We start from the raw sequence: 72,089 nt of genomic DNA, 5'->3' as shown, positions 1-72,089 counted from the left end.
ATTAATCTTTATTTTAAAAAAGAAAAAAAAATCTTAGAATATAATTTTGCTTGGTTTGTTTTTTAATAACAATTGATATGAACTTGTATACATGTGTTTAAATTTATATTTAATTACTATTGATGTTTTAGGTTCTAAGTACATTTTATGATAACATGATTTATAAGTAGCTTACATATCATTTATTATTTTTTTGCTCATAAATTTCATGTGGTTGAATGAATAATTTTGTGCTATAATATTTTAATTGGATACACTTATGCTTTTGTACTCGAATATATATATGTGAATATTATTGTGCATATTATACTTGATTACATACATTCAAAATACTTTAATATTATTGGTAACAAGCATTTTGTCTCATGTATTGAATTGATCTCTTTTTTTTTTTTTAATAATGATAAAAAATGAGAAAGCTTATAAATATTTTTTCTTGTATGTATATAGCTTTTGGTATAGGAGTTTTAAGAAAACATTGTTTTTGTGTTTGTCTGCTCATTTTTTGCTATGACAAAAAGGGAAAAAAATATCATATGAACAAATTTGCTTGTGCTTGATATGCATATGTTTAATTGTGTTTAATTGATATATTTAATTAATATATATTTATTGAGTTGTGTTGGATTAGGATGCGGTAATTAAAGGGAAGTTTTGTCATGTAAAGTTTAAGGGGGAATTTTACACTATAATTCATATGAATTAAGGGAGTTTTGTCATGCAAAGTTTAATTTGCTTGATAAAGAAAATTTATTATAATTTGTATATAATGAATAAGATGGTGAATATTATATGGATAAAAAGTCCTTTAAATTTAATTTTTAAATGTTCAAATGATTTTTGAGTTGAAATTGTATAATTTAAGTGATGATCAAATTAGCGAGTAGAGAACAAAATAGAATACAACTACCTAGTTTGACTAGAATGATCCCCTAGATTATAGGATCACTCTCTTGGATAAATCAATCGATCCCTTCTTTAAGGGATCGATTGATTTTTTGGTCTTTGACTTTTGCTTTTGACTTTGACTTTAAATTTTTTAATAATTTAAAAAATAATAATAATAAATTATTTTTTTAATTAAAAATTGTATGCATTATGGATATTTATTTGATTATATTTTTAATCTTGGAACAAGTATTTATGTTAAAATTAAGAATTTATTTTCAATGCTTTATTATTTTTCATTCAATTTCATTACTTTTATAAATTTTAAGTGCACATATGGATGAAAATTATTTCTTAATGCAATGCATATGGTCAAAATACTTGATTATTGAAAAATGCTAAATCGATTATCTCTTGATTCTTTGTGAAATTTTTGAAATATATTTTGTGCTTGATTTTTGTCACAATTTATTGGATTGTTTATGATTTTAAATTGTGATGAAATATTTTTGAAATATGTTTGCTCTTATGCTTAATTGATTTGTGATTTTAATTTGATGCATGATGAGCTAATTGCTCTTAAAAGATATATATTATTGGCTTATCTATTGCTCATGTCATGTGTGCTTATATGAATATGATCGAGTTTTTTTTTACATGCTTGCAACATGGATTAAGTATGTGATTCTCTTATAATGCTTATGTTTGTCTTAAGTTATTGTTGATTATGGCTTATAATTTATGTAAACATATTTACGCTTTTGTGATGAAATTTTCTTGATTACGTTTTTATGATAAATGTCTTTTTTAAGTTTTTTTGAAGTTTATAAGGCCTCAAATTGATTTTGACATATTCCTTTGTGATTTATTGAATATATATGAATATTGAATATGTTTATTTTATGTTTATGAATGATTTAAAATGTTTGATTTTTGCACATTACATGAGAATTTTAGCTTTTTTTAGTTAATATTATGATATTTGATGCTTAACTTGATACTGACCTTTAGCTTAAGTATATATATATATATATATATATATATCATTTTTAATTGAAAAATTGAGTTTAGTGAACAAAATTTCTTTTGTGATGAAAATTTTTTGATTACGTTTTTTATGATAAATATTTTTTTTAAGTTTTTTTGAATTCTATAAGGTCTCAAATTAGTTTTGACATATTTCTTGGTGATTTACTAAATATATATGAATATTACATGTCTATTTTGTGTTTAGGAATGATCTAAAATGTTTGATTTTTGCATAATATATATATAGATCTTATTTCTAATCGAAAAATTGAGTTTAGTGAATAAATTTTTTTTTGTTAATAATAACTTAGAATATGAAATTTATTTTCAACAATTGGCATAATTTTTATCAATTGATTTTTTTTATGCTTCTAATGAAAATCTTTTATCAAGAAATTTTTCTAAATCTATGCTAGGAGAATTTGAAATGAGCATGAATGAACTTACATTTTTGGGATTATAAGTGGAACAAGTAAAGCAAGTCATATTTATTAATCAAGCTTAAGTACATCAAAGATTAGCTTAAATGATGTAGAATGGAAGATTCAAAGACTCATTCAACTAAAATGAATACAATAACATAGCTTGATAAAGATGAAGGTAATTGTATTAAATTTATGTTGTGCCTATGATTTTAATGTTACATGTTTTGATAAATTTTTATTTGATGTGTGAACATTTTACACAAATTAATCACCAAGTTACTTGATAGAATTTGTCTTAATTTTGTTAAATGCTTGGATTGATCAATATTCATGCTTATTTCTTAATTGTTTTTATTGCTTGAATATTCGTTTGAGTCTTTAGATATGGATATGGATATGAGTTAAATAGATTGATTTTTTTAAATATGTTCATTGATTGAGATCATTGAGATAACATGTATCACATTATGTCTAAATATTTGTATTTTTATTGGTATACTGTTGTTATATGTGAATTGAAATGTTTTTGCATGTGCTTGTATGATTTTGATTGAAAAATATGTTTGAATTGTATATATGTACTTGCATATATTTAGATTAAGAATATTGATTTGCATTGAAATAATTTGAATTATATTTGAATAATTATATTCTCATTATTTCTTTGCTATAGCATATGTGTTTATCATGTTTGAAAAATCATGGTTGTATAATTCTTTGTTATAACATGATCATTGAATAGTTGTTTTAGATAGAATATGCTTATGAAAGAATGCTATTATGCATGTGTTGATTGAACATTTCATATGGTTGAAATATATTATGTTCCTTAAAAGTTTGTGAACAAAATAGCTAACAATTGGTATCAAAATTGCTAAAAATTTTTTAACTTTTACGGACACTTGTTTATGTGTCTATCTTTGATATAGTTTGTACCTTTCATGCAAAATTATGTGCGCCTTAAATTAATTAATCTTTATTTAAAAAACAAGGAAAAATCTTAGAATATAATTTTGCTTGATTTGTTTTTTTGATAACAATCAATATACTTTGTGATAACATATCTTTAACAATTTGTATTCTTAACAAATGGTATGAGCTTGTGTACATGTGCTTGAATTTATGTTTAATTGTTGATGTTTTAGGTTATAAGTACATATTATTATAACATAATTTATGAGTAGGTTGCATATAATTTATTATCCATTTGCTCATAAATTTCATGTAGTTAGGTTGAATGAATGATTTGTGCTGTAACATTTTAATTGGATACACTTATGCTTTTGTACTTGAATACATGTTTGTGAATTTTATTGTGTATATTACACTTGATTACATGCATTCAAAATATTTTTGATATTATTAGTATCAAGTATTTTGTCCTATACCTTGAAGTGATCTCTCTTTTTTTTATAATGACAAAAAAGGAAATAGTTTATAAATATTTCTTCTTGTATGTTTATAACAATCGGTATAGGAGTTTTAATATTTGGTATAAAGAGATTAAATAAAAAAAGAGAAATATTTCATGAATATATTTGTTAATACCTTCATTTTATGTTTATTTGCTCATGTCTTTTTGCTATGATAAAAAAAAAAGAAATATTATATGAATAAATTTACTTGTGCTTAACATGCATATATTTGATTGTGCTTGATATATTTGACTAATAGATGTTTATTGTATTGTGTTGGATTAGGATGCATTAATAGGGGAGGAGTTTTGTCATGTAAAGTTTAAGGGTAGTTTTTCAAAATATTTTTCAAAAATCTTAAATGTTTTAAAGAAATTTTTTTATCAAATAAATTTATCATTAAGTTTTGTCATATAAAAAAGGGAGAGATTATTAGCTTTGAATTGATCTTTATTTTGAAATGACAAAACATTAAGTTAAATAAACTTCATCAAGATTTTGAAAAAGATTTATTTAGTACATGTTCTTAAGTTTTATTATTTTGGTACTAAATAAATAATATAATTTTCAAAGTTTAAACAAATTTTTTTTTTTATGTTTTTCTTATTTCTCAAGTTAAAATTATCTTTAAACATTATTTACTTGAGTTTAAATGAAAGTACAATTGTTGTTTTTAAAGTGAATTTATTCATTTTGGACTCAATACAATTTTGATAATATTGATTTTGAGAAATAGATTAATTTAAGAAAGTTGTTTTGTAAAAACAAAATTTTTCAACATTAAACTTGTTTTATTTTTTTGTATTAATTCACAAAATTTTAATATTTGAATTTTATATGATTGAAAAACTCTTTGAGTCTACTTTCTAATGGATCAAACAAAATCAAATTTTAAATTTTTTAAGATAATATTTTGATTTTTTACTAGATATTTTACAGTTGTCTAAGAACTGCAGAAGGGGCATGTTTGAAAATTCGCTATAATTCGTATACAAAGAATTAGGTGATGAATTTTATATGGATAGAAAATCTTTTAAGTTTAGTTTTTAAATCATCAAACGATTTTTGATTTGGAATTATATAATTTAAGGTATGGTCAAATTAGCAAGTAAAGTGCAAAACATAATACAACTACTTAGGTTGATTGGATTGATCCACTAGGTTATAGGATCGATCTTTTGGCTAAACCAATCAATCCCCTCTTGTAATGGATAAATTGATTTTTTTATAGAAACAAAATAGATTTGAAAAACACCAAAAGGGATTGATCGGCTAAGCCACAGGATTGATCTCCTATCAAAACCAATTGATTCCCTATGCTTAGAAAAGCTTTAATAGTTAGTTTTTTTAGCTTTAATGTTTTTTTTTTTAACTTCAAACCATCTCTAATAGCTAATTTTTCAATTCCTATATAAAATTGAGCATTCCAACACGCCAAAAAAGTTTATGAATAAAGAGAGTAAGATCAAATGAGTCATATTTTCATTCTCTCAAAGAAATCAAGAGTTTTAGAACTTAAATTCAATATCCTATGTATTTTTTATATCCAAAATATTATTATGTTTTATTCATCATTTTTTTTATACTTCATTAGGCAAACACTCAACTTTGAGAAGTATTTTAGTTTACAAAAATCATTTGATTTATCTTATAAGCAAGAGGTGATGTATCCTCTTAATTGTGTAAGGGTAAAGGTTTTTATCTTAAACCTTAGGAAGAAAAAGATAGGTTTTATTCTTAATTCAAGATTAGCATATTGAAGCCTTGGTATGAAAACCAAAAGAGAGGATGTACGTGTCTTGTGAAGAAGGATCTAACCTTTATAAATTTTTGCATTTGATTTTTCTATCTCTATTTCTTTATTTTTATTATAGTTTATATCTACTTTCAGTTAATCAATTTATTATTATTTGTATCATATTTTGATATTGATATTAATTTTCATTCAATTATATTGAAATCTAGTTTTACGAAAGAATTTGAAGAGGTTTAATTCATCCTTCTTGGATCATTGTTTCATCTAAAAAGCTAACAATTGCTATCAAAGCTTTGTTCCTTTTTGTAGGTTTAACCACCTTAAGTAATGTTCCAATGGCTCAATATAGGTTCCAAGATGGTGAGGAAGTCTTCAAAGTTCCTATGTTTAATAAATTTGAATTTTGTAAATATAGAATAAGGATGTAGGTATTCATAATAGCCCAAAGTTTTATGACTTAGAATGTGATAAAGAAAGGGCTTGAAATTCCTTTAAATGATACAAACTACATAAGGGAAGGGATGGATGATGTCAAGCCCAAGTGCTTACTATATGGAGTTATTGACTCTCGTAACTTGAACTTGGCAGCAAAGAGTTAAATCTAAAATGAGATATGTGAGAAGTTGGAAGAAGTACATGAAAGATAACAATTTGTGATATAAACATCATTTACACAATTTTAATTTTTCATACTCATTTTGTTTAGATGCACTTTTAGGAAGATTCATGAATGCTCCAGGGAATTTGTGGGATGCTATTGATATTTAGATGTTATTTGTAAAATCATTACTGGTGTTTGATGCGATTAACTGTGTGCTAATTTGTTTTTATATATTATGCACAAAATCAAAGCTCAATGTTTTTGAAGCTTTTATGTTTTGCTTTGAAAACCATTTCAGCTGGAGTCGAGCTTTAAAAGTATGAAATATTATTTTAGTAAGTTTTTAAATGGAAATGAATATATTGAATTTAATGTTTTAAATTTGCTCAAAGACAGAAACATGATAACTTATATTAGTTTTAATTTTTCATAGTGTTAAGTGTGAGTTATGAAAAAATTTTGGAGCTTAAAATATCAAATTTTCATTTATAACAAATATGGGCATAAAAATCATCCGCACAATTTCAAATTGCGACATAAAAACAATTTGCGCAATTTTAATTTTTAATACTCATTTGGTTTAGATGCACTTTTAGAAAGATTCATGAATGCTCCAAGGAATTTGAGGGATGATGTTGATATTTTGATATCATTTGTGAAATCGTTATTGACACTTGATGCGATTAACTGCGTACTAACTTGTTTTTATATATTATGCACAAATTCAAAGCTTAATGTTTTTGAAGCCTTTATGTTTGCTTTGAAAGTCATTTCTGCTGAAGTCAAGCTTTGAAAGTATGAAATATTATTTTAGCAAGTTTTTAAATGGAAATTAATATCTTGAATCCAATGTTTCAAACTTGCTCAAACACAGAAATATGATAACTTCCATTGGTTTTAATTTTTCACAGTGTTAAGTGTGAGTTATGAAAGATTTTGGAGCTTAAAATATCAAATTTTCGTTTCTGAACAATTATGAACATAAAAACAATCTGCACAATTTCAAATTGTGATATAAAAACCATTTGCATGATTTTAATTTTTCTTACTCATTTCCTTTAGATGCATTTTTAAGAGTATTCATGAACATTCCAGCGAAATTGTGGGATGCTATTGATATTTGGATGTCATTTGTGAAATTGTTATTGGTGCTTGATGCGATTAACTATGTGCTAACTTGTTTTTATATATTATGCACAAACTCATAGCTCAATGTTTTTTAAGCCTTTAAGTTTTGATTTGCAAGCCATTTCTGCTGGAGTCGAGGTTTGAAAGTATGAAATATTGTTTTTAGCAAGCTTTTAAATGAAAATGAATATCTTGAATCCAATGTTTTAAACTTGCTCAAATACAGAAACATGATAACTTGCATTAGTTTTAATTTTTCACAGTGTTAAGTGTGAGTTATGAATGATTTTAGAGCTTAAAATATCATAATTTCGTTTTAGAATAATTATGGGTAGAAAAACCATCTGCATAATTTCAAATTGTGATAAAAAAAAATTTGCACGATTTTAATTTTTCTTACTCATTTGCTTTAGATGCATTTTTAGGAGGATTAATGAATGCTTCAGGGAATTTGTGGGATGTTGTTGATATTTGGATGACATTTGTGAAATTGTTATTGCGCTTCATGCGATTAACTGTGTGTTAACTTGTTTTTATATATTATGCACAAACACAGAGCTCAATGTTTTTGAAGCCTTTATGTTTTGCTTTAAAAGCCATTTTTGCTGGAGTTGAGCTTTGAAAGTATGAAATATTGTTTTAGCAAGTTTTTAAATAAAAATTAATATCTTGAATCCAATGTTTCAAACTTGCTCAAACACAGAAACATGATAACTTGCATTGGTTTTAAGTTTTCACAGTGTTAAGTGTGAGTTATGAAGGATTTTTTAGCTTAAAAATTTAGAATTTTGTTTTTGAACAATTATGGGCATAAAACCCATCTGCACAATTTCAAATTGTGATATTAAAACTGTTGGCATGATTTTAATTTTTTTTTACTCTTTTCCTATAGATGCATTTTTAGGAAGATTCATGAACGCTCCAGGGAATTTGTGGGATGCTGTTGATATTTGGATGTCATTTATGAAATCGTTGTTGGTGCTTGATGCGATTAACTGTGTGCTAACTTGTTTTTATATATTATGCAAAAACTTAGGGCTCAATGTTTTTTAAGCCTTTATGTTTTGATTTGAAAGCCATTTCTGCTGGAATGGAGTTTTGAAAGTATGAAATACTATTTTAACAAGTTTTTAAATGGAAAGGAATATCTTGAATCAAATGTTTTAAATTTGCTCAAATACAGTAACATTATAACTTGAATTGGTTTTAATTTTTCACAGTGTTAAGTGTGAGTTATGAAGGATTTTGGAGCTTAAAATATCAGAATTTCGTTTATGAACCATTATGTGCATAAAAACCAATTGCTCAATTTCAAATTCTGATATAAAAATCGTTTCCACGATTTTTAATTTTTCTGACTCTTTTGCTTTATATGCATTTTAAGGGGATTCATTAATGCTCTCAGGAATTTGCAGGATGCTGTTGATATTTGTAAAGTTGTTTGTGTATTGGCACACGATGTGATTAATTGTGTGCTAACTTGCTTTTATATATTATGCACAAACTCTAAGCTGAACGTTTTTTTAAGTCTTTTTGTTTTGCTTTGAAAACCATTTCTGCTGGAGTCAAGGTTTGAAAGTAAGAAATATTGTTTTGGCAAGTATTTAAGTGGCAATGAATATCTTGAATCCGATGTTTTAAACTTGCTCAAACAAAAAAACATGATAACTTGCATTGGTTTTAAGTTTTCACAGTTTAAGTATGAGTTATGAAGGATTTTTGAGCTGAAAATATCAGAATTTCGTTTCTGAACAATTATGGTTACAAAAACCATCTGCACAAGTTCAAATTGTGATATAAAAACCGTTTGCATGATTTGAATTTTTTTTACTCATTTTCTGTAGATGCATTTTTAGGAGGATTCGTGAATGCTCCGGGGAATTGGTGGGATGCTGTTGATATTTGGATGTCATTTGTGAAATCGTTATTGGCGCTTGATATGATTAATTGTGTGCTAACTTGTTTTTATATATTATGCACAATCTGATAGCTCAATGCTGTTGAAACCTTTATGTTTTGCTTTGAAAGCCATTTCTGCTGGAGTCAAGGTTTGAAAGCAAGAAATATTATTTTGACAAGTATTTAAATGGAAATGAATATCTTAAATCCAATATTTTAAACTTGCTCAAACATAGAAACATTATTCTTGCGTTGGTTTTAAATTTTCATAGTGTTAAGTGTGAGTTATGAAGGGTTTTAGAGATTAAAATATCAGAATTTCGTTTTTGAACAATTACGGGCATAAAAACCATTCGCACAATTTCAAATTATCATATAAAAACCGTTTGCACGTTTTAGATTTTCTTACTCATTTGCTTTATATGCATTTTTAGTAGGATTCATGAACGCTCCAGGGAATTTGTGGGATGCCGTTGATATTTGGATGTCATTTGTGAAATCGTTATTGTCGCTTGACGCGATTAACTATTTGCTAACTTGTTTTTATATATTATGCACAAACTCAGAGCTCAATGTTTTTGAAGCCTTTATGTTTTGCTTTGAAAGCCATTTCTGCTGGAGCCAAGCTTTCAAATTATGAAATATTGTTTTATCAAGTTTTTAAATGGAAATGAATATCTTGAATCCAATGTTTTAAACTTGCTCAAATACAGAAACATGATAACTTGCACTGGTTTTAAATTTTCACAGTGTTAAGTGTAAGTTATGAAGGATTTTAGGGTTTAAAATATTAGAATTTCGTTTCTGAACAATTATGTTTACAAAAACCATCTGCACAATTTGAAATTGTGATATAAAAACCATTTGCATGATTTTAATTTTTCTTACTGATTTGCTTTACATCATTTTTAGCAGGATACATTAACACTCTAGGGAATTTGTGGGATGCTGTCGATATTTGGATGTCATTTGTAAAATCATTATTGGTGCTTGATGCGATTAACTGTGTGCTAACTTGTTTTTATATTTTATGCACAAACTCAGCTAAATGTTTTGGAAGCCTTTACGTTTTGCTTTGAAAGCTATTTCTGCTGGAGTCGAGCTTTGAAAGTATAAAATATTGTTTTAGCAAGTTTTTAAATGGAAATAAATATCTTGAATCCGATGTTTTAAACTTGCTCAAACAAAAAAAATATGATAACTTGCAATGGTTTTAAGTTTTCACAATATTAAGTATGAGTTATGAAGGATTTTGGAGCTTAAAATATCAGAATTTCGTTTCTGAACAATTATGGTTACAAAAACTATCTGCACAAGTTCAAATTGTGATATAAAAACCGTTTGCATGATTTTATTTTTTTTTACTCGTTTCCTGTAGATGCATTTTTAGGAGGATTCATGAACGCTTTGGGGAATTCGTGGGATGCTGTTGATATTTGGATGTCATTTGTGAAATCTTTATTGGCGCTTGATGTGACTAATTGTGTACTAACTTGTTTTTATATATTATGCACAAACTGAGAGCTCAATGTTTTTGAAACCTTTATGTTTTGTTTTGAAACCATTTCTGCCTGAGTCAAGGTTTGAAAGTAAGAAATATTGTTTTGGCAAGTATTTGAATGGAAATGAATATCTTGAATCCAATGTCTAAACTTGCTCAAACACAGAAACATTATTCTTGTGTTGGTTTTAATTTTTCACAGTGTTAAGTGTGAGTTATGAAGGATTTTGGAGATTAAAATATCAGAATTTCGCTTTTGAACAATTACGGGCATAAAAACCATCCACACAATTTCAAATTATGATATAAAAACTGTTTGCACGATTTTAGATTTTCATAATCATTTGCTCTATATGCATTTTTAGTAGGATTCATGAACGCTCCAGGCAATTTATGGGACGCCGTTGATATTTGGATGTCATTTTTGAAATCATTATTGTCACTTGATGCGATTAACTGTGTGCTAACTTGTTTTTATATATTATGCACAAACTTAGACCTAAATGTTTTTGAAGCCTTTATGTTTTGCTTGGAAAGCTGTTTCTGCTGGAGCCGAGCTTTCAAATTATGAAATATTGTTTTAGCAAGGTTTTAAAATGGAAATGAATATCTTGATCCAATGTTTTAAACTTGGTCAAACACAGAAACATGATAACTTACACTGGTTTTAAGTTTTCACAATGTTAAGTGTGAGTTATGAAGGATTTTAGAGGTTAAAATATCAGAATTTCGTTCCTAAACAATTATGTTTACAAAAACCATCTGCACTATCAAATTTTGATATAAAAACCATTTGCACGATTTTCATTTTTCTTACTGATTTGCTTTAGATGCATTTTTAGAGGGATTCATGAACGCTCAATGGAATTTGTGGGATGCTGTCGATATTTGGATGTCATTTGTGAAATCATTATTGGTGCTTGATAGGATTAACTGTGTGCTAACTTGTTTTTATATATTATGCACAAACCCAGAGCAAAATGTTTTTAAAGCTTTTATGTTTTGCTTTGAAAGCCATTTCTGCTGGAGTCCAGCTTTCAAATTATGAAATATTGTTTTGGCAAGTTTTTAAATGGAAATGAATATCTAGAATCCAATGTTTTAAACTTGCTCAAATACAGAAAACATTATAACTTGCATTGGTTTTAAGTTTTCACAGTGTAAAGTGTGAGTTACGAAGGATTTTAGAGCTTAAAATATCATAATTTCGTTTCTGAACAATTATGTTTACAAAACGCATCTATACAATTTCAAATTGTGATATAAAAACCATTTGCATGATTTCAATTTTTCTTATTGATTTGCTTTAGATGCATTTTTAGGGGGATTCATGAACGCTCTAGGGAATTTGTTGGATGCTGTTGATATTTTGGATGTCATTTGTAAAATGGTTATTGGTGCTTAATGCAATTAGCTGTGTGTTTTTATATTTTATGCACAAAATCAGCTAAATGTTTTTGAAGCCTTTACGTTTTTGCTTTGAAAGCTATTTTTGCTGGAGTCGAGCTTTGAAAATATAAAATATTGTTTTAGCAAGTTTTCAAATTAAAATAAATATCTTGAATCTGATGTTTTAAACTTGCTCAAACAAAAAAAAAATGATAACTTGCATTGGTTTTAAGTTTTCACAATGTTAAGGGCGAGTTATGAATGATTTTGGAGCTTAAAATATCAGAATTTCGTTTCTAAACAATTATGGTTGCAAAAACCATATGCACAAGTTCAAATTGTGATATAAAAACCGTTTGCATGATTTTAATTTTTTTTTTACTCATTTCCTGTAGATGCTTTTTAGGAGGATTCATTAACGCTCCAAGGAATTGGTGGGATGCTGTTGATATTTGGATGTCATTTGTGAAATCGTTATTGGCGCTTGATGTGATTAACTGTATGCTAATTTGTTTTTATATATTATGCACAAACTGAGTGCTCAATGTTTTTGAAACCTTTATCTTTTGCTTTGAAAGACACTTCTGCCGGAGTAAAGGTTTGAAAGTAAGAAATATTATTTTGGCAAGTATTTCAATGGAAATGAATATCTTGAATCCAATGTTTTAAACTTGCTCAAACACAAAAACATTATTCTTGCGTTGGTTTTAATTTTTGACAGCGTTAAGTGTGAGTTATGAAGGATTTTGGAGATTAAATTATCAGAATTTCGTTTTTGAACAATTACGGGCATAAAAATTATCCGCATAATTTCAAATTATGATATAAAAACTGTTTGCATGATTTTAGATTTTCTTACTCATTTGCTTTATATGCATTTTTAGTAGGATTCATGAACGCTCTAGGGAATTAGTGGGATGCCATTGATATTTGGATGTCATTTTTGAAATCGTTAATGTCGCTTGATGTGATTGTGTGCTAACTTATTTTTATATATTATGCACAAACTCAAAGCTAAATGTTTTTGAAGCCTTTATGTTTTTCTTTGAAAGCCATTTCTGCTGGAGCCAAGCTTTCAAATTATGAAATATTGTTTTAGCAAGTTTTGAAATGGAAATGAATATCTTGAATCCAATGTTTTAAACTTGGTCAAACACAGAAACATGATAACTTGCACTCGTTTTAAGTTTTCACAGTGTTAAGTGTGAGTTATGAAGGATTTTAGAGGTAAAATATCAGAATTTCGTTTCTGAACAATTATGTTTACAAAAACCAACTGCACAATTTCAAATTCTGATATAAAAATCATTTGCACGATTTTAATTTTTCTTATTGATTTGCATTAGATGATTTTTAGGGGGATTCATGAATGCTCTAGGGAATTTGTGGGATGCTGTTGATATTTGGATGTCATTTGTAAAATCGTTATTGGTGCTTGATGCGATTAACTGTGTGCTAAGTTGTTTTTATATTTTTTGCACAAACTCAGTGAAATATTTTTGACGCCTTTACGTTTTGCTTTGAAAGCTGGTTCTGCTGGAGTCGAGCTTGGAAAGCATAAAATATTGTTTTAGCAAGTTTTTAAATGGAAATAAATATCTTGAATCCGATGTTTTAAACTTGGTCAAACAAAAAACATGATAACTTGCATTGGTTTTAAGTTTTCACAGTGCTAATTACGAGTTATGAAGTATTTTGAAGCTTAAAATATGAGAATTTCGTTTCTGAACAATTATGGTTACAAAAACCATCTGCACAAGTTCAAATTGTGATATAAAGATCGTTTACATGATTTTAATTTTTTTTTGCTCATTTCTTGTAGAAACATTTTTAAGAGGATTCACGAAAGCTCCGGGAATTGATGGGATGCTGTTGACATTTGGATGTCATTTGTGAAATCATTATTGGCGCTTGATGTCATTAACTGTGTACTTACTTGTTTTTATAAATTATGCACAAACTAAGAGCTCAATGTTTTTGAAACCTTTATGTTTTGCTTTGAAAGCCATTTCTGCCAGAGGCAATGTTTGAAAGTAAGATATATTGTTTTGGCAAGTATTTAAATGGAAATGAATATCTTGAATCCAATGTTTTAAAATTGCTCAAACACAAATATTATTCTTGCGTTGGTTTTAATTTTTCACAGTGTTAAGTATGAGTTATGAAGGATTTTGGTGATAAAAGAAATCAAAATTTCGTTTCTGAACAATTATGGTTACAAAAACCATCCGCACAAGTTCAAATTGTGATATAAAGACCGTTTGCATGATTTTAATTTTTTTTACTCATTTCCTGTAGATGCACTTTTAGGAGGATTCATGAACGCTCCGGGGAAATGGTGGGATGCTGTTGACATTTGGATGTCATTTTTAAAATCGTTATTGGCGGTTGATGCCATTTCTACTGGAGTCAAGGTTTGAAAGTAAGAAATATTGTCTTGGCAAGTATTTAAATGGAAATGAATATCTTGAATCCAATGTTTTAAACTTGCTCAAACACAAAACCATTATTCTTGAGTTGGTTTTAGTCTTTTTACAGTGTTAAGTGTGAGTTATGAAGGATTTTGGATATTAAAATATCAGAATTTCGTTTCTGAATAATTACAGGCATAAAAATCATCTGCACAATTTCAAATTGTGATATAAAAACCGTTTGCATGATTTTAGATTTTCTTACTCATTTGCTTTATATGCATTTTTAGTATGATTCATGAACGCTCCACGGAATTTGTGGGATGCCATTGATATTTGGATGTCATTTTTAAAATTTTTTTTGTCGTTTGATGCGATTAACTGTGTTTTAACTTGTTTTTATATATTATGCATAAACTCAGAGCAAAATGTTTTTGAAGCCTTTATGTTTTGCTTTGAAAGCCATTTCTGCTGGACTCGAGCTTTCAAATTATGAAATATTGTTTCAGCAAGTTTTTAAATGGAAATGAATATCTTGAATCTAATGTTTTAAACTTGCTCAAACACAAAAACATGATAACTTGCACTCGTTTTAAGTTTTCAGGGTGTTAAGTGTGAGTTATGAAGGATTTTAGAGCTTAAAACATCAGAATTTCGTTTCTGAACAATTATGTTTACAAAAACCAACTGCACAATTTCAAATTGTGATATAAAAACCATTTGCACGATTTTAATTTTCTTACTGATTTGCTTTAGATGCATTTTTATGGGGATTCATGAAAGCTCAAGGGAATTTGTTCGATGCTGTTGATATTTGGATGTCATTTGTAAAATCGTTATTGGTGCTTGATGCGATTAACTATTTGCTAAGTTGTTTTTATATTTTATGCCCAAACCCAGCTAAGTGTTTTTGAAGCCTTTACGTTTTGCTTTGAAAGCTATTTCTGCTGGAGTCGAGCTTTGAAAGTATAAAATATTGTTTTAGCAAGTTTTTAAATGGAAATAAATATCTTGACTCCGTTGTTTTAAACTCGCTCAAAAAAAAAAAAAACATGATAACTTGCATTGGTTTTAAGTTTTCACAATGTTAGGTACGAGTTATGAAGGATTTTGGAGCTTAAAATATCAGAATTTCATTTTTGAACAATTATGGTTACAAAAACCATCTGCACAAGTTCAAATTGTGATATAAAAACCGTTTGCATGATTTTAATTTGTTTTACTCATTTCCTGTAAATGCATTTTTAGGAGGATTCATGAACGCTCCGGGGAATTGGTGGAATGCTGTTGATATTTGGATGTCATTTGCGAAATCGTTATTGGTGCTTGATGCCATTAACTGCGTGATAACTTGTTTTTATATATTATGCACAAACTGAGAGCTCAATGTTTTTTAAACCTTCATGTTTTGCATTGAAAGCCATTTCAGCCGGAGTTAAGGTTTTGAAAGTAAGAAATATTATTTTGGCAAGTATTTAAATGGAAATGAATATCTTGAATACAATGTTTTAAGCTTGCTCAAACACAAAAACATTATTCTTGTGTTGGTTTTAATTTTTCAGTGTTAACTGTGAGTTATGAAGGATTTTGGAGTTTAAAATATCAGAATTTCGTTTTTGAACAATTACCGGCATAAAAACCATCCGAACAATTTCAAATTAAGATATAAAAACTGTTTGCACCATTTTAGATTTTCTTAATCATTTGCTTTATATGCATTTTTAGTAGGATTCATGAATGCTCCATGGAATTTGTGGGATGCTGTTGATATTTGGATGTCATTTTTGAAATCATTATTGTCGCTTGATGCGATTAACTGTGTGCTAACTTGTTTTTATATATTATGCACAAACTCAGAGCTAAATGTTTTTGAAGCCTTTATGTTTTGCTTTGAATGCCATTTCTGCTGGAGCTGAGCTTTTAAATTATAAAATATTGTTTTAGCAAGGTTTTAAATGGAAATGAATATCTTGATCCAATGTTTTAAACTTGGTCAAACACAGAAACATGATAACTTGCACTGGTTTTAACTTTTCACAGTGTTAAGTGTGAGTTATGAAGGATTTTCGAGTTTAAAATATCAGAATTCGGTTTCTGAACAATTATGTTTACAAAAACCATCTGCACAATTTCAAAATGTGATATAAAAGCCATTTGCACGATTTTAATTTTTCTTACTGATTTGCTTTAGATGCATTTTTAGGGGATTCATGAACTCTCAAGGGAATTTGTGGGATGCTATCGATATTTGGATCTCATTTGTCAAATCGTTATTGGTGCTTGATGCAATTAACTGTGTGCTAACTTGTTTTTATATAATATGCACAAACTGAGAGCTCAATGTTTTTGAAACCTTTATGTTTTGCTTTGAAAGCCATTTCTGCCGGAGTCAAGGTTTGAAAGTAAGAAATATTTTTTTGGCAAGTATTTAAATGGAAATGAATATCTTCAATCAATTGTTTTAAACTTGCTCAAACACAAAAAACATGGTAACTTGCACTGGTTTTAAGTTTTCGTAATGTTCATTGTGAGTTATGAAGGATTTTAGAGCTTAAAATATCAGAATTTCATTTCTGAATAATTATGTTTACAAAAAACCCTTTGCACAATTTCAAATTGTGATATAAAAACCATTTGCATGATTTTAATTTTTCTGATGGAGTCAAGGTTTGAAAGTAAGAAATATTATTTTGGCAAGTATTGTTTTAAACTTGCTCAAACACAGAAACATTATTCTTTGGTTGGTTTTAATTTTCACAGTGTTAAGTGTAAGTTATTAAGGATTTTAGAGATTAAAATATCAGAATTTCATTCCTGAACAATTGCGAGCATAAAAACCATACACGCAATTTCAAATTATGATATAAAAACCATTTGCGTGATTTTAGATTTTCTTACTCATTTCCTTTATATGCATTTTTAGTAGGATTCATGACGTTCCAGGGAATTTGTGGGATGCCGTTGATATTTGGATGTCATTTCCGAAATTGTTATTGTCGCTTAATTCGATTAACTGTTTGCTAACTTGTTTTTACATATTATGCACAAAGTCAGAGCTAAATGTTTTTGAAGCCTTTATGTTTTGCTTTGAAAGCCATTTCTGCTGGAGCCAAGCTTTCAAATTATGAAATATTGTTTTAGCAAGTTTTTAAATGGAAATAAATATCTTGAATTCAATGTTTTAAACTTGCTCAAACACAGAAACATGATAACTTGCACTCGTTTTAAGTTTTCGTAATGTTCATTGTGAGTTATGAAGGAGTTTAGAGCTTAAAATATCAGAATTTCATTTCTGAATAATTATGTTTACAAAAAACCCTTTGCACAATTTCAAATTGTGATATAAAAACCATTTGCATGATTTTAATTTTTCTTACTGATTTGCTTTAGATGCATTTTTAGGGGGATTCATGAATGCTCCAGGGAATTTGTGGGACGCTGTCGATATTTGGATGTAATTTGTAAAATTGTTATTGGTGCTGGATGCGATTAACTGTGTGCTAACTTGTTTTTATATTTTTTGCAGAAACCTAGCTAAATATTTTTGAAGCCTTTATGTTTTGCTTTGAAAGCTATTTTTGCTGGAGTCGAGCTTTGAAAGTATAAAATATTGTTTTAGCAAGTTTTTAAATGGAAATAAATATCTTGAATCCGATTTGTTAAACTTGGTCAAACTAAAAAACATGATAGCTTGCATTGGTTTTAAGTTTTCACAGTGTTAAGTAAGAGTTATGAAGGATTTTGGAGGTTAAAATGTCAAATTTTCGTTTCTTAACAATTATGGTTACAAAAACCATCTGCATAAATTCAAATTGTTATAAAAAAACCGTTTGCATGATTTTAATTCTTTTTACTCATTTCCTGTAGATACATTTTTAGGAGGATTCATGAATGCTCTGGGAAATTAGTAGGATGCTGTTGATATTTGGATGTCATTTGTGAGATCATTATTGTCGCTTGATGTGATTAATTGTTTACTAACTTGTTTTTATATGTTATGCACAAACTCAGAGCTAAATGCTTTTGAAGCATTTATGTTTTGCTTTGAAAGCCATTTCTGCTGGAGTCGAGATTTAAAATTATGAAATATTGTTTTAGCAAGTTTTAAAATGGAAATGCATATCTTGAATCCAATGTTTCAAGCTTGCTCAAACACAGAAACATGATAACTTGCACTGGTTTTAAGTTTTCACAGTGTTAAGTGTGAGTTATGATGGATTTTGGAGCTTAAAATATCAAATTTTCGTTTTTGAACAATTATGGGCATGAAAACCATCCTCACAATTTCAAATTGTAATATAAAAACTGTTTGCACGATTTTAATTTTTCTTACTCATTTGCTTTAGATGCATTTTTAGTAAGATTCTCGAACGCTTCAGGGAATTTATGGGATGGTGTTGATATTTGGATGTCATTTGTGAAACCGTTATTGGTGCTTGATGCGATTAACTATGAGCTAACTTATTTTATATTTTATACACAAACTCAAAGCTCAATGTTTTTAAGGCTTTGCTTTGAAAGCCATTTATGCTGGAGTCGAGCTTTGGAAGTATAAAATATTGTTTTAGCAAGTTTTTAAATGGAATGAATATCATGAATCCAATGTTTTAAACTTAATCAAACAAAGAAACATGATAACTTGCATCGGTTTTAAGTTTTCATAGTGTGAAGTATGAGTTATGAAGGATTTTGGAGCTTGAAATATCAGAATTTTGTTTCTGAACAATTATGGGCATAAAATCCATATGCACAATTTCAAATTGTGATATAAATTTGCTTTAGATAAATTTTTAGGAGGATTCATGAACGCTCCAGGGAATTTGGTGGATGCTGCTGATATTTGGATGTCATTTGTGAAATTGTTATTGGCAATCATGCGATTAATTGTGTCCTAACTTGTTTTTATTAATTATGCACAAACTCAGCTCAATGTTTTTTAAGCCTTTTATGTTTTGCTTTGGAAGCCATTTTTGCTGGAGTTGAGCTTTGAAAGTAAGAAATATTGTTTTAGCAAGTTTTTAAATTGAAATTAATATCTTGCATCCAACGTTTTAAACCTGCTCAAACACAGAAACATGATAATTTGCATTGGTTTTACGTTTTCACAATGTTAAGTGTTAGTAATGAATGATTTTGGAGCTTAAAATATCAGAATTTCGTTTCTGAACAATTATGGTTACAAAAACCGTTTGCACAATTTCAAATTGTGATATAAAAACCGTTTACATGATTTTAATTTTTTTTACTCATTTGCTTTAGATGCATTTTTAGAAGGATTCGTGAACACTCAAGGGAATTTGTGGGATGCCGTTGATATTTTTATATCATTTTTGAAATCATTATTAGCACTTGATGCGATTAACTGTGTACTAACTTGTTTTTATATATTATGCACAAACTCGGAGCTCAATGTTTTTGAAGTCTTTATGTTTTGCTTTGAAAGCCATTTTTGCTGGAGTCAAGCTTTGGAAGTATAAAATATAATTTTAGCAAGTTTTTAAATGGAAATGATTATCTTGAATCCAACGTTTTTAAACATGCTCAAACACAAAAACATGATAACTTGCATTGGTTTTAAGTTTTCACAGTATTAAGTGAGTTGTGAAGGATTTTGGAGCTTAAAATATCAGAATTTCATTTCTGAAGAATTATGGTTACAAAAACCATCTGCACAATTTCAACTTTTCATATAAAAACCATTTGCACGATTTTAAATTTTCTTAGTCATTTGCTTTAGATGCATTTTTAGGAGGATTCATGAACGGTCCAGGGAATTTGTGGGATGTTGTTGATATTTGGATGTCATTTGTGAAATCGTTATTGGCGCTTCATGCAATTAACAGTGTGCTAACTTGTTTTTTTATATATTATGCACAAACTCAGAGCTCAACGTTTTTGAAGCCTTATGTTTTTCTTTGAAAGCCATTTTCGCTAGATTCGAGCTTTGAAAGTATGATGTATTGTTTTAGCAAGTTTTTAAATGGAAATTAATATCTTGAATCCAATGTTTCAAACTTGCTTAAACACAGAAACACGATAACATGCATTGATTTTAAGTTTTCACAGTATTAAGTGTGGGTTATGAAGGATTTTAGAGCTTAAAATATCAGAATTTCGTTTAAGAACAATTATGGTTACAAAAACCATCTGCACAACTTCAAATTGTGATATAAAAACCGTTTGCATGATTTTAATTTTTCTTACTCATTTGCTTTAGATGCATTTTTTGTAGGTTTCAAGAACGCTCCAGGGAATTTTTGGGATGCTGTTGACATTTGGATGTCATTTGTGAAATAATTATTGGTGCTTGATGCGATTAACTGTGTGGTAACTTATTTTATATTTTATGCACAAACTGAGAGCTCAATGTTTTTGAAGCCTTTATGTTTTGCTTTGAAAGCTATTTCTACTGGAGTCGAGCTTTGAAAGTATAAAATATTGTTTTGGCAAGTTTTTAAATGGAAATGAATATCTTGAATCTAATTTTTTAAACTTGCTGAAACACAGAAACATTATAACTTGCATTGGTTTTAGGTTTTCACAGTGTTAAGTATGAGTTATGAAGGATGTTGGAGCTTCAAATATCAAAATTTTGTTTCTGAACAATTATGGTTAGAAAAACCATTTGCACAATTTCAAATTGTGATATAAAAACCGTTTGCACGGTTTTAATTTTTTTTACTCATTTCCTGTAGATGCATTTTTAGGAGGATTCATGAACGCTGCAGAAAATTTGTGGGATGCTGTTGATGTTACGATGGCATTTGTGAATTCAGTATTGGTGCTTGATGCAAATAACTGTGTGCTAACTTGTTTTTATATATTATGCACAAATTCATAGCTCAATGTTTTTGAAGCTTTTATGTTTTGTTTTGAAAGCTGTTTCTACTGAAGTCGAGCTTTGAAAGTTTGAAATATTGATTTAGCAAATTTTTAAATGGAAATGAATATCTTGAATCTAATGTTTTAATTTTGCTTAAACATGGAAACATAATAACTTGTATTAGTTTTAATTTTTCACTGTATTAAGTGTGAGTTATAATGGATTTTGGAGCTTAAAATATCAAAACTTCGCTTCTGAACAATTATGGGCATAAAAACCATCCTCACAATTTCAAATTGTGATATAGAAACAGTTTGCACAATTTTAATTTTTCTCACTCATTTGCTTTAGATGCATTTTTAGGAGGATTCATGAACGTTCTAGGGAATTTATGTGATGCTGTTGATTTTTTTGTCATTTGTGAAATCGTTATTGGCGCTTCATGTGATTAAATGGGTGCTAACTTGTTTTTATATATTATACACAAACTCAGAGCTCAATGTTTTTGAAGCCTTTATGTTTTGCTTTGGAAGCCGTTTCTGCTGAACTTGAGCATTGAAAGTTTGAAATATTGATTTAGGAAATTTTTAAATGGAAATGAAAATCTTGATTCCAATGTTTTAAGCTTGCTTAAACACAGAAACATGATAACTTGCATTGGTTTTAAGTTAGAGCTCAATGTTTTTGAAGCCTTTATGTTTTGCTTTGAAAGCCATTTTTACTGGAGTCGAGCTTTCAAAGTTTGAAATGTTGTTTTAGCAAGTTTTTAAATGGAAAGGAATATCTTCAATCCTATGTTTTAAACTTGCTCAAACATAGAAACATGATAACTTGAATTGGTTTTAATTTTTCACAGTGTTAAGTGCGAGTTAAGAAGGATTTTGCAGCTTAAAATATCTGAATTTCATTTCTGAACAGTTAGTGGCAAAAAAACTATCTGCATAATGTCAAATTGTGATATGAATACCGTTTGTACGGTTTTAGTTTTTCTTAATCTTTTGCTTTAGAGGCATTTTTAGGAGGATTCGTGAATGCTACAGGGAATCTGTGGGATGCTGTTGATATTTAGATGTCATTTGTGAAATAGTTATTGGTGCTTGATGCGATTAACTGTGTGCTAACTTGTTTTTATATATTATGCCGAAACTCAAAGCACAATGTTTTTGAGGCCTTTATGTTTTCCTTTGAAAGCCATTTCTGCTGGAGTCAAGCTTTGAAAGTATGAAATATGTTTTTAGTAAGTTTTTAAATGGAAATGAATATCTTGAATTCAATGTTTTAAACTTTCCCAAACAAAGAAACATGATAACTTGCATTGGTTTTAATTTTTCATAGTACTAAAGGTTAGTTCTGAAGGATTTTGGAGCTTAAAATATCAGAATTCCGTTTCTAAATAGTTATGGGCATAAAAACCATCTGTTAAATCATTTGTGAAATCATTTTTGGTGCTTGATGCAATTAACTGTGTGCTAACTTGTTTTTATATATTATGCACAAACTCAGAGCTCAATGTTTTTTAAGCCTTTATGTTTTGCTTTGAAGGGCATTGCTGCTGGAGTCGAGCTTTAAATGTATCACAATATTGTTTTAGCTAGTTTCTGAATGGAAATGAATATCTTGAATCCAGTTATCATGATAACTTGCATTGGTTTTAATTTTTGACATTGTTAAGTGTGAGTTGTGAATGATTTTGAAGCTTAAAATATCAGAATTTCATTTTTGAACAATTATGGGCATAAAAAACAATATGTACAATTTCAAATTATGAGATAAAAACCATTTGCACGATATTAATTTTTCTTACTCATTTGCTTTAGATGCATTTTTGGGAGGTTTCATGAATTCTCAAGGGAATTTGTGGGATGCTGTTGATATTTGGATGTCGTTTGTAAAATCGTTATTGGTGCTTGATGCGATTAACTGCATGTTAACTTATTTTTATATATTATGCACAAACTCAACTCAATGTTTTCTAACCCTTTTTGTTTTGCTTTGAAAACCATTTGTGCTGGAGTAGAACTTTAAAAGTACGAAATATTGTTTTAGTAAGTTTTTAAATGGAAATGAATATCTTGAATCCAATGTTTTAGACTTGCTCAGACACAGAAACGTGTTAACTTGTATTGCTTTTAATTTTTCACAGTGTTAAGTAAGAGTATTGAAGGACTTTAGAGCTTAAAATATTAGAATTTCATTTCTGAACAATTATGGGCAGAAAAACCATCTGCACAATTTCAAATTCTGATATAAAAGCCATTTTGCACAATTTTAATTTTTACTTATCATTTCCTTTAGATGCATTTTTGGGGGGATTCATGAACGGTTCCGAGAATTTGTGGGATGCTGTTAATATGTGTTAAGTGTGAGTTATGAAGGATTTTGGAGCTCAAAATATCAGAATTTCATTTCTGAACAATTATGGGAGTAAAAAACCATCTGTACAATTTCAAATTCTAAGATAAAAGCCATTTGCATGTTCTTAATTTTTCTTACTCATTTGCTTTAGATGCATTTTTGGGAGGATTCATGAGCTCTCCAGGGAATTTGTGGGATGCTGTTGATATTTGGATGTCATTTGTGAAAACATTATTGGCGCTTGATGCGATTAACTGTGTGCTAACTTGTTTTTGTATATTATGTGCAAACTAATAGCTCAATGTTTTTTAAGCCCTTAAGTTTTGCTTTGAAATCCATTTTTGCTGAAGTCGAGCTTTAAATGTTTGAAATATTGTTTTAGCAAGTTTTTAAATTGATATGAATATGTTGAATCCAATGTTTTAAACTTGCTCAAACATAGAAACATGATAACTTCTATTGGTTTTTATTTTTCACTGAGTTAAGTGTGAGTTAGGCATTAAAACCATCTGCATAATTTCAAAATTTGATATAAAAACCGTTTGCAGGATTTTAATGTTTCTTACTGGTTTGCTTTAGATGCAATTTTAGGAGTTTGTGAACGCTCCAGGGAATTTGTGGGATGCCGTTGATATTTGGATGTCGTTTGTAAAATCATTATTGGTGTTTGATGCAATTAATCATGGGCTAAATTGTTTTTATATATTATGCACAAACTCAGAGCTCAATGTTTTTTAAGCCTTTATGTTTTACTTTGAAAACCATTTCTGCTGGAGTTGCGCTTTAAAAGTTTAAAATTTTGTTTTAGTAAGTTTTTAAATGGAAATGAATATCTTGAATCCAGTGTTTTAGACTTACTCAGAAACAGAAACGTGCTAACTTGCATTGGTTTTAATTTTTCACAGTGTTAAGTGTGAGTTATGAAGGATTTTGCTGCTTAAAATATCAAAATTTTATTTCTGAACAATTATGGGCACAAAAAACCATTTGCACAATTTGAACTTCTGATCTAAAAACCGTTTGCACGATTTTAATTTTTCTTGCACGATTCATGAATGCTCCAGGGAATTTGTGGGATGCTCTTGATATTTGGATATCGTTTGTGAAATCGTTATTGGCACTTGATGCGATTAATTGTGTGCTAAGTTGTTTTTATATATTACGCACAAACTCATAGCTCAATTTTTTTTTAAGCCTTTATGTTTTGCTTTAAAAGTACGAAATATTGTTTTGGCATATTTAAATGGAAATGAATATCGTGAATCCAATGTTTTAGACTTGCTAAGACACAGAAAAGTGATAACTTGAATTGGTTTTAATTTTTCATAAATTTAAGTGTGAGTTATAAAAGATTTTGCAGCTTAAAATATCTGAATTTTATTTTCTGAACAATTATGGGCATAAAAACCATCTGCAAAATTTCAAATTCTGATATAAAAACCGTTTGCACGATTTTAATTTTTCTTACTCATTTGCTTTTGATGCATTTTTAGGAGGATTCATGGACACTCCAGGGAATTTGTGGGATGCTATTGATATTTGGATGTCATTTGTGAAATCGTTATTGGCCTTTGATTCGATTAACTGTGTGCTAACTTGTTTTCATGTATTATGCACAAGTATGAAATATTGTTTTAGCATGTTTAAAATGGAAATGAATATCTTGAATCCAATGTTTTGGACTTCCTAAGACACAGAAACAGGATAACTTGCATTGGTTTTAATTTTTCACATTGTTAAGTGTGAGTTATGACGGATTTTAGAGCTTAAAATATCTGACTTTTATTTCTAAACATATATGGGCAGAAAAACCATTTGCACAATTTCAAATTCTGATATAAAGACCGTTTGAATGATTTTAATTTTTCTTACTCATTTGCTTCAGAAGCATTTTTGGGACGATTCATGAACACTCCAGGGAATTTGTGGGATAATGTTGACATTTGGATGTCATTTCTGAAATCATTATTGGCGCTTGATGCGATTAACAGTGTGCTAACTTGTTTTTATATACTATGCGCAAACTTAGAGCTTAATGTTTTCTAAGCCTTTATGTTTTGCTTTGAAAACCATTTCTGCTGGAGTCGAGCTTTAAAAGTATGAAATATTGTTTTAGCAAGTTTTTAAATGGAAATGTGTATCATAAATCAAATGTTTTAAATTTGCAAAAACATAGAAACATGATAACTTGCATTGGTTTTTATTTTTCACAATGTTAAGTGTGAGTTATGAAGGATTTTGGAGCTTAAAACATCAAAATTTTGTTTTTGAACAACTATGGGCATACAAACCATTCGTACAATTTGAACTTGTGATATAAAAACCATTTGCAGGATTTTAATGTTTCTTACTCGTTTGCTTTAGATGGATTTTTTGGAGGATTCATGAATGCTCCAGGGAATTTTTTTGATGCCGTTGATATTTGGATGTTGTTTGTAAAATCGTTATTGTTGCTTGATGGGATTAACTTGTTTTATATATTATGCACAAACTCAAAGCTCAATGTTTTTTTAAGCCTTTATGTTTTGCTTTGAAAACCATTTCTGCTAGAGTCGGGCTTTAAAAGTATGAAATATTATTATAGCAAATTTTTAAATGGAAATAAATATCTTGAATCCAATGTTTTTAAACCTGCTCAGACACAGAAACATGATAACTTGCATTGGTTTTAATTTTTTGCAGTGTTAATTATGAGTTATGAAGGATTTTGAGCTTAAAATATCAGAATTTCCTTTCTGAGCAATTATGGGCAAAGAAACTATCTCCACAATTTCAAATTGTGATATAAAAACCATTTATAGGATTTTAATGTTTCTTATCGTTTGCTTTAAACGCATTTGTGGGAGGATTCGTGAATGCTCTGATGAATTTGTGGGATGCCATTAATATTTGGATGTCGTTTGTGAAATTTTTATTGGTGCTTGATGCGATTAATTGTGTGATAACTTGTTTTTATATATAATGCACAAACTCAGAGCTCAATGTTTTTTAAGCCTTTACGTTTTGGTTTGAAAACAATTTATGCTGCAGTTGTGCTTTAAAAGTATGAAATAATGTTTTAGCAAGTTTTTAAATGGAAATGACTATCTTGAATCCAATGTTTTTAAACTTGGTCAAACGCAGAAACATTATAACTTGCATTAGTTTTAACTTTTCACACTGTTAAGGCTAAGTTACGAAGGATGTTGGAGCTTAAAATATCATAATATTGTTTCTGAACTATTATGGCCATAAAAACCATCTGCACAATTTGAAATTGTGATATAAAAACTGTTTGTAGGATTTTAATGTTTCTTACTCGTTTGCTTTAAAAGCATTTTTGGGAGGATTCGTGAATGCTCCAAGGAATTTGTGTGATGCCATTGATATTTGGATGTCATTTGTGAAATCATTATTGGCGCTTGATGCGATTAACTGTGTGCTAAATTCTTTTAATATATAATACTCAAAGCTCAATGTTTTTTAAGCCTTTATGTTTTGGTTTGAAAACAATTTCTATTGGAGTCGTGCTTTAAAAGTATGAAATATTGTTTTAGCAAGTTTTTAAATGCAAATGAATATCTTGAATCCAATGTTCTTAAACTTCATCAAACACAGAAACATTATAACTTGCATTAGTTTTAATTTTTCAAACTGTTAAGCCCGAGTTATGAAGGATGTTGGAGCTAAAATATCAGAATTTCGTTTCTGAACTATTACATCTGTAAAAACCATCCGCACAATTTGAAATTGTGATATAAAAACCATTTGCAGGATTTTATTGTTTCTTACTCGTTTGCTTTAGATGCATTTTTGGGAGGATTCGTGAATGCTCTAGGGAATTTGTGGAGGCCGTTGATATTTGGATGTCGTTTGTGAAATTGTTATTCACGCTTGATGTGATTAACTGTGTGCTAAATTCTTTTTTATATCTTATGCACAAACTCAAAACACAATGTTTTTGAAGCTTTTATGCTTTGCTTTGAAAACCATTTCTGCTAGAGTTGGGCTTCAAAAGTACGAAAATTTTTTTGGCAAGTTTTTGAATGGAAATGAGTATCTTGAATTCAATATTTTTAAACCTGCTCAAACACAGAAATATGATAACTTGCATTGGTTTTAATTTTTGCAGTGTTAACTGTGCATTATGAAGGATTTTGAGCTTAAAATATCAAAATTTTCTTTCTGAACAATTATGGGCTTAAAAACCATCTGCACAATTTCAAAATGTGATACAAAAACCGTTTGTAGGATTTTAATGTTTCTTACTCATTTGCTTTAGATGCATTTTTGGGAGTATTCATGAACACTCCAGGTAATTTGTGTAATGCCGTTTATATTTGGATTCATTCGTGAGACCAATATTGGTGCTTGATGCGATTAAATGTGTGCTAACTTCTTTTTTATGTATAATGCACAAACTCAAAGCTCAATGTTTTTGAAGCATTTGTGCTTTGCTTTGAAAACCATTTCTACTGGAGTTGAGCTTTAAAAGTATGAAATATCGTTTTAGCAAGTTTTTAAATGGAAATGAATATCTTGAATCCAATGTTTTTAAACTTGCTGAAACATAGAAACAAGATAACTTGCTTTTGTTTTAATTTTTTTTCACAGTGTTAAATGCGAGTTATGAAGGATTTTGGAGCTTAAAATATCATAAAATATCAGAATTTTGGGTATAAAAACCATATGCACGATTTAAAATTTTTATATAAAAACCACTTGCAAGATTTTAATGTTTCTTACACGTTTGCTTTAGATGCATTTTTTTGAGGTGTCGTGAATGCTCCAGGGAATTTGTGAGATGCCATTGATTTTTGGGTGTAATTTGTGAAATTGTTATTGCCGCTTAATGCGATTAGCTGGGTGCTAACTTGTTTTTTAATCTTTTATGTTTTTCTTTGAGAACCATTTCTGCTGGAGTGGAGCTTTAAAAGTATGAAATATTGTTTTAGCAAGTTTTTAAATGGAAATGAATATCTTGAATCCAATGTTTTTAAACTTGGTAAAACACACAAACATGATAACTTGCATTAGTTTTAATTTCTCACGGTGTTAAAGTCCGAGTTATGAAGGATTTGGAGCTTAAAAAATCGGAATTTCGTTTCTGAACAATTATGGGCATAGAAACCATTTGCCCAATTTCAAATTGTGATATAAAAAGCATTTGCATGATTTTAATGTTTCTTACTCATTTTCTTTAGATGCATTTTTGTGAGGATTCGTAATGCTCCATGGAATTGGTGGGATGCCGTTGATATTTGGATGTCGTTTGCACAATCGTTATTGGCAATTGATGCGATTAGCTTGTTTTTATATCTTACGTACAACGTCAGACCTCAATGTTTTTTCAGCCTTTATGTTTTGCTTTGAAAACCATTTCTACTAGAGTCGAGCTTTAAAAGTATGAAATATTGTTTTAACATGTTTTTAAATGGAAACGAATATCTATCTTGAATCCAATGTTTTTAAACTTCCTTAAACACAGAAACATGATAACATGCAATAGTTTTAATTTTTTACCTATTAAGTGTGAGTTATGAAGGCTTTTAGCACTTAAAATATTTAAATTTTGTTTATAAACAACTATATGCATACAAACCATCTGCAAATTTTCAAATTGAGATATAAAAATCGTTTCCAGGATTTTAATGTTTCTTACTTGTTTGCTTTAGGGAATTTGTGGAATGCCATTGATATTTGGATATCATTTGTGAAATCATTCTTGGCGCTTGATGTGATTAACTATGTGCTAACTTGTTTTTATATGTAATGCACAAACTCAAAGCTCAATGTTTTTGAAGCCTTTATGTTTTGCTTTGAAAACCATTTCTGCTGGAGTTGAGCTTTAAAAGTATGAAATATTGTTTTGGCAAGTTTTTCAATGGAAATGAATATCTTGAATCCAATGTTTTAAACATGCTCAAACACAGAAACATGATAACTTGCATTGGTTTTAATTGTTCATAGTGTTAAGTGTGAGTTATGAAGATTTTGGAACTTAAAATATCAAAATTTTGTTTCTGAACAATTGTGGGAAAACAAACCATCTGCACAATTTAAATTTGTGATATAAAAACTGTTTGTAGGATTTTAATGTTTCTTACTCATTTGCTTTAGACCCATTTTTACCTGGATTTGTGAATGCTCTAGAGAATTTTTGGGATGCCGTTGATATTATTTGTGAAATTGTTATTGGCACTTGATGCGATTAACTGTGTGCGAAATTCTTTTTTATATATTATGCACAAACTTAAAGCTCAATGTTTTTGAAGCCTTCACCCTTTGCTTTGAAAACCATTTCTGCAGGAGTTGATAACTTGCATTGGTTTTCATTTTCATAGTGTTAAGTGTGAGTTATGAAGAATTTTGGAGCTTAAAATATCAGAATTTCGTTTCTAAATAATTATGGGCATAAAAACCATCTGCACAATTTTAAATTGTGATATAAAAACCGTTTGCAGGATTTTAATTTTTCTCACCCATTTTCTTTAGATGCATTTTTAGGAGTTTTCGTGACTGCTTTAGGGAATTTGTTGGATGCCGTTGCTATTTGGATGTCATTTGTGAAATCGTTATTGGCACTTGATGCGATTAGCTGTGTGCAAATTTATTTTTATATATTATGCACAAACTCAAAGCTCAATGTTTTTGAAGCCTTTATGTTTTGTTTTGAAAACCATTTCTGCTGGAGTGGAGCTTTAAAAGCATGAAATATTGTTTTAGCAAGTTTTTAAATTGAAATGAATATCTTGAATCGAATGTTTTTAAACTTGGTCAAACACAGAAACATGATAACTGGCATTGGTTTTAATTTTTCACAATGTTAAGTGTGAGTTATAAAGGATTTTGGCACTTAAAAAATCAAATTTTCGTTTTTGAACAACTATGGGCATAAAATCCATCTGCAGAATTTCAAATTGTGACAAAAAAACCGTTTCCAGGATTTTAATGTTTCTTACTCATTTGCTTTAGATTTATTTTTAAGAGGATTCATGACCACTCAATGGAATTTGTTGGATGCCATTGATATTTTAATGTCATTTGTGAAATTGTTATTGGCACTTGCTACGATTAACTGTGTGCTAACTTGCTTTTATATACTATGCACAAACTCAAAGCTTAATGTTTTTTAAGCCTTTATGTTTTGCTTTGAAAGCCATTTCTGCTGGAGTGGAGTTTAAAAGTATGAAATATTGTTTTAGCAAGTCTTTAAATGGAAATGAATATCTTGAATCCAATGTTTTTAAACTTGCTAAAACACAGAAACATGATAACTTGCTTTGGTTTTAATTTTTCACAGTGTTAAGTGTGAATTATGAAGGATTTTGGAGCTTAAAATATCAAATTTTCGTACCTGAGCAATTATGGGCAAAAAAACAATCTGCACAATTTCAAATTGTGATATAAAAATCGTTTACAGGGTTTTAATGTTTCTTACTCATTTGCTTTAGATGCATTTTTAGGAGGTTTCGTGAATGCTTTAGGGAATTTGTGGGATGCCGTAACTATTTGGATGTCATTTGTGAATGGTTATTAGTGTTTGATGCGATTAACTGTGTGCTAATTTGTTTTTATATATTACTCACAAGCTCAAAGCCCAATGTTTTTGAAACAATTATGTTTTGCTTTGAAAACCATTTCTGCTGGAGTCAAGCTTTAAAAGTATGAAATATTGCTTTAGCAAGTTTTTAAATGGAAATGAACATCTTGAATTCAATGTTTTTAAACTTGCTCAAACACAGAAACATGATAACTTGCATTAGTTTTAATTTTTCACAGTGTTAAGTATGAGTTATTAAGGATTTTGGAGCTTAAAAAATCAAATTTTCATTTTTGAACAACTATGGGCATAAAATCCATTTGCACAATTTCAAATTGTGATATAAAACCGTTTCTAGGATTTTAATATCTCTTACTCGTTTGCTTTTGATGCTTTTTTGAGGGGATTTGTAAATGCTCCAGGGAATCTATGGGGTTCTGTTGCTATTTTGATGTCATTTTTGAAACGTTATTTGCGCTTGATGCGATTAGCTATGTGCTAACTTGTTTTTATATATTATGCACAAACTCAAAACTCAATGTTTTTGAAGCCCTTATTTTTTGCTTTGAAAACTATTTCTGCTGGAGCCAAGCTTTAAAAGTATGAAATATTGTTTTAGCAAGTTTTTAAATGGAAATGAATATCTTGAATCAAATATTTTTAAACTTGCTCAAACATAGAAACATGATAACTTGCATTGATTTTAATTTTTTTACAGTATTAAGTGTGAGTTACGAAGAATTTAGGAGCTTAAAATATCAAATTTTCATTTCTAAACAACTATGGGTATAAAAACCGTCTGCACAAATTCAAATTGTGATATAAAAAATCGTTTGCAGGATTTTAATGTTTCTTACTCGTTTGCTTTAGATTCATTTTTAGGAGGATTCCTGAATGCTGTGAATTTGTGGATGCCGTTGATATTTGGATGCCATTTGTGAAATTGTTATTGGCACTTGATGCGATTAATTATGTGCTAACTTGTTTTTATATATTATGCACAAACTCAAAGCTCAATGTTTTTAAAGCCTTTATGTTTTGCTTTGAAAACCATTTCTGCTGAAGTAGAGCATTAAAAGTATAAAATATTGTTTTAGTAAGTTTTTAAATTGAAATGAATATCTTGAATCCAATGTTTTTAAACTTGCTCAAACACAGAAACATGATAACTTGCATTGGTTTCATTTTTTCATAGTGTTAAGTTTGAGTTATGAAGAATTTTGGAACTTCAAATATCAAATTTTCGTTTCTAAACAATTATGGGCAAGAAAACCATCTGCACAATTTCAAATGGTGATATAAAAACCCCTTTCAGGATTTTAATGTTTCTTACTCATTTGCTTTAGATGCATTTGTAGGAGGTTTCATGAATGCTTTAGGGAATTCATGGGATGCCGTTAAAATTTGAATGTCATTTGTGAAATTGTTATTGGCGCTTGATGTGATTAACTGTGTTAACTTATTTTTATATATTATGCACAAACTCAAAGCTCAATGCTGTTTGAAATATTGTTTTAGCAAGTATTTAAATGGAGGTGAATATCTTGAATCCATTGTTTTTAAACTTTCTCAAAAACAAAAACATGATAACTTGCATTGGTTTTAATTTTTAACAATGTTAAGTGTGAGTTATGAAGGATTTTGGACCTTAAAATATCAAAATTTTGTTTTCGAACAATTATGGGCATAAAAACCATGTGCAAAATTTCAAATTGTAATATAAAAACCGTTTGCAGCATTTTAAAGTTTCCCACTCGTTTGCTTTAGATGCATTTTTAGGAGGATGCTGTTGATATTTGGATGTCAGTTGCGAAATTGTTATTGGTGCTTGATGTGATTAACGGTGTGCTAACTTATTTTTATATATTATGCACAAACTCAAAGTTCAACGTTTTTGAAGCCTTTACGCTTTGCTTTGAAAACCATTTTTGCAAGAGTCAAGTATTAAAAGTTTGAAATATTGTTTTTGCGGGTTTTTAAATTGAAATGAATATCTCGAATCCAATGTTTTAGACTTTCACAAACCCAAAAACATGATAACTTGCATTGGTTTTCATTTTCACAGTGTTAAGTATGAGTTATGAAGGATTTTCGGTGCTTAAAATATCAAATTTTTGCTTTTGAACAATTATGGGCATAAAAACCATCTGCACAATTCCAAATTGTGATATAAAAATCGTTTGCAGGATTTTAATGTTTCTTTGTCATTTGCTTTAGAAGCATTTTTAGGATGATTCATGAGTGCTCCATGGAATTTGTGGGATGCCGTTGATATTTGGATGTCCTTTGTGAAATTGTTACTGGCACTTGATGCGAATAACTGTGTGCCAACTCATTTTTATATATTATGCACAAACTTAAAGCTCAATGTTTTTGAAGCCTTTATGTTTTGCTTTGAAAACCATTTCTGCTAGAGTCAAGCTTTAAAAGTATAAAATACTGTTTTAGCAAGTTTTAAAATGGATATGAATATGTTGAATCCAATGTTTTTAACTTGCTCAAACATAGAAACATGATAACTTGCATTGGTTTTAATTTTTCACAGTGTTAAGTGTGAGTTATGAAGGATTTTAGAGCGTAAAATATCAAATTTTCTTTTCTGAACAGTTATGGGCCAAAAAACCATATGAACAATTTCAAATTGTGGTATAAAAACCGTTTATAGGATTTTAAAGTTTCTTACTCGTTTGCTTTAGATGCATTTTTAGGAGGTTTCGTGAATGCTTTAAGGAATTTGTCACATGCCATTGATATTTGGATATCATTTGTGAAATTGTTATTGGGACTTGATGTGATTAACTGTGTGCTAACTTATTTTTATATATTATGTACAAACTCAAAGCTCAATGCTTTTGAACCCTTAATGCTTTGCTTTGAAAACTATTTCTGCTGGAGTCAAGCTTTCAAAGTTTGAAATACTGTTTTAGCAAGTATTTAAATGGAAGTGAATATCTTGAATCCAATGTTTTTAAACTTGCTCAAACACAGAAATATGACAACTTGCATTGGTTTTAATTTTTAACAGTGTCAAGTGTGAGTTATGAAGGATTTTGGAGCTTAAAATATCAAAATTTTCTTTCTAGCCAATTATCGGTGTAAAAACCACTGCACAATTTTAAATTGTGATATAAAAACCGTTTGCAGTATTTTAATGTTTTCTACTCGTTTGCTTTAACTACATTTTTAGGATGATTCGTGAATGCTCCAAGGAATTTGTGGGACGCCGTTGATATTTAGATATCATTTGTGAAATTGTTATTTGCGCTTGATGCGATTAACTGTGTGCTAACTTGTTTTTATATATTACGCACAAACTCAGACCTCAATGTTTTCTCAGCCTTTATGTTTTGCTTTGAAAACAATTTTTGCGGGAGTCGACCTTTAAAAGTAAGAAATATTGTTATAGCAAGTTTTTAAATGGAAATTAATATCTTGAATCCAATGTTTTTAAACTTGCTCAAAAACATAAACTTGATAATTTGCAATGGTTTTAATTTTTCACAGTGTTAAGTGTGAGTTATGAAGGATTTTAATATAAAATTTTGCACATTTTCAAATTTTGCTATAAAAACCGTTTACAGGATTTTAATGTTTCTTACTCGTTTGCTTTAGATGAATTTTTAGGAGGTTTTGTGAATGCTTTAGGGACTTCGTAGGATTCCGTTGCTATTTGGATGTCATTTGTGAAGTTGTTATTTGGGCTTGATGCGATTAGCTGTGTGCTAACTTGTTTTTATATATTATGCACAAACTCAAAGCTCAATGTTTTTGAAGCCTTTATGTTTTGCTTTGAAAACCATTTCTGCTGGAGCCGAGCTTTAAAAGTATAAAATATTGGTTTAGCAAGTTTTTAAATGGAAATGAATATCTTAAATCCAATGTTTTTAAACTTGCCCAAACACAGAAACATGATAACCTGCATTGGTTTTAATTTTTCACAGTGTTAAGTGTGAGTTATGAAGGATTTTCTAGCTTAAAAATTCCAAATTTAGTTTTTGAACAACTATGGGCATAAAAACCACTGCACAATTTCAAATTGTGATATAAAAACTGTTTGCTGGGTTTTAATGTTTCTTACTCATTTGCTTTTGTTGCATTTTTTTGAGGATTCGTTTGTTGCATTTTTATGAGGATTCATGAATGCTCTAGGGAATTTGTGGGATGCCGTTGATATTTGGATGTCATTTGTGAAATCGTTATTGACGCTTGATGCGATTAACTCTGTGCTAACTTGTTTTTATAAATTATGCAAAAACTCAAAGCTCAATTTTTTTGAAGCCTTTATGTTTTGCTTTGAAAACTATTTTTGCTGGAGTCAAGCTTTAAAAGTATGAAATATTGTTTTAGCAAGTTTTTAAATAGAAATGAATTTCTTGAATCAATGTTTTTAAACTTGCTCAAACACAAAAACATCAATAACTTGCATTGGTTTTAATTTTTCAAAGTGTCAAGTGTGAGCTATGAAGGATTTTGGAGCTTAAAATATCAAATTTTCGTTTTTGAACTATTATGGGCAAAAAACCATCTGCACAATTGAAATTGTGATATAAAAACCGTTTGCAAGATTTTAATGTTTCTTCCTAGTTTGCCTTAGTTGCATTTTTAGGAGGATTCGTGAACGCTCCAGGGAATTTGTGGGATGTCGTTGATATTTGAATGTCACTTATGAAATCGTTATTTGCACTTGATGCGATTAACTGTGTGCTAACCTGTTTTTATATATTATGCACAAACTCAAAGCTCAATTTTTTTTAAAGCCTTTATGTTTTAATTTGAAAACCATTTCTGCTGGAGTCAACCTTTAAAAGTATAAAATATTGTTTTCGCAAGTTTTTAATGGAAATGAATATCTTGAATCCAATGTTTTTAAACTAGCTCAAACACAAAAACATGATAACTTGCATTGGTTTTAATTTTTCACAATGTTACGTGTGAGTTATAAAAGATTTTGTAGCTTAAAATATCAAATTTTCGTTTACGAACAATTATGTGCCAAAAAACCATTTGCACAATTTCAAATTGTGATACAAAAACCGTTTATAGGGTTTTAATGTTTCTTACTCATTTGCTTTAGATGCATTTTTATTAGGATTTGTGAATGCTTCAGGGAATTTGTGGGATGCCATTGCTATTTGGATGTCATTTGTGAAATCGTTATTGGTGATAGATGGGATTAGCTGTGTGCTAACTTGTTTTTATATATTATGCACAAACTCAAAGCTCAATGTTTTCTAATCCTTTATGTTTCGCTTTGAAAACCATTTATGCTGGAGTCGAGCTTTAAAAGTTTGAAATATTGTTTTAGCAAGTTTTTAAATGGAAATGAATATCTCGAATCCAATGTTTTTAAACTTGGTCAAAAACATAAACATGATAACTTGCATTGGTTTTAATTTTTGACAGTTCTAAGTGTTAGTTACGAAAGATTTTAGAGCGTAAAATATCAAAATTTTGTTTCTAAACAACTATGGGCATAAAAACCATCTACACAATTTCTAATTGTGATATAAAAACCATTTGTATGATTTAATGTTTCTTTCTCGTTTGCTTTAGATGGATTTTTAGGAGGATTCGTGAACGCTCAGGGAATTTGAGGTTTAACATTGATATTGGATATCATTTGGGAAATCGTTATTGGTGCTTGACGCGATTATCTCTGTGCTAACTTGTTTTTGTATATTATGCACAAACTGAAAGCTCAATGTTTTTTAAGCTTTTATGTTTTGCTTTGAAAACTATTTCTGCTAGAGTGGAGCTTTAAAAGTATGAAATATTGTTTTAGCAAGTTTTAAAATGGAAATGAATATTTTGAATCCAATGTTTTTAAATTTGCTCAAACACAGAAATAACATAACTTGCATTGGTTTTAGTTTTTCACAACGTTAAGTGTGAGTTACTAAGGATTTTGAAGCTTAAAATATCAAAATTTCGTTTCTAAACAACTACGGGCATAAAAACCATCTGCACAATTTCTAATTGTGATATAAAAACCGTTTGCAGGATTTTAATGTTTCTTACTCGTTTGCTTTACATGCATTTTTAGGAGGATTCATGAACGCTCCAGGGAATTTGTGGGATGCCGTTGATATTTGGATGTCATTTGTGAAATCATTATTGGCGCTTGATGCGATTAACTGTGTGCTAACTTCTTTTATATAGATTATGCACAAACTCAAAACTCAATGTTTTTGTAGCCTTTATGCTTTGCTTTGAAAGCCATTTCTACTGGAGTTGAGCTTTAAAAGCATAAAATATTGTTTTCACAAGTTTTAAAATGGAAATGAATATCTTGAATCCAATGTTTTAAACTCGCTCGAACACAGAAACATGACAACTTTCATTGGTTTTAGATTTTCAGTGTTAAGTGTGAGTTATTAACGATTTTGGAGCTTTAAATATCAAATTTTCTTTTCTGAAAAATTATGGGCATAAAACCATCTGCACAGTTTCAAATTGTGATATAAAAATCGTTTGCAAGATTTTAATGTTTCGTACTCATTTGCTGCAGATGCATTTTTAGGAGTATTCTTTAGAGAATTTGTGGGATGTCGTTGATATTTGGATGTCATTTGGTAAATTGTTATTGGCGCTTGATGCGATTAACTATGTGCTAACTTGTTTTTATATATTATGCACAAACTCAAAGCTCAATGTTTTTGAAGCCTTTATGTTTTGCTTTCAAAACCATTTCTACTGGAGTCGAGCTTTAAAAGTATTAAATATTATTTTAGCAAGTTTTTAAATGGAAATGAATATCTTGAATCCAATGTTTTTAAACTTGCTCAAACATAGAAATATGATAAGTTGCATTGGTTTTAATTTTTCACAGTGTTAAGTGTGAGTTATGAAGGATTTTGACGCTTAATATATCATAATTTTGTTTCTGAACAACTATGGGCAAAAAAAAATCAGCATAATTTCAAAATGTGATATAAAAACCGTTTGAAGGATTTTAATGTTTCTTACTCGTTTGCTTTACATGCAATTTTAGGAGGATTCGTGAACGCTCCAGGGAATTTGTGGAATGCCGTTGATATTTGGATGTCATTTGTGAAATCGTTATTGGCGCTTGATGCAATTAGTTGTGTGCTAACTTGTTTTTATATATTATGCACAAACTCATAGTTCAATGTTTTTGAAGCCTTTATGTTTTGCTTTGAAAACCATTTCTACTGAAGTTGAACTTTAAAAGTATGAAATATTGTTTTAGCAAGTTTTTAAATGCAAATGAATATCTTGAATCCAATGTTTTTAAACTTGCTCAAACACAGAAACATGATAACTTGAATTAGTTTTAATTTTTCACAGTGTTAAGTGTGAGTTACGAAGGATTTAGGAGCTTAAAATATCAAAAATTCGTTTGCAAAGAACTATGAGCATAAAAACCGTCTGCATAATTTCAAAATGTGATATAAAAACTATTTGCAAGATTTTAATGTTTCTTACTCGTTTGCTTTACATGATTTTTTAGGAGGATTCGTGAATGCTTCAGGGAATTTTTGGGATGCCATCAATTTTTGGAGGTAATTTGTGAAATTGTTATTTGTACTTGATGTGATTAACTGTGTGCTAACTTGTTTTTATATAGATTATGCACAAACTCAAAGCTCAATGTTTTTGAAGCCTTTATGTTTTGCTTTGAAAACCATTTTTGCTGAAGTCAAGCTTTAAAAGTTTGAAATATTGTTTTAGCAAGTTTTAAAATGGAAATGAATATCTTGAATCCAATGTTTTTAAACTTAGTTAAACACAGAAACAAGATAACTTGCATTGGTTTAAATTTTTTACAGTGTTAAATGTGAGTTATGAAGGATTTTGGAGCTTAAAATATTAAATTTTCGTTTTTGAACAATTATGGGCAAAAAAACCATATGCACAATTTCAAATTTTCATATAAAAACTGTTTATAAGATTTTAATGTTTCTTACTCATTTGCTTTAGATGCATTTTTAGGAGGTTTTGTGAATGCTTTAGGGAATTTGTGGGATGCCGTTGCTATTTGGATGTCATTTGTGAAATCGTTATTGGTGCTTGATGCGATTAGTTGTGTGCTAACTTGTTTTTATATAAATTATGTACAAACTCAAAGCTCCACGTTTTTTAAGCCATTATGTTTTGCTTTGAAAACCATTTATGCTGGAGTCAAGCTTTAAAAGTATGAAATATTCCTTTAGAAAGTTTTTAAATGGAAAAGAATATCTTGAATCCAATGTTTTAAACTCGCTTAAATACAATAACATGATAACTTGCATTGATTTTAATTTTTCACAGCGTTAAGTGTGAGTTATGAAGGATTTTGGAGCCTAAAATATCAAATTTTCGTTTTTGAACTATTATGGGCTAAATACCATCTGCACAATTTCAAATTGTGATATGAAAAGCGTTTGTAGGATTTTAATGTTTCTTACTCATTTGCTTTAGATGCATTTTTAGGAGGATTCGTGAACGCTCCAGGGAATTTGTTGGATGTCATTGATATTTGAATGTCATTTTGTGAAATTGTTATTGGCGCTTGATGCGATTAACTATGCGCTAACTTGTTTTTATATATTATGCACAAACTCAAATCTTAATTTTTTTTAAGCCTTTATGTTTTAATTTGAAAACCATTTCTGCTGGAGTCAAGTTTTAAAAGTACGAAATATTGTTTTTGCAAGTTTTTAATGGAAATTAATATCTTGAATCAAATGTTTTTAAACTAGCTCAAACACAAAAATATGATAACTTGCATTGGTTTTAATTTTTCACAGTGTTAAGTGTTAGTTATGACGGATTTTGGAGCTTAAAAAAAAATCAAAATTTCGTTTCTGAACAATTATGGGCAAAAAAACCATCTGCACAATTTCAAATTGTGATATAAAAACCGTTTATAGGGTTTTAATATTTCTTATTCGTTTGCTTTAGATGCATTTTTAGGAGGATTCATAAACGCTCCAGGGAATTTGTTGGATGTCATTGATATTTGAATGTTATTTTGTGAAATCATTATTGGCGCTTGATGCGATTAACTATGCGCTAACTTGTTTTTATATATTATGCACAAACTCAAATCTCAATTTTTTTTAAGCCTTTATGTTTTAATTTGAAAACCATTTCTGCTGGAGTCAAGTTTTAAAAGTACGAAATATTGTTTTTGCAAGTTTTTAATGGAAATTAATATCTTGAATCCAATGTTTTTAAACTAGCTCAAACACAGAAATATGATAACTTGCATTGGTTTTAATTTTTACTGTGTTAAATGTTAGTTATGAAGGATTTGGGAGCTTAAAAAAAAATATCGAAATTTCGTTTCTGAACAATTATGGGCAAAAAACCATCTGCACAATTTTAAATTGTGATATAAAAACCGTTTATAAGGTTTTAATGTTTTCTTACTCATTTGCTTTAGATGCATTTTTAGGAGGTTTCGTGAATGCTTAAAGGAATTTGTGGGATGCCGTTACTATTTGGATGTCATTTGTGAAATTGTTATTGGCGCTAGATGGGATTAGCTATGTACTAACTTTTGTTTATATATTATGCACAAACTAAAAGCTCAATGTTTTTTAATCCTTTATGTTTCACTTTGAAAACCATTTCTGCTAAAGTCGAGCTTTAAAAGTATGAAATATTGTTTTAGCAAGTTTTTAAATGGAAATGAAAATCTTGAATCAAATGTTTTTAAACTTGCTCAAACACAAAAACAAGATTACTTGCATTGGTTTTAATTTTTGACAGTTTTAAGTGTAAGTTACGAAAGATTTTGGAGCTTAAGATATCAAAATTTTGTTTCCAAACAACTATGAGTATCAAAACTGTATGCATAATTTCTAATTGTGATATAAAAACTGTTTACAAGATTTTAATGTTTCTTGTTTCTTTTAGATGCATTTTTAGAAGGATTCGTGAACGCTCCAAGGAATTTGTGAAATACTGTTGATATTTGGATATCATTTGAGAAATCGTTATTGACGCTTGATGTGATTATCTATGTGCTAACTTGTTTTTAAATATTATGCACAAACTAAAAGCTCAATGTTTTTTAAGCCTTTATGTTTTGCTTTGAAAACCATTTCTGCTGGAGTAAAGCTTTAAAAGTATTAAATATTGTTTTAGCAAGTTTTTAAATTGAAAATGAATATCATGAATCTAGTTTTTTAAACTTACTCAAACACGAAAACAAGATAACTTGCATTGTTTTTAATTTTTCACAATGTTAAATGTTAGTTACAAAAAATTTTAAAACTTAAAATATCAAAATTTCATTTCTAAACAACTATAGGCATAAAAACCATCCACACAATTTCTAATTGTGATAAAAACCGTTTGCAAGATTTTAAAGTTTCTTACTAATTTGCTTTAAATGCATTTTTAAGAAGATTGTGAATGCTCCAAGAAATTTGTAAGATGCTGTTAATATTTGGATGTCATTTGTGAAATCGTTATTGGTGCTTGATGCGATTATCTATGTTACTAAATAAATTTTTTTTAAAATCTTGAACAAGCTTATTTAGCTTAATATTTTATCATTTCAAAATACAAATTAATTAAAGGTTAATAATATCTTTCTTTTTGATATGACAAAACTTAAAGATAAATTTATTTGATAAAAAAAATCTCTTTAAAACATTTAAGATTTTTTAAAAACATTTTCAAAACTTTGCATGACAAAACTCTCTTTTAATTAATACATCCTAATCCAATACAACTCAACAAATATATGTTAATTAAATATACCAAATAAACACAATCAAATATATGCATATCAAGTACAAACAAATTTGTCCATATGATATCTCTTTTTATTATAGCAAAAAAATGAGCAAATAAACACAAAAAGTTATATTAAAACTCCTATATCAATTGTTGTATACATACAAGAAAATATATTTATAAACTCTCATTTTTTGTCCTTACAAAAAAAAAAAATCAATTCAAGACATGAGACAAAATACTTGATACCAATAATATTAAAAGTATTTTGAATGCATGTAATCAAGTGTAATATACATAATAAAATTCACATATATATATTTAAGTACAAAACATAAGTGTATCCAATTAAAATGTTATAGTACAAAATCATTCATGAAATTTATGAGTTAAAAAATAATAAATGACATGTAAACTACTCATAAATCATATTATCATAAGATGTATTTAAAACCTAAAACATCAATAACAATTAAATATAAATTTAAGTACATACATACAAGCTCATATCAATTGTTAAAGATATATTATCACAAAAAATACCAATTGTTATCAAAAAAATAAATCAAACAAAATTATATTTTAAAATTTTTTTTCTTTTTAAAAATAAAGATTAATTAATTTAAGACACAATTTTGTATGAAAAGTACAAGCTATATCAATGATAGGTACATATATAAATGTCAATGAAAGTTAAAAATTTTTTTAGCAATTTTGGTACCAATTGTTAGCTATTTTGTTCACAAATTTTTAAGGATCACTATATTTCAAACATATGAAATATTCAATCAATACATGCATAATAACATTCTTTCATAAGCATATCCTATCTAAAATAAATATTTAATCATCATATTATAACAAAGAATTATACAATCATTATGAACACATTCTATAACAAAGAAATAGTGAAAGCATAATTATTTAAATATAATCCAAATTATTTCAATATAAAGCAATATTCTTAATCCAAACATATGCAAATACATAAATACAATCAAACATATTTTGCAATCAAAATCATACAAACACATGCAAAAATATTTCAAATCACATATAATAATATACCAATAAAGATACAAATATTTAAACATAATGTTATACATGCTATCTCAATGCTCTCAATCAGTGAACATGTTCAAAAAAATTAATCTATTTAGCTCATATTCATGTTTAAAGACTCAAACGAATATTCATGCAACAAAAACTATTAATCAATACAATCAAAAAATAAGCATGAATATTAATCAATCCAAGTATTTAATAAAATTAAAACAAATTCTCTCAAATAACTTGATGATTAATTTGTACAAAATGTTCACAAATTCAAACATAATATCTCATTTTTGCACATATCAAATAAGCATTTTATCAAACCATGTATTAAACATTATAAATCATAAACACATAGCATAGATTCAATACAATTACCACCATCCTTATCAAATTATGTTTTTGTTCTCATTGTAGTTGAGTGAAGCTTTGAATTCTCCATTTCACATTTTTAAGCTAATCTTAGATGTACTTGAGCTTGATTGATAAAGATGATTTACTTTGCTTGTTCCACTTAAAATCCCAAAAATATTAATTCATACTTATTTCAAGTTCTTCTAGCATAAACTTAAAAAAAATTCTTAACAAAAGATTTTCATTAAAAACATCAAGAAAATCAATTGATAAAAATTATACCAATTGTTCGAAATGAATTTTATATTTTAAATTATTATAGACAAATGAAATTTTGTTCACTAAACCCAATTTTCCAATTGGAAAGGAGATATATATGCATGTATGTGTGTGTGTGTATATATATATATATAAACTTAAACTAAAAACTGTGTTAAGTTAAGCATCATATATCATAATATTGTCACTAAAGCTAAAATTCTCATGTAATGTGCAAAAATCAAATCTTTTAAATTATTCATAAACACAAAATGAATATATTTAATATTCATATATATTCAATAAATCACTAAGAAATATGTCAAAACCAATTTAAGGGCCTATAAAATTCAAAAAACTCAAAAAAGACATACTTATCATCAAAAACATAATAAATAAAATTTCACCACAAAAGCATAAATATATCTACACAAATTATAAACGATAATCAACAATGATTTAAGACAAACATAAGCATTATAAAAAAATCACTTACTAATCCATGTGACAACCATGTCAAGTAAAACTCTAATCATATTTATATAAGCACACATAACATGACTAATAGATGAGCCAATAATATATTTAAGTTGAGATAAATTAGCTAATCATGCATCAAATTAAAATCATAAATCAAGAAACAAGAACAAGCATATTTCAAAAATATTTTATCACAATCCAAAATCATAAACAATAAAAAAAATTGTGACATAACAATCAAGTACAAAACGTATTTCAAAATTTTCACAAGAAATAATTAATTTAGCATTTTTCAATAATCAAGCTCAATCCATTTATTAACAATGGCCATGTGCAGTCGATAATCAAATTCGACACCATTTTGGACAGGAAGACAAAATGTAGGCATTCCACTCACCTGTAGCATACACAATTGCACAACTAGCATAACGAAGATAAAGAATATTGATATTTTCCCAAAAGAATTACTCATCTCAATTACATTCCTCTAAATATTATCCTTTATATGTTTTATTGATTATTTAATTGATTATTATGACATATGTCAACTTAAGATGGTGGAAGTCTACCTTCAACTATTGTTTCTTTTCCTCTTCAATTTAAGTGGTGACCCTTCGACCCCAAGTGGAAGTAATGAGCAATGGTTCCATCAAACATGTTCAATCCATCTAACACAATATTAGATGCATGATTGTATTCGTCAAACATCAATCAAATACAAAGATGGATGACAAAATTAATTAATAACTTAATTTAACTAAAGAATAAAAAATTAACTGAAACTTATAGTAAAAGATTACTTACTCAAAGCAACAGAGCAAATACTTGAATAAAAATTTGCTACAGCTTAGAAAAGAATTTAACATTAATGACATGCAAAAGATAAAAACTTTCATTGTAAACAATATAGTAAGATTCCATTTGGTAGTTGTTTTTGCTACTAGCTTTTTGCTTCCAGATGCAAAAAGCACATTTGGGTAGAAAAGACAATAATACTTTAAAAGAATTAAAAATAAAAAATATAATCTCTTGTAGAATAAAATACTATGATTCCTCTTTTAATAGAACAATTATACTAAAAATTCTATTGCATTTAATCATATATATTTTAAAACAATTATGACTTTGCTTTCCCCCTTTTAGGTTTGTTCTTTAGAAACCTTTTAGGAAGCCAAAAACAACTAGAAAAAACATAGTAAGAGTAAGGACCAACAACAGCCTAAATTCTCACGGCCATATTTGCATCAAGTCTACTGGAAGAATGACAATACAGTCTAAGCAGGAAAAGAAGAAGAAAAAGAGTTTATATTTTCATTTTTGGTACGAAAAAGCTAGGAAAAATCGTTTGCACAAAAACTGTAACAGCTAATAAAGCCGAAGGGTGTGTTTCTAGAAATGATATTCTCCTACAAGTCCAATTATTACCTGTGCACAATATCCATAAGAACAAGCGGACCCAACTTGTGAGCCCTATCTATTAGTGACTTAAGATCATCAAAGGTTCCAAAATGGCTGCTTGGTGCAAAGAAGTTTGTCACATGATACCTGCAACATATTAAATGCAACTTGTTAAAAGTAGAAAAGGTTAGTTTCCATAACCAAAACTAAATTCTGAAGAATATTTCTGTTTACATCCAAAACATAACATTTTAGTACAAGTTAACAAACATAAACAGCAACAAATAAAGATGAGCTGATATTTTGATGGAGATAATACCCAAATCAAGCATAATATGAGTGCTCTTGAACAACCATGATTTGAATAGCATTATATCCAAGTCTTTTAATGCAGGGAAGCACATCATCTCTAAAGTTGGCATATGTGTTGATTATTGGCTCCTGAATCTCAGCGTTGATAATATTAAGAAAACTAGGAAATGGATTAACCATACCAAAGTGTACCACGGAAGATAAAGACTGAAGGAGTTTGTGGGACAAATTTTCTTTGAATGATAGTATGACGAAAACTAGAGATAAGTTTTGGTTTAATTGCAAATTTAGGCTTCTTAATGGGTTTTAGAAATGGGTAAAGAATCATAATGAAATGCAATCAAACCAACTTCTATGATATTGATTTGAAACTGTTATTTAAGATATTTCTATACACAAAATAGTTAACAGAGATCTCAGTCACTAGTTGTTTGGCATTTGCATTATCATTAACTAAAGTAACACTCATTATTTAGTATAATCCAAATGGAAGGACTTCCTTTAACCAAAGAACACAAAAAGTAGGCCGTATGCACTTATGTGGCTTTTTGTTAGCTTAATTTGACTGCCTATGGGATGCAGGAAAGTTTCATTTGAAAATTTACAAGCCTTTCCAGATAGCTATACTGTTTGATGCTCATAAAGATATTCAATGCAAGTCAAAATGTTTCTCTATCTTCCTTTCGTTTTTTTTTTTTTTTTTTTGGGGGGGGGGGGGGGGGGGGGAGAATGGGGAGGGAAGGTAAAATTGATAGTTTAAATACAGATACTAAGATAAATTTTCTTGTAAAATGTATTGTCTTATAAAACCTCCTGCTTCACTTTTCAATCTCAAAACCTTGCACAAACACTTCATAGGAAAGGTTGAAAGAAATAGCATAAAAAATATGATCACACACATGATAGCATTTAATGAAGCTTTTTATCAAACTTAAGGTTTCCTCTTTTAAGATTAAATAAATCAAGGAAATGTAATTCAACATAGAGACAGAAGAGTTGAGCAACAATTTGCTACATGCAAGGGAAAGGGAGATGCATACCATGCTACCCAATTCAACATGTGATTCATAGACTTAAGTGATTTTGGTCCTTTTGGCTGAGGGTGTTTGTATACATACTTTTCCTGTTATAGGATAAAAATCATTAGTCAGGATAAAGAGTACAAAAATTTGAGATAAGACACATATTACAGACTAAACTAAGTTGATTGTGCTGTGCAGTCATTAAACTTGAACAAGCGAAAACACAATTTAGAAACTGACTTCATATATGATAAAGAACCAATCAAAATTATTTTCTTAAAAACCTTTAAAGGCATTGATGTTAATATTAACGTTATAAAGGAAGATGTTCATCAAAACAACCTACTCTAAGAAGAAGAAGAAGAAATTCATTATTCGTTTATATATCAATTAATCATATTTGTGTGCAGGCATGCATGCATGCATGCTTTTGTTTATGTATCCTCACACACATGCAGTCATTTTAAAATTATCATAAACATTAGTTGGTATTTCTAATTTTCCCCAAGCTCCAAATATTTCAGCTGCTTATAGTTTGAAAAGAATAAGTTATCTAATCTTTCCAACAAAACCAAAAGATCAAACAGCCACTAATTATACCTCTTCTGGCAGATCATACTATATTCCGTTATATGTGATTTCACCTGGTACTTGAACAGAGAACTTGATCCAAGCAAGAATGGAGTCCTTAATCCCAGATGGAGTTTCCATATGAATCCACAATTATATGGTCAAAAAGTTAAAATGGACACATGGAAAAAGAGGTTTGGATGAATGATAATTGACACGATCATAACAGTCCAAAAAAAATTTTTTTTTTCCATCTTCACCTTTTCTTTCTTTCTCCCTTCCTTTTAGGATAGAAGCTAGTTGGATTTGAACTCAGCTACCTTGAATAATTTTGCTTGACTTAGAGACCGCCCCACTAAATACTTCAATGCCTTTATGTCATGAATTCTAGTAATTAATTATTGTGAACATTGTACTACAACAAATGATTTATTCAAACCATATACACATGCAACAGGATCGGTGCTAAAAAAAAGCATCATAGTTAAAAGGTTCCTGGTCCACAGATCATGATCAAAAGGTTAAATACCTTGTTGATCCACAAGGAAAGAGTTGCAAGTTTTAATAGTTTCTTTTTACTCTGACCTAGAAAGTGGAAAAAGAAAATAATAAACAAGTAGCATTTGAATGTAAGCACAATAAAAGTTTCAAGAGCCAAACTTATGTTCATCTACAGGTAATTTACCTTCACTTGAGAACCATGGGGAAATGGTGGTGAACCATAAGCATTATTAGCCAAAATATCTCCCAGACACCAAACTCATTATGTTAAAAAACAATTAATATTTGTAGAATTAAACACTAGATGTTATTTAAATATAGAAATAAACAATAGATCACTGCCAGTGTAAATCAACACAGATTTCTAAGCACTTAGAACATAGTCATCTTCCCTTTTATACTTGAGACTGCATGGCATTAAATATATGAATTAGCTGATACAATTAATTGTTACATAAGCAAGTTGACTTGTGCACTTAATTATAAAAACTTTGACAACATTTATCTTTTTAACTTTTCTATTTGGAGCTTTTAAGAATACCAACTGCACCAGATTATACACCCAATCTTTGGTCCATTAAGAAGAATATTCATGCTCACATAAATATAAAAAGATCCATGTTTACATTAAGATTTAACATTAAGCTAAGTGTTTTGACAAACCAAACTCAAATAACTTTTAACTTCTTTCGGCATGTGCATTTAGAGAAGATATAAGCATTGACTTATGAACAGCTAGTATTGCAAATACTACAGTTTCTTAAGGCATATATCTTAGAACACAGTCAAAGAGAAAAACAGGGAAGAATTGATTATTATGACAGATGACAATTTAAGATGGTGGAAGTATACCTTCAACTATTGTTTCTTTTCCTCTTCAATATTAATAGAACTTAAAGAATGTTATTTTTGCAAATAATATATGAAAATCTGCAACTAAATCACTCCAATATAAACATTTTATCAATGAAATGTTCCTTACTATGCTAATATTTCTAAAGGGTAAAACATAAATTACCTTTTATTGTGCTAGTAGCTCTTTAGGTGAATTATTTGCACAAAAGATGAAATATGTGAAAAGCAAGGATATTTTAAGATTTCTAGATATTCTTGTTTTTTCGCTTCAAGTGTTTTTGGTTGGCATCTTTAGTTGCTATGTTTCTATAACTCTTGGTCTACAATAAAAATTAGTTCAATTTACAACAAGCATTTTTAACAATTCTTTAGTTCATTCTACAATATCAAAACACTTAACTACTAGCAGGGTAATCTACTTATTCATGGCATATTGATTCAATTGATGCATGAAGAGAAGTGATGAAGCAGTAGAGAGTTAGAAAAACATGTACAATACACAAATGTTTAGTACGCTTACGCACACACAAGTACATGTGTGCATACTTTTTCAAAACCATTTCTACACTTAGCATACTCATGGATCACGTAAAAAAGTATTGAAACCCCAATCCATTTATGCAACCCAGTGAAACAAATGTTGCTATAGAAGAGATAGGGAACTTAAAGCGGACATCTTAATTCTGGAACAGATAAATGATTATAAGTCAAAGGATGCTCAATGTGACTCACTGAAGAGTTATAGAACATGCATCTTCACCAATGGTGACAACCTTAGGATATAGCCCATGAATCATATGATTAACCAGCATCAGATAGACAATAGCATCTACATCAATTGTATATCTGAAGTACTCATTGTAGTTTCCAGTAAATGCTACCCACAGCAAGTTCAAGAAAACAAAGGTTAAGCTGGGATAATACATTATAAAGATGCAATGACACTAAAAACCTTTAGTCCTCAAGAGAATTTAGTTAAAAAACAAACATAGAGAAATGATGCTTCACCACTTACAAGAACCAAATGTTACATCAGTTCTACTTCTCTATATAACATAAAATCAAAACTTTGATAATTAACATCTGAACATGCGAGTAACTTATTATATAACACTAAGCAAAATAGAAAATCTGCAAACTCACTCAGATATTACCTGCAACCCATGATGGGTGTACATCATTGAAGTCACAACATCAAATCTGAACCTAGCAAACTTGTATTCTTCCAGCCACCACCTTGCATTTGAAAGAAGAAACCTTTGTACCTAAAGCAACAAGTACAAATTAATATTTACACACAATAGGATGGAAGCCAAAATCTTTCAACAAGCTATTGTTTAAGATAAGTTTCAGTAGAAGTACATACTTCCCAGCTTCCATAATTAAAAAGGCGAGAATCCCACATCCAGCGGTGACCCTTTGACCCTGAGTGGAAGTAATGAGCATCGGTTCCATCAAACATGTTCAATCCATCTAACATATTATTAGATGCATGGCTGTATCCGTCAAACATCAGTCAGATACAAAGGTGGATGACAAAATTAATTAATAACTTAATTTAACTAAAGAATAAAAATTAACTGAAACTTTATAGCAAAAGATTACTTACTCAAAGCAACAAAGCAAATACTTGAATAAAAATTTGCTATAGCTTAGAAAGGAATTTAACATTAGCAACATGCAAAAGATAAAAACTTTCATTGTAAACAATACAGTAAGATTCCATTTGGTAGTTGTTTTTGCTACTAGCTTTTTGTTTCTAGAAGCAGAAAGTACATTTGGGTAGAAAAGACAATAACACTTTAAACGAATTAAAAATAAAAAATATAATCTCTTGTAGAACAAAATACTATGATTCCTCTTTTAATAGAATAATTATAGTACAAATTCTATTGCATTTAATCATATATATTTTCAAACAACTATGACTTTGCTTTCTCCTTTTTAGGTTTGTTCTTTAGAAACCTTTTAGGAAGCCAAAAGCAACCAGAAAAAACATACTAAGAGTAAGGACCCATAACAGCCTAAATTCTCATGGCCATATTTGCATCAAATCTACTGGAAGAATGACCATACAGTCTAAACAAGAAAAGAAGAAGAAAAAGAGTTTATATTTTCATTTTTGGTACGAAAAAGCTGGGAAAAACCGTTTGCACAAAAACTGTAACAACAAATAAAGCTGAAGGATGTGTTTCTAGAAATGATATTCTCTTGCAAGTCTAATTATTACCTGTGCACAATATCCATAAGAACAAGTAGACCCATCTTATGAGCCCTATCTATCAGTGACTTAAGATCATCAGAGGTTCCAAAATGGCTGCTTGGTGCAAAGAAGTTTGTCAAATGATACCTGTAACATATTAAATGCAACTTGTTAAACCAAAACTAAATTCTGAAGAAATATTTCTGTTTACATCCAAAACATAACATTTTAGTACAAGTTAACAAACATAAACAGCAACAAATAAAGATGAGCTGATATTTTGATGGAGATAATACCCAAATCTAACATAATATGAGTGCTCTTGAACAGCCATGATTTGAACAGCATTATATCCAAGTCTTTTAATGAGGGGAAGCACATCATCTCTAAAGTTGGCGTATGTGTTAATTCTAGGCTCCTGAATCTCAGAGTTGATAATATTAAGAAAACTAGGAAATGGATTAACCATACCAAAGTGTACCATGAAGATAATGACTGAAAGTGTTTGTGGGACAAATTTTCTTTGAATGACAATATGAAGAAAAATAGAGATAAATTTCGGTTTAATTGCAAATTTAGGCTTCTTAATGGGTTTTAGAAATGGGTGAAGAATCATAGTAAAATGCAATCAAACCAACTTCTATGTTATTGATTTGAAACTGCTATTTAAGATATTTCTATACACAAAGCAGTTAATAGAGATCCAAGTCACTAGCTGTTTGGCATTTGCACTATCATTAACTAAAGTAATACTCATTATTTAGTATAATCCAAATGGAAGGACTTCCTTTAACCAAAGAACACGAAAAGTAGGCCATATACACCTACATGGCTTTTGCTAGCTTAAAGTCAAAATATCTTTTTATCTTACTTTTTTTTTTTTTTGGGGGGGGGGGTAAATTGATAGTTTAAATACAAATACTAAGATAAGTTTTACTATAAAATGTATTGTCTTATAAAACCTCCTGCTTTACTTTTCAATCTCAAAACCTTGCAAGAACACTTCATAGGAAGGGTTGAAAGAAATAGCATAAAAAACATGATCCCACACATGATAGCATTTAATGAAGCTTTTTATCAAACTTAAGGTTTTCTCTTTTAAGATTAAATAAATCAAGGAAATACAATTCAGTGCAGAGACAGAAGAGTTGAATAACAATTTGCTAAATGCAAGGGAAAGGAAGATGCATACCATGCTACTCACTCCAACATGTGATTCATAGACTTAAGTGATTTTGGTCTTTTTAGCTAGCGGTGTTTGAATACATACTTTTCCTATTACAATATAAAAATTATTAGTCAGGTTAAAGAGTACAAAAATTTGAGATAAGACACATATTACAGACTAAACTAAGTTGACTGTGCTGTGCAGTGATTAAACTTGAACAAGCGAGAACACAATTTAGAAACTGACTTCACATATGAAAAAGAACCAATCAAAATTGTTTTCTTAAAAACCTTTAAGGGCATTGATCTTAATATTAACGTTATAAAGGAAGACGTTCATCAAAACAACCTACTCTAAGATGAATAAGAAATTCATTATTTGTTTATATAATTAATTAATCATATTTGTGTGTAGGCATGCATGCATGCTTTTGTCTATGTATCTTCACACACATGCAGTGATTTTAAAATTATCATAAACATTAGTTGGTATTTTTTATTTTTCCCAAGCTCCAAATATTTCAACTGCTTATAGTTTGAAAAGAATAAGTTATCTAATCTTTTCAACAAAACCAAAAGAGCAAATAGCCACCAACTATACCTCTTTTGGCGGATCATAGTATATTCCGTTGTATGGGATTCCAACTGTTGATTGAACAGAGAACATGATCCAAGCAGTAATGGAGTCCTTAATCCCAAATGAGTTTCCATACGAATCTACAATTATATGGTCAAAAACTTAAAATGTACACATGGAAAAAGAGGTTTGGATAAATGATAATTGACATGATCATAACAATCCACCAGAAAAATGGTTTTTTCTTTTCATCTTCATCTTTTCTTTCTTTCTCCCTTCCTTTTAGGACGGGAGTTAGTTGGATTTGAACTTAGCTACCTTGAATAATTTTGCTTGACTTGGAGACCACCCCACTAAATACTTCAATGCCTTTATGTCATGAATTCTAGTAATTAATTATTTTGAAGGTTGTAGTACAACCAATGATTTAGTCAAACCATATACACATGCAATAGGATTAGTGTTAAAAAAACCCTTATACTTAAAAGTTTCATGGTCCACAGATCACGATCAAAAGGCTAAATACCTTGTTGATCTACAAGGAAAGAGTTGCAAGTTTTTATAGCTTCTTTTTACCCTGACTTAAAAAGTGGAAAAAGGAAATAATAAACAAGTAGCATTTGAATGTAAGCACAATAAGTTTCAAGCGCCAAACTTATGTTCATCTACAGGTAATTTACCTTCACTTGAGAACCATGGGAAATTGGTGGTGAACCGTCAGCATTATTAGGCCAAAAGATCTCCCAGACACCAAACTCATTATGTTAAAAAACAATTAATATTTGTAGAATTAAACACTAAATGTTATTTAAATATAGAAATAGACAATAGATCACTACCAATGTAAACCAACACAGCTTTCTAAGCACTTAGAACACAGTCACCTTCCCTTTTATACTTGAGACTTCATGGCATTAAATAAATGAATTAGCTCATACAATTAATTGTTACATAAGCAAGGTGGCTTTTGCACTTAATTATAAAAACTTTGACAACGTTTATCTTCTTAACTTTTCTATTTGGAGTTTTAAAGAACATCAACTGCATCAGACTATACACCTAATCTTTGGTCCATTAAGAAGAATATTCATGCCCACATACATATAAAAAGATCCATGTTTACATTCAGATTTAACATTAAGCTAAGTGTTTTGACAAACCAAACTTAAATAACTTTTAACTTCTTTCAGCATGTGCATTTAGAGAAGATATAAGCATTGACTTGTGAACAGCTGGTATTCCAAATACTACAGTTTCTTAAGGCATACTTCTTAGAGCACATGGGTCAAAGTAAAAAAGAAAAGCAGTGGAGAATTGATTATTATGACAGATGACATTTTAAGATGGTGGAAGTCTACCTTCAACTATTGTTTCTTTTCCTCTTCAATATTAATAAAACTTAAAGAATGTTATTTTTGCAAATAATATATGAAAATCTGCAACTAAATCACTCCAATATAAACATTTTATCAATTAAATGTTCCTTACCATGCTAATATTTCTAACGGGTAAAACATAAATTACCTTTTATTGTGCTAGTAGCTCTTTAGGTGAATTATTTGCACAAAAGATGAAATATGTGAAAAGCAAGGATATTTTAAGATTTCTAGAGATGCTTGTTTGTTCCCTTCAAGTGTTTTTGGTTGGCATCTTTAGTTGCTATGTTTCCATAACTCTTGGTCTAAAATAAAAATTAGTTCAATTTACAACAAGCATTTTTAACAATTCTTTAGTTCATTCTACAATATCAAAACACTTAACTACTAGCAGGGTTAACCTACTTATTCATGGCATATGGATTCAATTGATGTATGAAGAGAAGTGATGAAGCAACAGAGAATTAGAAAAACATGTACGATACACAAATGTTTGGTAGGCTTCGCACATAAAAGTATGTGTACAAACTTTTTCAAAACCATTTCTACATTTAGCATCCTCATGGATCACATAAAAAAGTATTGAAACCCAGTTCAACAAATATTGCTGTAGAAGAGACAGGGGACTTAAAGCAGACATCATAATTCTGGAACAGATAAACGATTATAATAGAAGTATGCTCAATGTGACTCAAAAAGGAGTTATAGAACATACATCTTCACCAATGGTGTAGCCTCAGGATATAGCCCATGAATCATATGATTAACCAGCATCAGATAGACAACAACATCTACATAAGTTGCATTTTTGAAGTATTCATTGTAGTTTCTAGTAAATGCTACCTACAACAAGTTCAAGAAAACAAAGGTTAAGCCGGGATAATGCATTATAAAGATGCAATAACACTAAAAACCTTTAGTCCTCAAGAGAATTTAGTTAAGAAACAAACATAGAGAAATGATGCTTCACCACTTACAAGAACCAAATGTTACGTCAATTCTACTTCTCTATACAACTTAAATTCAAAACTTTGATAATTAACATCTAAACATGCGAGTAGCTTATTATATAACACCAAGCAGAATAGAAAATCCGCAAACTCACTCAGATATTAACTGCAACCCATGATAGGTGTACATCATTGAAGTCACAACATCAAATCTGAATCCATCAAACCTGTATTCTTCCAGCCACCATCTTGCATTTGAAAGATGAAACCTTTGTACCTAAAGCAACAAGTAAAAATTAATATTTACACACAATAGGATGGAAGGAAGCCAAAATCTTTCAACAAGCTATTGTTTAAGGGAAGTTTCAATAGAAATACATACTTCCTAGCTTCCACAATTAAAAAGGCGAGAATCCCACATCCAGTAATGACCCTTTGACCCCAAGTGGAAGTAATGAGCAATGGTTCCATCAAACATGTTCAATCCATCTAACACATTATTAGATGCATGGTTGTATTTGTCAAACATCAATCAGATACAAAGACGGATGACAAAATTAATTAATAACCTAATTTAACTAAAGAATAAAAATTAACTGAAACTTATAGCAAAAGATTACTTACTCAAAGCAACAGAACAAATACTTGAATAAAAATTTGCTACAGTTTAGAAAAGAATTTAACATTAACTACATGCAAAAGATAAAAACTTTCATTGTAAACAATACAATAAGATTCCATTCGATAGTTGTTTTTGCTACTAGCTTTTTGTTTTCAGAAGCAAAAAGTATATTTGGGTAGAAAAGACAATAATACTTTAAAAGAATTAAAAATAAAAAATATTATCTCTTGTAGAACAAAATAATATGATTCCTCTTTTAATAGAACAATTATACTACAAATTCTATTGCATTTAATTATATATATTTTCAAACAATTATGACTTTGCTTTCTCCCTTTTAGGTTTGTTCTTTAGAAACCTTTTAGGAAGCCAAAAACAACTAGAAAAAACATAATAAGAGTAAGGACCAATAACAGCCTAAATTCTCATGGCCATATTTGCATCAAGTCTACTGGAAGAATGACCATACAGTCTAAGCAGGAAAAGAAGAAGAAAAAGAGTTTATATTTTCATTTTTGGTACAAAAAAGCTGGGAAAAACCGTTTGCACAAAAACTGTAACAGCTAATAAAGCTGAAGGGTGCGATTCTAGAAATGATATACTCCTGCAAGTCCAATTATTACCTGTGCACAATATCCATAAGAACAAGTAGACCCAACTCGTGAGCCCTATCTATCAGTGACTTACGATCATCAAGGGTTCCAAAATGGCTGCTTGGTGCAAAGAAGTTTGTCACATGATACCTACAACATATTAAATGCAACTTGTTAAAAGTAGAAGAGGTTACTTTCCATAACCAAAACTAAATCCTGAAGAAATATTTCTGTTTACATCCAAAACATAACATTTTAATACAAGTTAACAAACATAAACAGCAACAAATAAAGATGAGTAGATATTTTGATGGAGATAATACCCAAATCTAGCATAATACAAGTGCTCTTGAATAGCCATGATTTGAACAACATTATATCCAAGTCTTTTAATATGGGGAAGCACATCATCTCCGAAGTTGGCATATGTGCTAATTATTGGCTCCTGCATCTTAGAGTTGATAATATTAAGAAAACTAGGAAATGGATTAACCATATCAAAATGTAGCATGGAAGATAAAGACTGAAGGTGTTTGTGGGACAAATTTTCTCTGAATGACAGTATAATGAAAACTAGAGATAAATTTTGGTTTAATTGCAAATTTAGGCTTCTTAATGGGTTTTAGAAATGGGTGAAGAATCATAATAAACTGCAATCAAACCAACTTTCATGTTATTGATTTGAAACTGCTATTTAAGATATTTCTATACATAAAGCAGTTAACAGAGATCCAAGTCACTAGCTATTTGGCATTTGCATTATCATTAACTAAAGTAATACTCATTATTTAATAATACTAGAGAAATGTTTTTTTTTTTTTCATCTTCATCTTTTCTTTCTTTCTCCCTTCTTTTTATGGAAAGAGTTAGTTGGATTTGAACTCAGCCACCTTGAATAATTTTGCTTGATTCAGAGACCACCCCATTAAATACTTCAATGCCTTTATGTCATGAATTCTAGTAATTAATTATTGTGAAGGTTGTAGTACAAACCAATAATTTATTCAAACCATATACACATGCAATAGGATCAGCATAAAAAAAAAAAGCATCATCTTAAAGGTTCCTGGTCCACAGGTCATGATCAAAAGGTTAAATGCATTGTTGATCTACAAGGAAAGAGTTGCAAGTTATCATAGTTTCTTTTTATTCTGACTTAAAAAGTGGAAAAAGGAAATAATAAACAAGTAGCATTTGAATGTAAGCACAATAACTTTCAAGAGCCAAACTTATATTCATCTATAGGTAATTTACCTTCACTTGAGAACCATGGGGAATTGGTGGTGAACCATCAGCATTATTAGGCCAAAAGATCTCCCAGACACCAAACTCATTCTGTTAAAAAATAATTAATATTTATAGTGTTAAACACTAGATGTTATTTAAATATAGAAATAGACAATAGATCACTACCAATGTAAATCAACACACATGTTTACATTCAGATTCAACATTAAGCTAAGTGTTTTGACAAACCAAACTTACATAACTTTTAACTTCTTTCAGCATGTGCATTTAGAGAAGATATAAGCTTTTACTTATGAACGGTTGGTATTGCAAATACTACAGTTTCTTAAGGCATACATCGTAGAGCACATTGGTCAGAGTCAGAGAAAAGCAAGGGAGACAATAGCTCATTAAAAGCAACACAAATGATGTGTAGTTCATCAATAGATATAAAATTGCAAGAAAGATGCCTCAAAAACAAAGTGCAGAGTTACTGATATTTTGATAGCACCAACTCCATCTTGTGACTGCATTATTTATGTAATGTATAGAAGGAGAAGATTCAGAAAGCAATCAAAGAAAATCACTTGTAGGTGCACCTACTAAAGTATTGCTCAATTATTATGAACTTCACTTAATGTCAAGTAACCCATCAATGGCAGGTCAGTTCTTACAGACATGGAAAATATCAATTCAATGCACACGTGGCATTTATTCTTGCATAAGAAAGTATAACATACCCGGCTCATAATATCTGCATTAGGGTTCCAATTGTTAAAATTTCCAATCAGTGCTACTGATTGAAAAAGAAAATGCAATAAACTAATCACAAAAATTGAAGAGAAAACAAAACATCTAGAAGTTAATAAGACTTTTTTGATTGCATAAAAGTTAGTAAGATTAATGGTTAAAATCTCAAAATGTTAAAATAATGCATAAAAAACCCTAGCTCCTAGTGCCCACTCCCTGTAAGTTATTCTTGTCTCACTGAAAACCAGATGAGATTATATAAAAAAAGAGCAATATAAACTTATCATAAAACAACTTCTAAGACTAAAAAAAAAAAAAACATGAATGGAGAATAACATTTTTACTAAAAATTAAAGTTAACAAGATAGCTATTAAGCAATGTAATACAAAGAAATGATAAAGGGAACAAGGAGAAGACGTTCACAAATAAATAAATAAATAAATAAAATAAACATATAAAAGTGAAATAATAGAGAAAGGACTAATTCTAAGGGCTTTAATAAAATTATCAATTTTTTTCTTGCAACAAAGAACCAAATATTTGCTCCACACTTTATTGAGCATCAAGGAACTGATTTCTTTCTTAGATTGATCTGCCTAAATTTTAAACATATAAAATAAAAGATCTGGAAAATCATTTACACTATTTCCACACAAATCAATCACAAGAATATTTCAACACTAATTTTATTTAATTGAAAATTACTCATTTGAACTGGAAAGAGTCATAAATCAAAACAAATTACATTTAGCATAAAAAGTAACAACATGCAACCATGGGAGCTACAATTAATATGGAACATTACAGTTATGAAAAATAAGCCCATGCTAACAATTAGATATTTGAAAAAATGATAACCTGCATGTGAAGCCAAGCTTCTCATAGCCAAAAGAAAATACCTCCAAATCATTTTCATACTTGTCAATTTCCTCTAATATTTTCTTGTATTGTGCATATTTGTAATTAGATAAAATATACAAGGTGATAAAAATGTCTGCGGCACGTACCTTATCTACAACATCGTTAGACAATTCCATATTCATTGATCACTTTGCTAAATACAAACATTGTAAGAGGGTCAGGTCAGGAGCATCAAACCTGAGTTTCCCGTTTTTTGTATCAAATGCAACTTCTTCTCTCCAAAAAAGACACACCCGGCCACTCTCCCCTAACCCAGATCCCGGCGCCGTTCACCGCCACCGTTCGGCGTCAGTTGACTCCAAAATTTCAGCCGTGGACTCCTCTCTTCCTTCTTGTCTCAGATTCAGCCTCTGTTTTTCGCAAATCATCTCATAATAGCTTGGATCTGAAACTTTAACCCGAAATTTTAAACCGTCGTTCACCCTCTTCTCGCCGTCCGGTCGTCCTGAAACCAAAGTATGTTGTTTCTCCCCTTCCATCCTTCCTTTCTACCAGTTCAGATCATCCAAAAGTCTCCTCGCCCGCGCTGACCTCCATACACCGCCGTCGCTCCCACCACCCAAAAAAATAGCTCCTTTCTCTCCTTTCCCAAAATCTTAAAAATACTCTCCCAAATCACTCATAAAAACAAAAAAAAAATCCCATGACCGAAAGCCCTTTTTATCCTCAACGGGCCCTTTTCTGTTTCTATTTTTTTTTTTTCCGATGGATTCCTCAATAGAGGACTGTGGTTGTTTTTTCAAGTGCCTTTCAAAAGTTTTTTCAGGAAAGATTGGCCTCCTCTTTTGCCTCAATTTTTCGCCAGATCCAGTTCAAATCCCCATTTTTTTTTTAGATTTGAGAAGCCCTTTTAATTCAAAATTTCGACTTTATGAGATGTGAGAAAGACTTTACAATTTTTGTGCTGACAAGTTAGACAACAGTACAGTGGGCAATCGACTTGAATTCAACAGTGAAATTATTTGAATTTTGACTGTTTAAGTTTCCAAGCTTTCTGGTTTTTTTTTTTTTTTTTGACTTTTTTTAAAAAAATTAAAATTAAAAAATAGAACAATAAGAATTCAAAATAAGATAGCTACAGTATTTTATTGAGCCTTCTCAGAATAATTTGGATAAAATAATTTTAAATTTAAATTAATTAGAATGAGATTTAATTTGTTCGATTTATTTGATGGTTTAATAAATTCGAAATATTTATTAGGATAATAATTAATGATAATATTTTTTAAATCGAGTAGATTCAAATAAAATAAAAATTGTTTAACAAATTATTTTGACTCAATTTTAAAATTAATCCGAATAAAATATGATAAATATACATTTTTTGTGTCATATGAAATGAATTATTGTGTTTTGAAATTAATCGGTTTATAGTTTATATTTGGCAACAAAATAAATGTTTGTTTCAATAATTTCAACCAATCACGTAGTTGAGGATAATGTTAAGTCAAATGTAGTAGAAAATTTTTTCTACAAAATGAGATAGCCTTGTTTTGTTAGGCAGCCTCAAATATTTTATATTTAGAAAATTAGCTTTTGTTTTCATGGTTTGTGCAAGAACAAAACTTTAGACTATTAAATTGCATATGGCTTGAAAAGTCATGAAGTTGTCACCTTTGGAAACTTTTAAAATTTGTTTTTCTTTCTAAGTTTTTACATAACTTTCCATTGTCTTTTTCTTTCATGCAATTTTCTGTAATATTGTGCTTTGGTCAAGTCACAAACTTGGACCCTTTGAAATAGTCCATGTTGACCAATTATATTGAATTTGTTACCTGAAATGATTTTCTACCTATGTATATTTTATTTTCATTTAGTAAAAGTTAAAGCAAAAGCTATATTTCAATCTATGAAAAGGCAGGCCAGTGATATTTTGACTGAATGTTGTATAGAGCCATATTGTAAAAGGGAATATACCTTTTTTTTTATAATGTAGTTAGGGAATTAAAAGCTTTACCTGTTAACAATTCTAGATATGATCATTTAATGGATCCAAAATTTAACTAATATGCCAAGTTAGGCAAAGTTTGTTCCCTCAAACTTTTTCTATATCAAAATCCAATACTACTTTTAAAGATAACTCCCCAGGAAAACACAGCTATAAAATTTGGACACAAGATTATTATCAATGAGATTTATGGCAAGCGTCGATCATTTTTTATAAAGTAGAATTTAGATAGAGATATACCTCTACATATTACTGCAAGGGTAGGTTAGAGAGAAACTGATGAAAATGAAATCATTAGCAAGTTTGAGATTCTGAGAATGGTTAACAAGGAAAACAACATAGTTTTGCATGAAGCTCTCAGGAATATTCATCTTAGAGTGGTTCAACTCTTGCTAAAGGTCGATCATAAGTTGGCTTTTTCAACAAATTTTGCTGGTGAATTGCCTTTGTATCTTGCTTCCAAAGAAGGAAAGCTAGAGATAGTGAATGAAATTATGACATCAAGAAATAAGTTCATAGCTTGTGGGGGTTCAAATGGCCAAACAGCTTTGCATGCTGCTGTCATTGAAAGCCATTATAGTAATTTTCATGTTTGGTTCATTTATTTTCACAAATTTCTCTTACACAACATTGTAGTTCTTGCTGTTTTAAAACTTTTGCAATTCTAATTTCTATACCAAAATAGAGATATTAGATTTCTGCTAAGTATTTCCCTTTGATAGTGCTTCTGGTTTTCTTTATCTTAACAAGTTTTCTGTGTAAATGTAAGATATCATGCAAGCCCTCCTAAGAGTCAAACCACGTTGCTCAAAGAAGTTGACCATCAGGAAGAACCTCTCTCCACTATACAGCATCTCTAAGAGACCATAAAATAGTGAAACAATTATGAGATCTTGATAATAGTGTTGTATATATATTGTACAAACATGGTCACTCACCACTTTATGTTACAGCTAGCAATGGTCATGTTAATGTTATAAGAAAGATCATTTGAAAATGTCCAAAATCTATAGAACTTCTTGATTTATGTGAGTGCAATGCTCTACATGCTGCTATCCTTAGTGGGAAAGGTAATTTCATCAAGTATATGCTGAAAACAATAAAAACAAAAAGACTCATAAACTTGCCTGATAATGATGAAAATATGCCTTTGCATTTGGCAACTATTGCAAGGAAAATTTGGATTGTTCGATACTTGATAAAGGATAAAAAAATGGATAAAGAACCAAGAGCAAAAATGGCCAAACTGCATTTCATATTGATCATTCCATAAGAGAATCATGTCTAACAGTTTCCAAGGTAAGAAGATAATTGACTAGCTTATATTTTTTTATTAGAAAATTAGTACACAATGCACTTTTTTAATCTTGGTTGTCACTTTTGGCTGTTGTTATATGCAAGACCAATTCATGCATACCATATCAAAATTTTGATTGTTACTATATTGTATAAAGCAATCTCAATTATCTAGAGAAAATTAAGCTCCTCACCTATTTGGAACATCAAAGAAAACATTCCTCCAAGCACAAACCATGAAGTAGAAGATGCCAAAATGCAGTCTTACAAGCAAATGGGATAAATCCTTAAATCATCTTCATTTAAGTACTTATAACATAATATTATTATATAATTAAATTAATAATATAATTATATAATATTTATTATATTATAATAAATATTTAATATATAATAATATCATATAATGAAATAAATTAAATATATTATAATGATAAACATTTACTTATTAATTATTATAATTTGACTTATTATCTAATTTAACTATTATATTTAATTTATTAACTATTAAATCTATTAATATTTAATATTAGAGATTGTTATTAAATAGTCATAACTAATTATATATATAATATTAATTGAATTATTAATAAAATTAATAAACTATAATTAATATAAACAATAATATTAATAATAAATTTTTTATTAATAAGTAGCAGATTTGAACAATTATCTATTTCAAATTGTTATGACATTTTGTTTTGTCATAAAACAATTGTTTCTGTTCATACAAGCTTATTTCAAATAAAATAATATAAATTTACTAATATTCCAAATATTAATAAGTAAAAATATATAAAATAAATTTATTTTTTGAATACGTTCAAAATAATTATGACTATTTGAATAATTATATATTTTCAATCATTATAATCATTTGTTTTGTCATAAAAATAATTATTTATCTTCATATAAGCCTATTCAAAATAAAATAATATTAATATAATAATATTATGAAATTTGATAACTGATAGATTTAAAAAATAAATTTCAATAAATAAGGTTAAAATTATTTTTTAACTGTTTTACAAATAGTTTATTAAAAATTATAGAATATTAGTGATTAATATTAAAAATTATTAATAATTATTTAATATACAAATTATTAATAATAATTATTTTATGACAATCAAAAAGTCATAATGATTTCAAATAGATAATTGTTCAAATTGATATAACTATTTGATTAATCTGTTAATCATATTAATAAATTAATATTATTAAATTTATTATTCATATAATTTTTTGAATAATTATTCTGTTTTATATTAATAATTAATTAAACTAATATTATTTATTTATTAATATTATTAATCCTTATTAATAATGATATTAATAAAGTAATCAATTGTTATATATATACATAATTATATATATAACATATGCTTCAATTGAAAATATGACGAAGCTTGTGACTATATATTAATTAAGGATAGATTTATAAATTTTAAATAAATAATTATTTATATTTAATAATTAAATAAATAGCTTGCATAATTTATTTATTATGAATTATATTAATAGTCATATACTTATAATATCTATTAGTCTATGAAATATATTATATAATTAATATATTAATAAAATAATTAAGTTATGACCTTAACTATTAATATATATTTTATTATATAAATTATTAAATTATAACTATTAATTTGTATTAATATTTTTATGTTTTATAAAATATTTTAAATTATATTATTATATAATATAACTTATATAGTCAATAAACATTTAATAATATATTTGATAAATATACAACAAGTTATTTATTAAAATAACTAATAAATTATATTCAATGTATTAAACTAATATATAAAATATAATTGATATATTATAGTTATAATATATATAATTAATATATATATAACTATATATGATATTAAAAATGAATTATTAGATTGCTTGTTATAAATTTATATAATAATTTCTTTAAATTAATAAATATTATTTAAACATTTTAAATTAATAGTTTAAATCATAATATTAATAATAATATTAATATTAGATTTAATATTATTTAAACAAAATTATTTTAATTTTTGAACAGATTAAATAAGCAAAAATATTATATATATGTAATTATAAATAATACATATATATAATAATTCATTATTTATAAATTATATTAATAAATAAATCTATTTATTGACAATTATTTTATACTTTAATATAATTTATAATGCATATATAACAGTTACTAGATTTATATTTACATATGCTTTCGAAGCTGGTGCAATTTTGAAATACATAGTGTTAATTTTTAATATTCTATTAAATAAATTATTATAATATAATATAATTAATTAAATTATTTAATAATTAATAATATAACATTTTTAAGAATATTAAATTTATTAATACTAATAGCATTTTAAATTAATAACAATTATTTTAAATATTAACAATTATTTATATTTAATTAAAATAAGGAACTATATTGTCAATATTTATTTTAATACTAATAATTAATCAATATTAATATTAAATAAAGACTGAATTAATTAATCTTTTAATTATAATATAACTATGTGTTTTCCTTGTTGATATTGTAAGAACATTTTCTATTCAGCCATTATTATTAATATTAATAATTCAATATTATTATTAAAATATAATAATATTAAAATATTAAGTTAAATAATTAATAATTAATTATTTTAATTAATAAAATAATATTAAATAATATTATTAGTAATATTAAGTTATTACTTAACTATTAATTCATTATATTATAATAAAATAATATACTTTTTGTTTTGTCATAAAATAATTATTTTTGTTAATATAAGTTTGTTCAAAATAAAATAATATTTGTTCGAAATAAAATAATATTAATTTATTAATATTTAGAAAATAAATTCGTAAAACATTTAAAAAATAATTCTGCTTACCAAACCATTATAATATAATTCATAATTTATTATTTATAATATAATTCATAATTTATTATTTATAATATAATATATAGATTATATTATAAATCACAGTTTTATTAATGTATGTTGATGATATAATTGTAACCGAAAATTATGAAAAAGAGGAAATTTCTAAAACTAAGTTAACTAATTTATAATATAAGCAAAATTATTTGTTAGTATATACTATTAGTTTAATTATGAATTATATTAATAAATAGTAAAAAATTAATATTAAATATTAACTATAATAGATTAACTAAATTATATTTTTAAATATAATAAAAATATATTTAAAAATATAATTATTATAAAATATATTTTTATAATTTACTAATATATTTTAATTATATAATTAATAAATAATTTATAAATAAATAATTTTTATTGTTAGTTATTTTAATAATGATTAACTTATAATTATAAATAATACTATATTATAATTATAATATTAATTATTGTAATTAATAAAAACAATTAGATTAAATTAATTATTACATATTTAATACTACAATTGTTATAGGTTATATATTAATATAATTATATTAGATAATATAATTTATATATATTTAAAATTAATTAATTCAATATATAATTAATATTATTATAACTAAATAATTTTAAAATTTTATAATATTCTATTAATTATAATGCAAATAATTATTAATAAATATTAATAATTAAATTATTATAATTAAACAATTATATAATTAATTAACTTATTAAACTAATATCTAATTAACTATTATTTAATTTATATTTAATTAAAGTTTAATTATTAAATAACTAATAGTTAAATGTTCAAATAATAATATTATTTAATAATAATTTAGTTTAATTATTATCAATAATTATTAAGTTATAAAAATATATTTATTATTAAAATTTGAATTAATAAATTAGTAATGTATTTAAATATTATATTTATTTAATATATTTAAGTTATTTTAAATATACAATATATTAATTAATATACTAATTTTATTATTAATTAATTTTTTAATTAAATAATAGTGTAATGTAAATCTTAATATTTAATATATTATAATCTAAGCAACAATTAATTAATTATATTTTAAACTATATAGTTAATTAAAATATAATTAAAATATAATCAATCTAAGCAATCGATGTATTTATTAATATTTAATATTAGATAAAAATATAAAAATATATTTTTTTATTAATATTTTAAACAAGTTATAAATATATATTATTCTATAAAATAATTAATATTATTTAAATTATTTAAATTTAATTATTAATCTAGTTATATAGTCCTAATTTGATTTATTTAATTAAATTATTTAAATAAATAATAAACAATTTTAAATTAGTTTAATATCCAGTTGTATTAGTATCAATTATAATATAATGATTATCTATCTTAACTTATTTAAAAATTATATAATTATATTTAAATAACGTAATTTGTTATTTAAATAATAGTTATGAGTATTTGAACAATATTAATTTATGAGAACATTAATATTTTTTATTGTATTATCTAATCATTTAATTAGATAATATATAAATATTATATTTATTTTAATATTTTAGTTTAATTATCTAAACTTATATTAATTGAATTAAAAATTATTTTAATATTTAATAATATATTAAATTTCAATATATTTATTATTAAAATAATAATATCCTTACTTATTATAATTAATAACAAAAGTATTGATATTAATTATTAATAAATTGATTCTAGATTGAAAAATATTAGTATCTAATTGTCATAACATATATTATAAGCTTGTATGATTAGAAACAATTTTTTTATGACAAAACAAAGATTATAGCAATTTGAGATTGATATTTGTTTAAATGGTCTTAACTATTTGAATCATTATTAATTATTAATTAATTAAATTAATAATAAAATTGTTAATTGAAATAGCTAATTTATAATAAATCAATTTTTCTATGACTACTATTGCTTATTTAAACAAATTTTATATACAAAATATAAAATAATATAACAAATTTTAATATTAATTATAATTAGCTATTTTATTATATAATTTAATCAAATTATTATTATTAGTTATAATAAAATTTATTATATATTTTTCAAAAATTGTATCATTCAATTATTATAATTTAGTTTTAATATTTCAATTAATAGATAATATTTTATATAATTTAAGAATATAATTAATTATTAATAATAAAATAATTAATTGAAATAATTATAAAATAATATTTAATAAATTAATAACAATTATATAAATTTAATACTATTAATTAAATAACATAAGATTAACTAATTAAATATATTATATATACAGAATAAATAATTAATAATATAAAATATTATTTAATTTAAATTAGTATATAGAAATAAGTTATAATTTTAATATTAAAATTTATACAATAATTAATCTAACATAAATAATAATTAATTTAATAAATTTATAATTGACATACTAATTTCAATTAATAATTTTAACTAATTATTGTTAAATTAAAATAATTAAATCTGAGTATAAATTACTTTTTATAATTTAATTGATAGTTATAATATAGATATAATAATTGAATATCAATTCTTATTAGGTAGTAAATTAATTTAAAATCTTATTACAAAAGGTTATAAAAATTAAAAATTGATAATCATTCATATAGTATTGACTATTTGAATTATTTGAAATTCACAAATTTTGATGCTATAATTATTAATAACCTCCATATTAAATTAATTTATTATTAATTAGTATAATTATTATAAATATATTAATTATAATATACTTTAGTAACAGTTATAAACAATATATATTAATCAGTTTTAATTTGTTTAATAATATTATTTAAATTATTAACTAATATATTGATTAATATTATTAATAATAAAATAATAACTATTAGTAATAAATCTAATATAATAATTTAGTTTTAAGTATAACATATAAATTAAAACATAATTATATAAAAAAACAAAGAAATTATTTAACTTGTTTATTTATTATAATATAATAACTAGATATTTTATATAACATAATATATTAATATATATTTAAATAAATAATTATACAATTGTCACTGAGATGCCCAAATTTATTTAATTAAACTTATAATAATTCAATTATATTTTATTATTAATATTGATATCATATTATATTTAATTAAACAATATTTGCAAGATTTTAATGTTTCTTACTCGTTTGCGTTACATGATTTTTTAGGAGGATTCGTTAACGCTTCAGGGAATTTTTGGGATGCCGTCAATTTTTGGAGGTAATTTGTGAAATTGTTATTTGCGCTTGATGTGATTAACTGTGTGCTAACTTGTTTTTATATATTATGCACAAACTCAAAGCTCAATGTTTTTTAAGCCTTTATGTTTTGCTTTGAAAACCATTTTTGTTGAAGTCAAGCTTTAAAAGTTTGAAATATTGTTTTAGCAAGTTTTAAAATGAAAATGAATATCTTGAATCCAATGTTTTTAAACTTAGTTAAACACAGAAATAAGATAACTTGCATTGGTTTTAATTTTTCACAGTGTTAAGTGTTAGTTATGAATGATTTTGGCGCTTAAAAAAAAATCAAAATTTCGTTTCTGAACAATTATGGGCAAAAAAACCATCTGCACAATTTCAAATTGTGATATAAAAATCGTTTATAGGGTTTTAATGTTTCTTACTCATTTGCTTTATATGGATTTTTAGGAGGTTTCGCGAATGCTTTAGGAAATTTGTGAGATGCCGTTGCTATTTGGATGTCATTTGTGAAATTGTTATTGGCACTAGATGGGATTAGCTATGTGCTAACTTTTTTTATATATTATGCACAAACTAAAAGGTCAATGTTTTTGAATCCTTTATGTTTCGCTTTGAAAACCATTTCTACTAGAGTCGAGCTTTAAAAGTATGAAATATTGTTTTAGCAAGTTTTTGAATGGAAATGAAAATCTTGAATAAAATGTTTTTAAACTTGCTCAAACACAAAAACAAGATTACTTGCATTGGTTTTAATTTTTGACAGTTTTAAGTGTGAGTTACGAAGGATTTTGAAGCTTAAGATATCAAAATTTTGTTTCCAAACAAGTATGAGCATCAAAATCGTCTGCACAATTTCTAATTGTGATATAAAAACCGTTTGCATGATTTTAATGTTTATTACTTGTTTACTTTAGATGCATTTTAGGAAGATTTGTGAATGCTCCAAAGAATTTGTGAAACACTGTTGATATTTGGATATCATTTGAGAAATCGTTATTGACGCTTGATGTGATTATCTATGTGCTAACTTGTTTTTAAAAATTATGCACAAACTTAAAGCTCAATGTTTTTTAAGCTTTTATGTTTTGCTTTGAAAACCATTTCTGCTGGAGTAAAGCTTTAAAAGTATTAAATACTGTTTTAGCAAGTTTTTAAATTGAAATGAATATCTTGAATTCAATGTTTTTAAACTTGCTCAAACACGAAAACAAAATAACTTGCATTGTTCTTAATTTTTCACAGTGTTAAATGTGAGTTACGAAGAATTTTGAAGCTTAAAATATCAAAATTTCGTTTCTAAACAACTATTGGCATAAAACCCATTCGCACAATTTCTAATTGTGATAAAAACCGTTTGCAGGATTTTAAAGTTTCTTACTCATTTGCTTTAAATGCATTTTTAGAAAGATTTGTGAATGCTCCAAGAAATTTGTAAGATACTATTGATATTTAGATATCATTTGTAAAATCATTATTGGCGCTTGATACGATTATCTGTATGTGACTAAATAAATCTTTTCCAAAATCTTGATCAAACTTATTTAACTTAATGTTTTGTCATTTCAAAATACAAATCAATTAAAGGTCAATAATATCTCTCTTTTTTATATGACAAAACTTAAAGATAAATTTACTTGATAAAAAAAATTTCTTTAAAACATTTAAGATTTTTTAAAAACATTTTAAAAAATTTCCCCTTAAACTTTGAATGACAAAACTCCCTTTTAATTAATGCATCCTAATCCAATACAACTCAACAAATATAGTTAATTAAATATATAAAATAAACACAATCAAATATATGCATGTCAAATACAAGCAAATTTGTCCATATGATATCTCTCTTTTTATTATAACAAAAAAATGAGCAAATAAACACAAAAAAAGTTATATTAAAACTCCTATACCAATTGCTGTATACATACAAGAAAAAATATTTATAAACTCTCCCATTTTTTGTCCTTATAAAAAAAAAAGATCAATTCAAGATATGAGACAAAATGCTTGATACCAATAATATTAAAAGTATTTTGAATGCATGTAATCAAGTGTAATATACATAATAAAATTCACATAAATATATTTAAGTATAAAACATAAGTGTATCCAATTAAAATGTTATAACATAAAATCATTCATTCAACCTAACCACATTAAATTTATGAGTTAAAAAATAATACATGTATATAAACTACTCATAAATCATATTATCATAAGATGTATTTAAAACCTAAAACATCAATAACAATTAAGTATAAATTTAAGCACATGCATACAAGTTCATATCAATTGTTAAAGATATATTATCACAAAAAATATCAATTGTTATTAGAAAATAAATCAATTTTCTTTTTTTTAAAATAAAGATTAATTAATTTAAGACACAATTTTGTATGAAAAGTAAAAGCTATATCAATGATAGGTACATAAATAAGTGTCAATGAAAGTTAAAAAATTCTTTAGCAATTTTGATACCAATTGTTAGCTATTTTGTTCACAAATTTTTAAGGATCACTATATTTCAAACATATGAAATATTCAATCAATACATGCATAATAACATTCTTTCATAAGCATATCCTACCTAAAACAAATATTTAATCATCATATTATAACAAAAATTATACAATCATGATGAACACATTCTATAACAAAGAAATAGTGAAAGCATAATTATTTAAATATAATCCAAATTATTTAAATATAATCCAAATTATTTCAATATAAAGCAATATTCTTAATCCAAACATATGCAAATACATAAATACAATCAAACATATTTTTCAATCAAAATCATACAAACACATGCAAAAATATTTCAAATCACATATAGTAATATACCAATAAAGATACAAATATTTAAACATAATGTGATACATGCTATCTCAATACTCTCAATCAATGAACATGTTTAAAAAAATCAATCTATTTAACTCATATCCATGTTTAAAGACTCAAACGAATATTCATGCAACAAAAACTATTAATCAATATAATCAAAAAATAGGCATGAATATTAATCAATCCAAGTATTTAATAAAATTAAAACAAATTCTATCAAATAACTTGGTGATTAATTTGTACAAATGTTCACAAATTCAAACATAATATCTCATTTTTGCATATATCAAATAAGCATTTTATCAAACCATGTATTAAACATTATAAATCATAAACACATAACATAAATTCAATACAATTACTATCATCCTTATCAAGTTATGTTGTTCTCATTGTAATTGAGTGAAACTTTGAATTCTCCATTTCACATTTTTAAGCTAATCTTAGATGTACTTGAACTTGATTGATGAAGATGATTTGCTTTGCTTGTTCCACTTAAAATCCCAAAAATATTAGTTCATGCTTATTTCACGTTCTTCTAGCATAAACTTAAAAAAAATTCTTAACAAAAGATTTTCATTAAAAACATCAAGAAAATCAATTGATAAAAATTATACCCATTGTTCGAAATGAATTTCATATTCTAAATCATTATAGACAAATGAAATTTTGTTCACTAAACCCAATTTTCCAATTAGAAAGGAGATATATATGCGTGTATGTGTGTGTGTGTATATATATATATAAAAACTTAAACTAAAAACTGTGTTAAGCATCATATATCATAATATTGTCACTAAAGTTAAAATTCTCATGTAATGTGTAAAAATCAAAT

The 72,089-nt window shown here is 27.5% G+C and overlaps 1 protein-coding gene across 16 annotated transcripts; it reads right to left on the bottom strand.

Moving 5' to 3' along the window:
• Positions 1 to 44,154: 44,154 nt before the first annotated feature.
• LOC111309363 (1,4-alpha-glucan-branching enzyme 1, chloroplastic/amyloplastic-like) lies at positions 44,155 to 59,965 on the bottom strand. Of its 16 annotated transcripts, XM_089749861.1 has the most exons (13): positions 59,111 to 59,965; positions 58,093 to 58,174; positions 57,380 to 57,460; positions 56,156 to 56,275; positions 55,138 to 55,187; positions 54,676 to 54,803; positions 50,868 to 50,987; positions 50,004 to 50,133; positions 49,792 to 49,902; positions 46,730 to 46,812; positions 45,405 to 45,524; positions 44,549 to 44,647; positions 44,155 to 44,376 (listed from the first exon to the last, which is right to left on the bottom strand). In XM_089749861.1, the coding sequence occupies exons 5-12, from the start codon at positions 55,156 to 55,158 to the stop codon at positions 44,629 to 44,631; spliced, it is 732 nt and encodes a 243-aa protein (XP_089605987.1). In that variant the 5' UTR covers positions 55,159 to 55,187; positions 56,156 to 56,275; positions 57,380 to 57,460; positions 58,093 to 58,174; positions 59,111 to 59,965; the 3' UTR covers positions 44,155 to 44,376; positions 44,549 to 44,628. The 16 variants fall into 16 exon arrangements, with proteins under 16 accessions (XP_089605987.1, XP_089605985.1, XP_089605986.1 ...); XM_089749859.1 differs by lacking the exon at positions 58,093 to 58,174; XM_089749860.1 differs by lacking the exon at positions 58,093 to 58,174 and having other exon boundaries at positions 59,202 to 59,965.
• Between the last annotated feature and the right edge of the window lie 12,124 nt (positions 59,966 to 72,089).

This window comes from Durio zibethinus, chromosome 21 (genome assembly GCF_047325235.1).
Source record: "Durio zibethinus cultivar Kanyao isolate XHJ-2024 chromosome 21, ASM4732523v1, whole genome shotgun sequence".
In the NCBI taxonomy this organism is placed as follows: domain Eukaryota; kingdom Viridiplantae; phylum Streptophyta; class Magnoliopsida; order Malvales; family Malvaceae; genus Durio; species Durio zibethinus.
Note: the sequence above shows the minus strand (reverse complement) of the source record. Positions and strands in the feature narration are given on the sequence as shown.

Coding starts and splice junctions, on each gene's coding strand:
- LOC111309363 (XM_089749856.1), bottom strand. CDS start 51,324: ATGGTACACTTTGGTATGGTTAATCCATTTCCTAGTTTTCTTAATATT. Junction 50,988..51,136: donor TCATATTATGTTAGATTTGG/GTATTATCTCCA, acceptor AATATGTTACAG/GTATCATTTGACAAACTTCT. Junction 45,525..46,729: donor ATGTTGAATTGGGTAGCATG/GTATGCATCTCC, acceptor AATATGTTGCAG/GTATCATGTGACAAACTTCT.